General features: G+C 41.5%; 2 long non-coding RNA genes across 2 annotated transcripts; both read right to left on the bottom strand.

The window, feature by feature from the left end:
• Positions 1–9,114: 9,114 nt before the first annotated feature.
• Positions 9,115–17,229, bottom strand: LOC142070796 (uncharacterized). The gene is made up of 3 exons (XR_012666727.1): positions 17,121–17,229; positions 15,513–15,618; positions 9,115–9,539 (listed from the first exon to the last, which is right to left on the bottom strand). It is a non-coding gene; the product is annotated as an uncharacterized LOC142070796 (long non-coding RNA).
• A 9,191-nt stretch (positions 17,230–26,420) lies between these two features.
• On the bottom strand, positions 26,421–49,105 carry LOC142070797 (uncharacterized). The gene is made up of 3 exons (XR_012666728.1): positions 48,584–49,105; positions 44,002–44,081; positions 26,421–26,544 (listed from the first exon to the last, which is right to left on the bottom strand). It is a non-coding gene; the product is annotated as an uncharacterized LOC142070797 (long non-coding RNA).
• Between the last annotated feature and the right edge of the window lie 22,984 nt (positions 49,106–72,089).

A 72,089-nucleotide genomic window follows, 5' to 3' on the forward strand; every position in this document is an offset into this window, starting at 1 on the left:
TTCTGAGGACCCTGACCCATGGCAGGAACTGGAATCCAAGGCTGGTAAGTTACAACACACCCCCACAGACCTCAGAAATGTCCCCTCTTGCTCTGATAGTACTGCCTGAAGTTGGTCCCTCACCACACCCCACCCATGCTCCGTCTTGACATAGTCCGTAAGCAAGACATGGCTGGAAATCAATGCTTTTACTGAAATCCCAGGAGCCACTGTAGGAGTAAACCATACAGCAGAAGCTTTAACAGAGTATTAATGAGTAGATCCTGTATCTGTGTGTGTGTGCATGTATTGGCCAGCAATAGTCCTTGGACCATGCCGACTACGGTGGAAATGATTGGCGGGAGAGGAGGAGTGAAGGTTCTGAAAGGAACCAGGTGGGAGAACAACAATTTTATGACATGTATGCTTGCTCAAAGACCCAAAGCCACCCTTCTCCCACACAAGCGTTTCCTCCCCCTTGTGAATGGGAGCCAAGTGGAAGCAGGGAGTGTTTTTGGCTTGGGTGGATGTCTGGGAAGGAAAAGGGAATCATTTGGTTCTCAGAGGAAATTCAGACTAACCCATTCTCCCTGTGACCATTTCATACATTTTGTAGAGTTCTCAGTCCCTGGTGTCTGGCCTCTCCATGCACCAAGCAATTCTACAGAAGCTGAGAGAAGCGGTGATAGGTGAAGCATGCACTTCATCTGTAGCAGAAACACAATGTCATGTCCCTTATCAGTAGAGAGGCGACTGGCTTGTGGTATTAATCCAAAAGTTCAGGGAAGAAAATACCCTTGGGATGCTGCTGTGTTTCCCTGGACACATGGGTCAGACTTTCTGGCAATACAGGGATGATAAGAGGGTGGGCGGGCATTCTTTATAGTTCTCTAGTCCTCTTCCATGGGTACTCCATCTGCTATCTTAGAATAAAGTCAATTTCCTCTTGAATTGGCACCCAATCCTCTAAGCATAATTCAGCAAATGTTTGATGTAGCAGAAATTCAAGCTGGTTCTTCAGATTTAAAACAGGGCAAATGTGCTTGGTCCAACCTTCTTAGCTCACCAAACCCTTCCACTCAGCAATATGTAGGTGAGTCACCGTTATCAGAAACCTCTTTCTGGCATAAGTGGGCAGGTGTCCTCCCATGACTGGAAAGCCACTTTTCTTTTCCACTCCAGTACCTTCAGAACTTCTATGTTCTCCAAGTGATGACCAGCCATTAAAGAACACAAAGGTGACCTGGTAACATTACCCTTGAAGAACTGAATCTCACACCAAGTAGTCCATCTATGCATTGTAAACATCACATTTTGATATACTCAATGCCATTTTTAACCATTACCATTTTTAACCTCAGCTCCTTCCTTGTACTCTGCAGAAGTAGTATGAAGGAAAGAGGCTGTAACAGCTGTGTTCCTTGGATTCTAAAAAGTCTCCATATTGTGGCCTTTGGCAGCACTCTTCCATTACATAGAGGAATTTACCTTCCAAGGAAAAATGAACTATAATACTACCCTTGTTTTTGACTTGGCAGGACATTTCAATGCCAACAGGGAAAGCATTCCGGTGGAAAGGCAGGAGTGGAACCACAGAGAAGGAAGAGACCAAAGGACTCTGGAGTACCTGCTTGTTGGTGTAGACAGAAGGAGTAAGAAGCAGTTGGACTTACTTAGGGGAATGAAAGATCTGGGTCTTAGGCAGGATGAGGTATTCCTGCAAATGGAGAGACAGCACAGGAAATGAGAGTGCCCACAAAGGAACGGGATCATACATTCTTGTAGTCTTTAGTCCAACTTGTGGCAGAACACTTCTCCTCAATGAGACCAGGCACCACCACCTCCTCCTCCAGCAGCTGCCCAGGCTGCTGTTGCAGTTGTGAATCCCAGCTCCACATGCTGGATGCCCAGCACCACTTCCTCTTCAGTCATCTGCAACCCCTCTCAGGGGAACCCGCCCCCCTCCCGGAGCATTCAGAGGTGGGAACTGTGAGCGGGATCCAGTCCCTGTAATCCAGCCTGTGTTTGGCCCCCAAACCTCATGCAGGACATGTCCATGTTTATCCTGACAATAGTCAGTGGCCGTTCCCCCTTGTCAGAGTGAGGGGAGTGGAAGGGCAAGGTGCCACTATAGAGAATAATGTTTTGCCCATTTCTGAGGGAACTTTGCTTTTTGTTGGTCTTGTTCATTTGTTTCTGTTACATACATCAAACATAAAGCTAGAAAAATTTGTATGTAAATAAAAGTTACTGTTCACTTCACTTGTGTGTATACCCTGTTTTTGGAGTATGATCAACACAATACTTCCCAGAGGCTTGGATGGGGTAGCAGGATTCACAGTACATGACTGGTGTGATTTCTGTAGAAGTCTGGTGCCATAGAAATTATGACAAGTCCATCCCTCCCACAACCCCTAGCCCCACCCCCAGCCATGAATTCGTTATTTAAAACAAAACAAACAAACAAACAAAGCTTCCTGGGTTCATGGCAGTGAAGTATGCTGTGCAATAACTGTTGCTGTCCAAAGCACCACAATGAAAAAACAGAGGAGAACTTTACTGAAAAGTGTTTATCTCTTTTTTAATAATTAAGTGAGGATACAGACAAAAGAAACTTAACTAAACATCTGACACTGAGTGGTACTTTAAAGACTCCCCCCACCTCCACTTAACAGTTACCACTGACAACCATGAGGGTACTCACGCTATTGGAGCAACTGTGTACAACATCTGATAACAACTGTGAGCTATGGGGTCAGAAAATAGTGTGAGGAAGGAATGTGTTAAGTGCCTCCTAAAACCTTAGGGAACAATTTTTTAATTACTTTAACAATGCTTAAGTGATCCCCATAAACCAATGTGAAACAGAGCAGTTAATATGCAACAACATTGCTCAAGGATGGCATTAAAACGTGTTAACAGTCTCCACAGCACAAAACCATGGCCAGAGATGTTAACCTTGAGGGTACTCCCCCAGGTTGTCTGCTTTCCATTAGTACATTAACTGCAGGGGGGATCAAAACCCACCAAGGTGTTTCTCAATACTACTGTGTGGCAATGCTTAATTGAGCTTTTCCACAGTATCGCATCCCTCAGCACAGTCCCAAGTAGGGTGACCAGATAGCAAGTGTGAAAAATCAGAAGAGAGGGTGCAAGTAATAGGCGCCTATATAAGAAAAAGGCCTGAATATCAGAACTGTCCCTAAAAAATCAGGACATCTGGTCATCCTAGTCCCAAGTCACCTTCTGGCTCCCTGCCATTCCATGATGTATAAGTACACAGTATAACAAATTTCCCTGGTGAACCAGGAGCTGTGGGCGCATGGGAGGGATCTGGCTCCTGTATAAGCTTGGAAAAACAGATCTTTTCCTACTCACTATGGAAGAAATTCTCCATTAGTCTCACATACATTACGCAAAGCACAGCACACCACAGTAATCCAAACTGTATTGGTCACATTGACATCCACGTTGGTCCGGAGGCATCACCAATGAGCTTTCTGACACCCAAAGGTGCACTCCACCAGCATTCTGTAGCTACTCAATCTGTAGTTTAATTCCCTCTTTCTTGAGGCAGTGATGTTGAAGTAAGGTTTCATGACCCACAGTATGCAGGGTCCCCCAAAATAAATGTCAGCATAGAAACACAACAGATAGCCATGTTGTTTTGGGGAAATGAAGTCCCTTCTTCCCCCTGTGGTACAATTCAGCTTCCTAAGGATCATGAACCTTTCCCACATGTCCAGTATTTGTGCTCATGTGGTCCACTAAGCCTTGCAGAATCAGTGAATAGTAACCTTTGTGGTTCACATATTCAGTGAACCCTTTTGGCAGGCAACATATAAGATGTGTGTTCCATCAATGGTCCACACACAGTTCTGAAATCCAGTATAATTTCAGGGACTTCAGTTATGGCAACCACCTGTGGGTAGATGACAGTATTGATAGTCTTGCAAACCTGCACAACTACTGCCACAACTGTTGATTTCCCAACCCCTGATTGGTTGGCAACTGACCAGTAGCTGTCAGGTGTTACCAGCTTCCAAAGCACAATAGCCACCTGCTTCTGCACAAGGATGGGTTTCCAAAATCAAGTGGTTTGGTGCTATAGTTGGTGCAAGCTGCTCACACAACTCCTCGAAGGTGCACTTTCTCATTCTGATGTTCTGTAGCTACTGGTTGTTATCCCAGGTTCAAATGTCCTTTCACTCTCAACCTCAATCCCCCACAACACACACCTTCTCCACACACATTAAAGTGCACTGTCTGATTCATCTCTCCTGCCCCTTCATGTCTATCATCCCCCCAAGACTATTCTTGTCCAGCACGAGACTAGAAAAGCAAGGGCTTACAGGAAAGTGTTACATGAGCCTCCAAGAGCATCCTGGGCAGTGATTGATCACATTGTGTTTATCCTATACCCAGCCAACACCTAAATCTCCCAGAGTAATGTGGTTGGTTTCTTCTCTCTCCAGGTATAAGGGTTAGAAGAGACATTCTTGCTAATGCATGTTCTGATTATCTCATGGGCCTGGTTGCCTCAGCGTGTGGCCTATGAAATACATTGCCCCCTGCCATTTGTGGTCTCTTTTTTTGAAGTCACACCCTTCCATATTGCATATTATGGATGTCGCCAATCAGACACATTACCCACAGTTCAGTGTGTGTTACCTTTCCCCTTAGTGCCTAGTCCACAGAGGTTTCAAAAAGGTTATAATTCACAACTACAGTACTTAGTCCTTATTCAGCAAATTGCCTTGCAATGCAAGAGTCCTGTATAGATAAAAATAATAAAATAGGTTTCAGAGTAGCAGCCGTGTTAGTCTGTATTCGCAAAAAGAAAAGGAATACTAGTGGCACCTTAGAGACTAACCAATTTATTTGAGCATAAGCTTTCGTGAGCTACAGCTCACTTCATCGGATACATAAAAGTCATCCGATGCATCTGATGAAGTGAGCTGTAGCTCACGAAAGCTTATGCTCAAATAAATTGGTTAGTCTCTAAGGTGCCACAACTACTTCTTTTCTTTTTAATAATAAAGTAATAATTAAAACCATGCAAGACTACTGCCATGATGTGAGCTGGGACAATAAGTTAGTAATGTATCTAATATATGAAGAGAAAAAAACTCTTGAATGCATTCTGTACAAAAACAAGAGCTTTGGGGATTTTGATGTGGAATGCAGAAATCCACTTGTTTATAAGAGACCAGGGTGAACTCTATCATACAGGCTGTTCCTAAAGCAGCAAAACATGAAACTTGATCTGTTTCCCCCTTTGTCTCCCTAGAATCTTCCCCTCTAGCCCTGAAGACCTCATCTGTATGTCTGCTTCTCAAACACAACATAAAACAGAGGATGTTATATTTTCTTGAGACAAAATATACTTACACACAGCTTAACATTAGAGTGAGTGCTCACCCAGAAGATTTAGAGTTTAGGTTACAAAACTAAGCAAATAGCATGTCAGCATTCTGTGGAAATTCACTTTGAAGCAAAAGGCATGTTCATGAATTTTAGCTGTGGTACATTACTAGGATGTGACATCCCTGAAATAATACGCATCTCAGGGCAGCCGCAGAGATGACCCTTGCACTGGAAGTTCATGGGAAAATTGTATAATTTTTGGATTTGGAAACATCTTTGCGAATCTCTCTCAATGCTGTGCAATTGTCTTAATTAGTTCAAAGATTTGGGTTAAAATTTTAAAGTCACTAAATTATTTCAGAGCTTAAGTCCCATTTTCAAAGTGACTAAGGAACCTAAGAGCTTCTCTACACTTAGGGTATATCTACACTACGAAATTAGATTGAATTTATAGAAGTCGGTTTTGTAGAAAGCGTTTTTATACAGTCGATTGTGTGTGTCCCCACACAAATGCTCTAAGTGCATGTAGTCAGTGGAGTGTGTCCACAGCACCTAGGCAACCGTCGACTTCCGGAGCATTGCACTGTGGGTAGCTATCTCACTGTTCCTGCAGTCTCCGCCGCCCATTTCAATTCTGGGTAGAAATCCCAGTGCCTGATGGGGCTAAAACATTGTCGCGGGTGGTTCTGGGTACATATTGTCAGGCCCCCCTTCCCTCCCTCCTTCTGTGAAAGCAAGGGCAGACAATCATTTTGTGCCTTTTTTCTTGAGTTACCTGTGCAGACGCCACACCATGGCAAGCATGGAGCCCGTTCTGGTAACCGTCACCGTATGTCTCCTGGGTGCTGGCAGACGTGGTACTGCATTGCTACACAGCAACAGTTTATTGCCTTTTGGCAGCAGACAGCGCAGTATGACTGGTAGCCGTCGTCAATGTAGTCCAGGGTGCTCTTTTAACCGATCTCGATGAGGTCAGGGGCGCCTGGGCAAACATGGGAGTGACTCAGCCAGGTCATTTCCCTTTTAAGTTTCGTCTCATGGCGATTCAGTCCTACAGGCAGTGCACTGTCTTTCAATCAGCAGCCAGCAGAAGACGATGGCCAGCAGTCACACTGCACCATCTTCTGCCGAGCACCCAGGAGATGACGATGGCTAGCGGTTGTACTGCACAGTCTGCTGCCAGCAAGATGTATAAAGATAGATGAAGTGGATCAAAACAAGAAATAGACCAGATTTGTTTTGTATTCATTTTCTCCTCCCTCCCTCCATGAAATCAACAGCCTGCTAAACCCAGTTTTGAGTTTTATCCTTGAGATTTTGAGTTCTATCCTTGAGGGGGCCATTCTGTTTCTCACAAAGCCATCCCCTTTGTTGATTTTAATTCCCTGTAAGCCAACCATGTAAGCCATGTCATCAGTCACCCCTCCCTCCGTCAGGGTGACTAAAAGCACTTCTCTCAAAGCACTGGCCCTGGCAATGTGGGCATCATGGTGCTAATGGGGCAGGTTCATGTGGTGGAATGCCGATTCTGGGCTCAGGAAACAAGCACAGAGTGGTGGGACCGCACAGTGTTGCAGGTCTGGGACGATTCCCAGTGGCTGCGAAACTTTCGCATGCATAAGGGCACTTTCATGGAACTTTTTGACTTGCTTTCCCCTGCCCTGAGGCGCAAGAATACCAAGATGAGAGCAGCCCTCACAGTTGAGAAGCGAGTGGCAATAGCCCTATGGAAGCTTGCAATGCCAGACAGCTACCGGTCAGTCAGGAATCAATTTGGAGTGGGCAAATCTACTGTGGGGGCTGCTGTGATGCAAGTAGCCAACGCAATCACTGAGCTGCTGCTATCAAGGGTAGTGACCCTGGGAAATGTGCAGGTCATAGTGTATGGCTTTGCTGCAATGGGATTCCCTAACTGTGGTGGGGCCATAGACGGAATCCATATCCCCATCTTGGCACTGGAGCATCAAGCCAGCAAGTACATAAACCACAAGGGGTACTTTTCAATAGTGCTGCAAGCTCTGGTGGATCACAAGGGACGTTTCACCGACATCAACGTGGGATGGCCGCGAAAGGTACATGACGCTTGCATCTTCAGGAACTCTGGTCTGTTTCAAGAGCTGCAGGAAGGGACTTTATTCCCAGACCAGAAAATAACCATTGGGGATGTTGAAATGCCTATAGTTATCCTTGGGGACCCAGCCTACCCCTTAATGCCATGGCTCATGAAGCCATACACAGGCAGCCTGGACAGTAGTCAGGAGCTGTTCAACTACAGACTGAGCAAGTGCAGAATGGTGGTAGAATGTGCATTTGGATGTTGAAAAGCACGCTGGTGCAGTTTACTGACTCGGTTAGACCTCAGCGAAACCAATATTCCCACTGTTATTATAACATCAGCCACACTATCAGAGGCTCGTTCACCTGCACATCCACCAATGTGATATATGCCATCATGTGCCAGCAATGCCCCTCTGCCATGTACATTGGTCAAACTGGACAGTCTCTACATAAAAGAATAAATGGACACAAATCAGATGTCAAGAATTCTAACATTGATAAACCAGTCGGAGAACACTTCAATCTCTCTGGTCACGCAATCACAGACATGAAGGTCGCTATCTTAAAACAAAAAAACTTCAAATCCAGACTCCAGCGAGAAACTGCTGAATTGGAATTCATTTGCAAATTGGATACTATTAATTTAGGCTTAAATAGAGACTGGGAGTGGCTAAGTCATTATGCAAGGTAGCCTGTTTCCTCTTGTTTTTTCCTACCCCCCCCCCCCCAGATGTTCTGGTTTAACTTGGATTTAAACTTGGAGAGTGGTCAGTTTAGATGAGCTATTACCAGCAGGAGAGTGAGTTTGTGTGTGTGGGGGGGGGGGATGTGAGAAAAACTGGATCTATGCAGGAAATAGCCCGACTTGATTATGTAAAGAGTTGTCACTTTGGATGGGCTAGCACCAGCAGGAGAGTGAATTTGTGTGGGGGGGTGGAGGGTGAGAAAACCTGGATTTGTGCTGGAAATGGCCCACCTGTTGATCACTTTAGATAAGCTATTACCAGCAGGACAGTGGGGTGGGAGGAGGTATTGTTTCATATTCTCTGTGTGTATATAAAGTCTGCTGCAGTTTCCACGGTAAACATCTGATGAAGTGAGCTGTAGCTCACGAAAGCTCATGCTCAAATAAATTGGTTAGTCTCTAAGGTGCCACAAGTACTCCTTTTCTTTTTGCGAATACAGACTAACACGGCTGTTCCTCTGAAACCTGTGCGCTCCACAGTATCTGTGAGAGTAAGAGGGAGACATTTATGCAGGGTGAGAGGTTGAGGCTAATTGCCTAGCTGCTGGTTACGCACAGCCAGACACCAGGGCGGTTAGAAGAGCGCAGGAGGATGCGGTGTGCATCAGAGAAGCTTTGAAAACCAGATTCATGACTGGCCAGGCTACGGTGTAAAAGTTCTGTTTGTTTCTTCTTGATGAATCCCCACACCCCTTGGTTCACTCTACTTCCCTGTAAGCTAACCACCGTCCCCTCCTCCCTTCGATCACCACTTGGAGAGGCAATAAAGTCATTGTTGCTTCACATTCATGCAGTCTTTATTAATTCATCACACAAAGAGGGGGATAACTACCAAGGTAGCCCAGGAGGGGTGGTGGAGGAGGGAAGGACAAGGCCACACAGCACTTTAAAACTTTAAAACTTATTGAAGGCCAGCCTTCTGTTTCTTGGGCAATCCTCTGGGGTGGAGTGGCTGGGTGGCCGGAGGCCCCCCCACTGCATTCTTGGGCATCTGGGTGAGGAGGCTATGGAACTTGGGGAGGAGGGCGGTTGGTTATAGAGGGGCTGCAGTGGCAGTCTGTGCTCCTGCTGCCATTCCTGCAGCTCAACCATACGCTGGAGCATATTAGTTTGATCCTCCAGCAGCCTGAGCATTGAATCCTGCCTCCTCTCATCACGCTGCTGCCACCTTTCAGCTTCAGCCCTCTCTTCAGCCCGCCACTTACTCTCTTCAGCCCACCATCTCTCCTTCCGGTCATTTTGTGCTTTCCTGCACTCTGACATTGTCTGCCTCCATGCATTCGTCTGTGCTCTGTCAGTGTGAGAGGACAGCTTGAGCATTTTTTTCACCTTCTAATCTTCTCTAGCCTCTGGGAAGGAGAAGATCCTGTGATCCTTGAAACACATGCAGCTGGTGGAGAAAAAAAAAGGAACAGTGGTATTTAAAAAGACACACTTTATAGAACACTGGGTACACTCTTTCACGGGAAACCTTGCTGTTAACATTACGTACATAGCACATGTGCTTTCATTCCAAGGTCCCATTTTGCCTCCCCGCAGCACCTCTGAATGTCCCCTTAAGAAAAGCACCCTATTTCAACCAGGTGACCATGAATGATATCACTCTCCTGAGGATAACACAGAGAGATAAAGAACAGATGTTGTTTGAACGCCAGCAAGCATACACTGCAATGCTTTGTTCTACAATGATTCCCGAGTACGTGCTACTGGCCTGGTGTGGTAAAGTGTCCTACCATGGTGGACGGAATAAGGCTGCCCTCCCCAGAAACCTTTTGCAAAGGCTTTGGGAGTACATCCAGGAGAGCCGCAAATGTCAGGGCAAATTAATCATTAAACATGCTTGCTTTTAAACCATGTATAGTATTTTAAAAGGTACACTCGCCAGAGGTCCCTTCTCCGCCTGGCAGGTCCGGGAGGCAGCCTTGGGTGGGTTCGGGAGGTACTGGCTCCAGGTCCAGGGTGAGAAACAGTTCCTGGCTGTCGGGAAAACCGGTTTCTCCACTTGCTTGCTGTGAGCTATCTACAACCTCATCATCTTCCTCGTCCCCAAAACCTGCTTCCGTATTGCCTCCATCTCCATTGAAGGAGTCAGACAACACGGCTGGGGTAGTGGTGGCTGAACCCCCTAAAATGCCATGCAGCTCATCATAGAAGCGGCATGTTTTGGGCTCTGACCCGGAGCGGCCGTTCGCCTCTCTGGTTTTCCGGTAGGCTTGCCTCAGCTCCTTAAGTTTCACACGGCACTGCTTCAGGTCCCTGTTATGGCCTCTGTCCTTCATGCCCTGGGAGATTTTCAGAAAGGTTTTGGCATTTCGAAACTGGAATGTAGTTCTGATAGCACAGATTCCTCTCCCCATACAGCGATCAGATCCCATACCTCCCGTTCAGTCCATTCTGGAGCTCTTTTGCAATTCTGGGACTCCATCATGGTCACCTCTGCTGATGAGCTCTGCATGGTCACCTGCAGCTTGCCATGCTGGCCAAACAGGAAATTGAAATTAAAAAGTTCGCGGGCCTTTTCCTGTCTACCTGGCCAGTGCATCTGAGTTGCGAGTGCTGTCCAGAACGGTCACAATGGAGCACTCTGGGATAGCTCCCGGAGGCCAATACCATCAAATTGTGTCCACAGTACCCCAAATTCGACCCAGCAAGGCTGATTTAAGCGCTAATCCCCTTGTCGGGGGTGGAGTAAGGAAATCGATTTTAAGAGCCCTTTAAGTCGAAAAAAAGGGCTTTGTCATGTGGACGGGTGCAGGGTTAAACCGATTTAATGCTGCTAAATTCAACCTCAACTCCTAGTGTAGACAAAGGCTTAGAAGTTTTGCTGCTTTAACTGTGCTGGCATAGCAAAAGCAGCAAAAGCTCCCTTGTGTAGATCCAGTTTTACCAGTATAAACATGCATCCTAAGTCACTCAGGCACTTTAAAAATTGTTACCCATTGATATTGGTTGAATTATTTCTATTACAACATTCAAAAATACGTAAACTACTAATGCATTTGAATTTTAGGCATTGCATACAGGATGCAATCTATTTTGAAAAAAGGATATTAACATTTCTGTATATACTTCTGAGCAGAGTCCAAGATATTCCCATGTTGTATAAAATCAGCTCCCCTTACTCCCTCCTCTTAAAACAAGACCCCAACAGTTTTATGTAGGGGGTCTTCTCCTCCCTTGCTGTACTTGTGTATTACTTGGTTGCAATAAGATGACAATTCTGCAAAGAAAATAGATTGTATTGCATGTGTTAGGAAAATCCAACATTTTCTTTAAATGGGGCGAGGGCTGAATCATTCTGTGTGTCCTATATAAAAAATGGAAATGAAAAAAAGCCATTTTAATTTTTTATTGAATTTATTTATCTAACTCAAACTATAAACCAAAAAAGGACTAGGTAAAATTCAGAATAAGAAATTTCTTTCTTTCACAAGTCCATTCAACAGTGAGTACACTATATACAAAGATAAAAATAATCTGGCAAATCCTAAACTTGCCAACTTTAAAATGAAACCATATATGTTCTTTTTCAATTTTTTTTTAAAAAGCATATTTCTCAGGGCCAAAATAATGAAAAAGTAAATCAGCCTGAGAGGGTAAGTTACTTAGTGACTCCTTTTGGAGTGAGCATTGGGATACTGAAAGGTGACTTCTTCCATTAAAAGCTATTGATAGCCTCAAAATGTAAGAAATAGTTCTTTCCCCTCTCCCCGTTACCTTTCTTATGCCCTGAATTAATTAATACAGGAATAATTACTAATAATTTAATGAAAGAGACAGTATTCCACTACCTTATTTAGCCTGTTTTGATATGCTGGAAATTTCTTCAGATTAGTTTGGTAAATGTAATCGAATCAGTAGTGATAAAAAGTAAGAGAATGTAAAGTCCACGTCAAAATGTGAACTCCGGTGTAAGGACAGTGAAGATGGAATTAGTGAAGGGAATGTGGATTGGCTGTGGGAAGCCTAGATTAATTTGCTGATTAGGCATTGCTGTTAATGTAACACTCAGAAGAATCATAGAATATCAGGGTTGGAAGGGACCTCAGGAGGTCATCTAGTCCAACCCCCAGCTCAAAGCAGGACCCAAGACCCAATTTTTGCCCCAGATCCCTAAATGGCCCCCTCAAGGATGGAACTCACAACCCTGTGTTTAGCAAGCCAATGCTCAAACCACTGAGCTATCCCTCCCCCCGAAGCTAGTATTTTGCTGAAATAAGATATTACTTAATAACTCAGGGCTACTTCCTGCCCTCTGATGCACAGTGTGCAGGCAGATTCTTACCCCAGGCAGCAGGGTAGTATCCCTCCTGGTCTCAAGAACACATTAGGAAATATGTTTAATAATATACTTCCCCAAACACCAAGGCCCTCCAAGGTCTAAGTGAAAGGGCGTGCCCAGCTCTCTATCTTGAGAAAATATATATATATGTATAACAAGAATAATACTCACAGATCTTATAAGCTATGTATATGGCAAGTAAGTAGGTTAGTGTTAGTTTAAGTTGATGTTTATGAAGTGCTACATAATGCTAAAAATTCACCAGAATGCACACCAAACCCTCTAGTAGCAGGGGGCCTCGCAATCCACAGATCTCCATTTTAGCTACAAAATTGGGCCTTCCAGTACTTGCATAGAGACCCCAGTATAAGTAGCTGGGATCTACTTTGCAAGAGTGGAAGATGGAAGGTCATAACCTAGAGATCTCACACATACACACTTTATACGTCAAATAAATCAGTTAAGTCTGTCCCTCCCACTCCAAAAAATGTCACTAACTCTCTTCAGAAACACCAGGCTGGCTTTGTGTATAGTGATGCACAATCACAGTGAATGGTAGACAGTTGTACCAGATCTGTGTTTGTGTGGAGGGACATGAAAATCTGTTTTGCTGGCCCATTCAAGAATGCTAGGATAGGCTCTGACCTAGTACACCTATGCAAGATAGGATTGTGTATGCACATCGTGTTCTTCAGCACTCCAGTTCCCATACTTGTGCTGATGCTCCAGTGTCCCATGGGGTCATAATTAGTTGGCTTGGTGGTATTATCAGGACCTAACCTCCCTATGCATGTCAGGGTTGGCAGGAGGTGCTGGGGTAGTGGGGGCCACTCTAGTCAACCAATACCATTCTGCTCTCCCCCACCCCCAACCTTATCATCACTGAGCTGAGTTTTCCCCTTGCTTTGTATAAAACAACATACGGGAAACATGTAATGATACATTTTTTTGTCCTGCTCCTTGTTGGGCTCACAGACATGGGAGCTATGAAATGGGGAGATGGAACCCAGTTAGCCCTGTATATTTAACTTGAATATTTAAATAGCAAATCTTTATTTAATCGTTAAAAAAATCCCATATCTATAGTGCTGAATCTCTCTCTCTCTCTCTCTCTCTCTTTTATCTTAAGTTTTTTGAGAATGTTTTGGATCAAATAAAAAACATACAAAAACAAACAGACTTGATATGCCAACAACAGGTCAAAGGAACAATACAAATTTCCTGAATGGAGAGGTAGCAAAACATAGCCACCTGGTGTCACAGAGTTCATCCTGGAATCTAATCAAAGGAAGACAAAGTGCCACAAGAACAGTCTATCTGAAACCAAGGGGTATTCTGAAATCTCATGAGATTTCCAGTGTGATACCACACCAACAGAGCATGTGAATTTTGTTGCCTAGCAGATGTCCACCTCTGAATCTGTTGCAGCTTGTTCATAATTTTTCAGTGTTCAGCTAGTTGAACACTGTCAATATTGTTTTTAAAATGATAGCAAACCTTGGCACCCAATGGGTTGAGCCAAACACAGAAAAAGAGTTTCTGGACACTGCAAAATAAACACAGACAATTCAGTAATTCTACTGGCTAGAGATGGACCTGACCCAAAACTAGAAATTCCCATGGATCTATGGAGTGCAGAGAACCTGAAGCTGGATCTGGATCCAAACTGTATTACTTTTGAATATATATTATAATAGGATGTACCTCCTGAGTTTTAACTCCCCTGACCTGTATAGAAAAGGAAGCTGAAATCTTGCTCAGATCTGAATATTGCAGCTGTTTCCTATCTCTTTGAAACCTGTTGCATTCTCTCTGATGATGCAACTCGTTGATGTTAAGCAAGATGTATAACAGGATGCAGACCAATAGGGAAACAAACAGTTCATTATAGTGCTTCTGCATTTTTCCTTTTGTTATCCAGTCTTGCTGTATGACCAAAGATATGCTAAATATATGAGAAATCCCTCTCTTCCACAAGGGATTCCATCAGTGTAAAAAAATCAATAATAGAAGAATAAGGGATAGTGGATGCCTGTTATTGTGTGGATTACTTTAACATGTGTTTTAACTTCTCCATTTCTCCAAATTCAGAATTCATTATTAGATCTATTGCCCCTTTTTCTTAGACCCATGCTGATACCAATGTTGTTCCTTTTCCCAGCAGTAGCAGATGTCCTGAGCCTTGCAAACTGAAGTATCTTTGGAGGGGGAAAAAAAAATCAGTGACACAGAATCTGGGTATATTCTAAGTGTAACTTGTTTTACTTGTATATACACATCCATCCTGGAACAGAGGTAGCCAAGCAGCATGCAGGCAACCTCTTCTTTCAGGAATCTCTGCCCAACACCAATATACAATTCTCAGGGAGCAACTCTACCTTAAGAATTGATTCTAACTAGAGACAAAGGCAGAGAGCCAACTCTTTCCTACCACTCACACAGCTCCTTCTCCACGGACCCCTGTCTCTATGTACAACCTTGCAAAAACTAACAAAGCATGCCTCTCCAAGACAGAACACTTGCTCCCATACTGAGAAAGAAAAAATTGGAAGACCAGTGCCAGCTGCTGCCTGCCTGTCACAACAGTACAATGGCAAAGTTATCAAGTGATTCAAAAAGCTTTCTGTATCCCTCTGTCAGGGTAACTGACACTAAGAGGAAATATCAAATATTTAAAAATTGTGCAATGCAAGCTGACCTCTGCATCTGTGTGAAGCCCTACAGAAGCCAACTTGAACGATCAGGGCCCTAGATCCTTTATATTGAAAGATTACAAAATCCTAATTTACTGTAGATCACTTTTACTTTTGCATTTTGCTCACCTACCATGATGTTGCAAGGTTTGAGTTTCCAACACTGCAGGGAAAATTTGAAATTTAAAAATCTGTTTAATTTTTTTAAAATGTATTGAAAATGTTTCCTTTTCTTAGATTTTGTAAATGGATCAGGCCCTAAACCATCTGAATGTTTCAAAGATATGCACCAAAGGTGAAATTTTGTCCCCCACCGAAATTGATGACAAAATTCCAGTTGGTTCCAATGAGCAGAGGATTTCACCAAAAGTTACTATGGGTTACTTACCATGGTAGTGTCCATTGCCTCCTATGAATTAGATGTTTCCAGAACTCTAAGCAGATTCAGACTAAGTGCTGTGCCTTCTCCCATCCCACTTGTCTCTTGAGTAGATCTTGTCAAAGGGAAAAAAGAAAGATAGAAAGAAATGAAATGATTTTTTTTCAGTTGGAAGAAGGGACAATTTTTGAAACAAACTGTCCCTCTTTTAGCCAGCTTTATTCTTGAGTGTTCCCTATAGGTTACAATGTGGGGCTCAAACTAGAGCCCATTATAGTCAATAAGAGTCCTTTCAGCAATTTCATTGAGCTTTGGATCAAAACCATCTAAGGTTCTCTTTGCAACAATACCAGTCATTATCACCTGTTTCTATGATATATTATATTAAAGTGCTACATTTATAGATCTGTAAATCAAAGAAGGCAGAATTAACTGCTAGACTCACGTCTAACTACGATTACCTTCCTGAGAGGTAATCCAAATAACTTTGGTTTATTTACAGGAAGTCAGGGACATTTTCTTTCTTTTCAAATCTCCTTTTGTTTTTGTTTCGTTTTGTTTTAATCAAAAGTGCATAATTAAAGCATATTTGAAAAAACGTGGGCTTTTATTCAATATTGCACTTTCAATTGGCTGGGTTGCAAAAGCACACTGATTTCACCATATGTTGTTGATTCTGTCTAGTCTCTCAGCAACAGACACCAGCAATTGCACTAGCTGCTGACTGCACAAGTAATAACCACCTTGACAGCAGCTGAACCTCTGTCAGAGTGGTGTAGTAAAGAGAATTAGCAATTCCTTTACATAACTTCAGTAGAAATCTCCTCTCTGGAGAATCTCACATCTGTGCCACGGTATATTTGGACAGAAAAATAAACATCCAGTAAGAACAGATCTTTTCAATAATGTATTGGCAAACAGGCCTAAAAGAATGGTCTTTGTAGCAAATGGAACTGAATTAAATTAATGCCACAGTGGTATTAAATATCTATCAACTCATTTATAGATAGGAAAAAAATAAATCGCAGGGTTCCAAACAAAGCTGTTAGATCTTTGCCACACAAATAAGCAGTTGCCTGAAAGTTGTAAGTCTGTCTTCATCCTCTTTAAAACTTCTCTAACTCCAATCCAGTTCACTTCATTCAGTTTGGCTGCCACCTGTTAAGCAAAATAACAAAAGACCCAGTTTCTGATTCAGCCTTGCCCTCTGCTTCTGGTTCCTGACCCTGGATGAACAAATGGCTCTGATTCCTGACTCCCGTCTCAGGCTCTAGCCATTAGGCCAGCCACCCATGCCCCAGATAGTGAAGCCATGGTGGGGTGGTGGAACCACAGCAATCTCCGTGCCATGGTGTGCCTCGCTCCCTGGATTTCCTTAATGCAGCCACAACTATGGCCCCTTTTTATAACTTCATAAATGTTTTTATTAAACATTCTATAGGTTAAAAAGAAGGCCACCTCCAAAATCTTTTACTGGACAAAAAGTACTTAAAATCATGCTTCAGATGCTGGTTTTAAACACATGGGTCTCTGCAAGTGAACATGGGACAAAAGCATCACAGGAAATAGAGAAGACAATGTATCAGTTAAAAATAAGCTATCCATCTACCATCTTACCATTTTTTCTGGGATGAGGACAGCTTAGCGCCATCACCATTTCACTGTATAGCTCAGGCCTTTGATAACTTTTGCTCTGACATTATGTTTTAAAATGTGAATGCTCATCTGCTCCACCACCTGAAGATAACAAAGATGAAAAGTGAGTACTGGAATTTACAAGGGATAAAAAAGCCATCATCACACCTCTTAAAAATTATATTTTCACCTGTTCGTCTAGTCTTAGCTCTAGTCTCAACCTTCCAGGCCTAAATATATGAAAAAAAACAAGAATAAGAAGTGCACCAAAACAGCAGAAGATGAAACTTGAAAGGGATTTGGAATTAATTGTGATAAAGTACCATATCCTATTTTACAGGATTTATCCTTCATGAAGTCAATAGCACAATACGAAACAGTGAGATAAGGGGTTTTAATGGAATGGATATAAATTTAGGTTTAAATGAGTGACATTCCTAGTTAGGTATAGTTGAGAGGTATACAGGGCCTAATCCTGGATCAATGAAGACAACAAGAGCAGGATCCAGCCTGTAGTACAGACTTACAGGCAGCTAGCAGTGAACCTTCAACTAAGTACGTGTGTGTGTCATTCGAAGAGATTCACTATTAGTATCTTTCTCTTTTCTGGCTGTTTTTTAAGCACAAACTCCTCCCTCCTCTTCTGATATACTCAGCACCTAAGCATCAAAAAAACGTACTTTGGCATGCAATGCATCACATATGTACTTTGTAGATAGGTTAGCTCCTGGAAGAGATATTTTTCACTCTGTTCATGAATGCAGTTCATTCTGCATCAAATTCCCACACAAAAGTTAACTTTATTAAACTGGGGTCAAAGTTGGTGCCATACAACCGGGCCTTCTGCTCAACATTCCCTTCAAACTCCCAAAATTAAAAACCAAAACAAAACAAGACCAGAAATGTTCAGTTAAGATCCCAGCATATCTTTCAACAGAACGTCATCACTACACCCCAAAACAAGCCAGAAACTTGAGAAACCAGGAAATACAGTCAAGATAATGGGATAATAAAGAAGAAGAGATTATGAGGGAACCACTGAATTGTACAAATTGGAGTCCTGTTATATTGGACATAGATACAATGGTAATAGTTGTATGGATAGATAATGTACTTTGATATTCTACATTCATTGTGGCATCCTTAAAGATGGAGAGCTAATGTTGCCTGGATTCAAAAGCAGAGCTGGGCAAATAACTGATTTTTTAGTTCACTTATAGTTTGGGGGAAGGATTTTGTTCAGGTCAATCAATCAAAAAATTACAAAAAATTCAGGAAATTTAAAAAAGACTATTTTGGATTGAATAAAAGGCCATTTTTTCAAGCCCAAACGGATTTCTCCACATGGTGGCTGAAGTGTGGGAGAGCTGGGTTCAATTTCCCCTTCTGCCTTATGAGCAGCAGGAATTTGAACTTGGTCCCCCCACACTGCAGGAGAGTGGCCTAACCACTGGGCTATGCGACATTCTGGGGCAGGTCTCAGTCTCTCCTGTAGATGCTGTTCCACTTTATATAAATAATTAAATAGTTCTTGGAGCAGGGACTTAAACTTGGCTTTCTTGCTTCTGAGGGGACTGCTCTAACTACCAGGCCAGAGAGAGAGTCTCAGGGCTTGTCTATCCGTAAAATGCTGTAGCAGAGCAGCTGTACCAATGCATCTGCACCACTGTAGTGCTTCAGGTGCTACCCATGCCAACAGTAGGGCTTCTCCCATTGGCATAGGTACCCCACCTCCCCGAGTGGTGGTAGCTATGTCAACAGACGCCCTCTGATGAATATTGTGCTGTCTATGCTGGGAGTTAGGTCAGTATAACTGTGTCCTCACAGATATAAGTTGCTAGTGTAGACCAGCCTAATTCTCTTTCCCTGGCCCAATCATTCATTGTGGCAATTCAGTCATTCACACCATACTTTTTTATTGCTTCTCTTATTGTATAGAGCAGGGGTGGGCAAACTACGGCCCGCGGGCCACAGCCGGCCCATCAGACCGTTTAATCTGGCCCTCAACTCCCACCAGAGAACGAGGTTCAGGGTTTGCCCTGCTCCATGCGGCTCCCAGGAAAGAGCCGACATGACCGCCCGCCAGCTTCTATATAGTATGCGGAGGTGGCTCCAGGTGGCTCTGCATGCTGCCCCTTCCGCAGGTGCCACCCCTGAAGCTCCCATTGGCCGTGGTTCCCGGCCAATGGGAGCTGCAGGGGTGGTGCCTGCAGATGGGGTGGCGCGCAGAGCCGCCTGGTCATGTCTCGGAGCCAGAGGCGGGACATGCTTCTGGAAGCTGCTTGTGGTAAGTGCCACCCAGAGCCTGCACCCCTGAGTCCTCTCCCCTCTCCCCCTGCGCCCCAATCCTCTGCCCCATCCCTGATCCCCCTACCACCCTCCAAACCCCTCAGTCCCAGCACAGAGCACCTTCCTACACAGCAAACCCCTCAGCCCCAGCCCAGAACACTCATCCCCCCTGCACTGCAACCCAGAGCCCCATCCCACACCCTGAACTCCTCATTTCTGGCCCCAATTGGAGCCCTCACCCCCTCCCACACCTCTACCCCCAATTTCGTGAGCATTCATGGCCTGCCATACAATTTCCATACCCTGATGTGGCCCTCAGGCCAAAAAGTTTGCCCACTCTGGTATAGGGTATGTACTAAAGTTTAAAGATAATCTCTACATAATTAGAACCAATATCTACAAAATGATACATAATGGCATTAGCAACTCTTGATTATAGCAAAGTATGTGCAAGTGTGAAAGATCTTTTGCTTCCTTTTCTTTTTTATGTTGCATGCTTTATAAATTTGTATGCTTTTCCAGCTAAATATTCAAGGCTTTACATTTTGTGCTAATGTATGTATGCATATTAATTCCACTGCAATAAGCACTAGTCACTACAAAATGCCACATAAATCTGAATTCTTAATATATTTCTATAGTAGGTTAGCGCATTCCATAATTTGATATATTTTTCTTTAATGCCTATTTTCATATTCATAGTCTTGAACTAAAACACATGCATATAGATTGCATAATTTCCACATCCTAAGCAATTAATCTTTATTGAAAATAATTATTTTAGGTGTCAATTCATCATTTATAACTGAATATATTGAATCTTCTCCTTGCATTAACAGTGCATGTACAGTAAATTTATTAAGATGGAATCTGCTTCTCTCTCTCTAGCCAACTAGTAAAAAAAAGTTAAGTGGAAATCTATGTTACTCTTCTCTCTTTCTTTGAAGTCTTTCTGAATGAAGGCCCCAAGCATAAAATTTTCAAAAGTGGCTAAGTGACTTCAGAGCCTAAGTTCCATTTTTAAATGAGATTTGGGCACTTAACTACCTAAATCTCATTGAAAGTCATTGGTATTTAGGCTCTTATGGGCCAGATTTGCAAAGGTATTTAGTAGACTAGAGAAAGGTAATTCTGCTTTACACTGGATTTTGATTTTTCGAAATTTGGTTTCATTCCAATTAGGAATGAAAACTAAAAATTTAGGAATTCTCAACAAAAGGGAATGGAGTCCTGGTTCTTGGGAAGGACACATGGCTGTCTGCATCATAGCCATGGAAGTTCCATGTTCCCTGGCTGCGTGGCACTTGACACTTCTGGTTGCTCCAAAGCCACAGACCCTGGAAGTCCATCAGAATGTTGGACTGGCTCCATGAAACTTTTCAATTTTGCTGAGTTGGCAAATTCTGACCAAATAATGTTTCTCTCATATTTAGCTGCCTAGCTCCCATTTATTTCCCAGGAGTTAGGCATCTATCCTGTTTAGACACTTCTGAAAATCCCACCTGGCACCTGTCTGCATCTTTAGGTTCCTAAATACCTTTGGAAATCTGGCCCTAAGAGCTTTAAGTCTCTTTCAAAAATGGGACTTGGGTGCTTTTGAAAGTTCTAGCCCAAATGCATAAATTGGCATTTACCCAGAATACAAATGTTTCTTTTAAAAATAAATAGGTAAGATGAAAGTTATGCAAGCTAATACCTGTTTTTCTTGTATTTAACTGTAAAAACATTAATGATGTTCACTGTTAATTTATTTCCTAAGCACCCACCCCCACACATATCAATCAGTATACACTTAAATTAAGTGTACATTGATTGATCTGAGTGGGTATGTGTTTAGGAAACAAATCTTTTTATATATGCAAAATAATACCAATATCCATATAAAGGACACTACCTCATCTGCATACTGAAATATGTCTGTCACTGGAGATATTTCAGCAGGAGTACCAATTGTTCTAGTTTCCTCGATGTTTATTTATCATACATTCATTTAATGAAAGACAAATTGGTGCTGGAGATAGTACTCTGAGGCCTCAATACTGCAATCAGATCTACATACATATGCCCTTACCCCAGCATGAAACACCACTGACTTCAGGAGGAAATTTTTGTCTGTGCAGCCTTCTAACTTGTGTCGAACAGCTGCTCTTGTTATGTGAAGATGTGCAATGTGGCTAGAAAAAACAAAGATCAAAGTCCATCTTGAACTGTAAAGCTCAGGACTGCTGAAGCCTACATCAGGCTCAATATTAGAGTTATGTAAATATTACATTGTTTAATCGCTTTAATTGTTTAGTTACAGAGTTTAATCACTAAATGCAAGCGCTCCATGCATTACTGAAAAGTACAACATGCCACTGAACTCAGTCTGCACAAGCTCAAAGGTCCGCCTGGGCCACAAGCAAGAGTAAAAGTGTGTCCTACACCAGACAGGCTGATTCTAGTGCAGTTATAGGGGAAATTCTTGTCATAGAGGTGTCATACTCTGGATGAAAAGTTAAAACAGAAACTGTCTCTGTCTATTTCTGACCATACAGCTCTAGCAATGTGGACTGGGTCTTCTCCACAATATCAGCAGAGAGAACAATTTGCCAGGTTTTGACAAATGCTCCCACCCCCATGATGGAATGCCTGGTAATTCACTGAGCATGCTCACTAAACTCTCACCATCCATCCTTATGAGCTTTGTTGCCATGAAGCAATTGAGTTGCGTATTTGATTATTTCTCTGGAAAAAATGATAGGTTAGGAAAGCCCCATTTATGTCTTGGGGGTTGGGGGAGGGCATATTTTTGCATCTCACTTATAGTGGTGTAAATCTGATGTAATTTCACTGACATTAGTAATTTAGCTCCAGCTTCACACTAGTGGCACACAGTCAGTAACTGGCAAAGCCAACTGTAGAATTGGGTTTTCCTGAATCCTAGTCCTCCTACAAAACTCTTATTAGTCAACAGCCACCAAAGTATTTTTGAACTGACATGTTTCCTAAATCCACTCTTGTCTTAGTTTGGAAGCAAATAAGTTTTTGTTGTCACTGCCCCATTGTTCATCAAGCAATTCAGTTTAATTAAAAGGCAAAATTTAAGTATTTCCAAACACATTAAGCATTTTAAATTAATCCTAGTTATTTTTACAACCTAAACCCGTCTGACTCCATGAGTCACTATTTTCTCTTCTGAGAGTTCATCCTATTGTGAGTCACATATTATGAATGTAATCACCATGGTAACCATGAGAAGTGGGCTGAGAATATGATTTGGGAAGTGAAGGCTACACCAACGTTTCTGTATCATGGTGACATTTTGTGAAGGGATCCAGCCCCATTGGTATGAAGATATTTTTAGGACATTATTCACACTCTGGAAAAATGCAGTCTAGATCAGTGATATGAACTTTTATTTTTGAATTTGTCAAGCAAACAATCATTTGCTTTCACGCATATTAACTGAAAAAGTCTCCATTTCCAGCACATGCAACTACAAAATACAAACACGTACTGTGAATGATATTTATAAGAATTCTTAAGTCATGCCACAAAAAAATCATTTTAAAACCACGTGATCACAAACCAGGAAATCTAAAATTCTGCTTCCAGCTCTGCAGCCCACAGTCCATTAGTCTTGGACAGATCAGTTAACCTTCTTGTGCCTGAGGTTCCCTATATGCTACATGGGGATAATACTGAGCCTTGGTCTATATAAAAAATCACCCCCTCCCCGCAGCTGACAAAGCTATGGTGGCAAAACCCCCTGTGTAGATGCAAGTATGCCAACAGACAAGTGTTTTTGTCAGCATAGCTAATGTTGTCCAGGGAGGTGGCATAGCTCCTTTTGCCAACATATGCTCTAACTAGCTCTAAGAGGCTGGGAGATTTCATTCATTCATGCTTGGGAAAAACAGATATCCTTGGATGGAGGGTACTGTGGAAATACAAAGTATTTATATCTACATTCCATAATACTAATACAGAATGAAGATTAGATGTTATGGACAAACCTCAAATGTACTCAGACTGTAACCTAGTAATTATCCAAACCTATGGAAGCTACAAAATTGAACTGGAAATCTCCAAAAATAGAATTTCCCCCTTGATTTATGATATGATCTTTTTTGTTCTCATTTGGGCTATAAAACTTGCAAATACAGCTTCTCCCTTCATTTTAATTCCCAATTCCAGTTGGAATCAGGAAGTACCGATGTAAAGGAACATTAGAAAAAAATAAGTTCTCCAAAAAAAATTTACTGTCAAACAAGGTTTGGCTTATGTTCAATTTTTGGGAAGGATTCAGGACTGTGGCTGGTTTTGTTTTATCTGAAATAGTTTACCCATTCCTAGCGTGGCCAGAAACATTTTCTTTCTTTGGAATGTAATACTTATCTATACCTCAACTGCTGTCCTCTCTACCTCTCCACCACCAGCTCCTTCACCATCATTAATATTAATTTCTGGAATTGCATGTGAAGGAGCTCAGCAGGTATCCTCAATGGAGGCAATATGGATAGAAATGATGGTCCAAACCCTAGAAAAAGAGAAGTATCCCTGCATAGATGCAAACCATGTTATCAGAAATCCTCTATTTTTGCTGTGTTTGTAGCAGGCTAGTGTGTCTGGCTCAAACCAGGCAGGGTACTGAAGTCCCAAGCTGCCAGGGAAAATGGGCTCGGAGGTAGTCCCGGCACATCAGGTGGCAGTCCCAAAGGGGGTTTCTGTGATCCAACCTGTCACACTAGTAATTTTTGTTGCCCTTTTTTGAACCTTTTCCAATTCCAATATATATATACATACATATATTGGATGGAGCAACTACATCTGCACGCAGTATTCAAGATGTGTGTGCACCATGGATTTATATAGAGGCAATATGATCTTTTCTGTCTTATTATCTATCCCTTTCTTAATGATTCCCAACATTCTGTTCGCTTTTTTGACTGCCACTGCATATTGATCTTTGGTTGCATTTCTCGTTTTATTCACAATACCATCTATAACCTGTATAGTTCTCTCTTGTCCACAGCAATTCACATTCAGGGATCATAAATAACATGCAGGCTCATTTGAATAAACATGCAGATAGAATGTAAGGTCAACAACCAAAGCTCAGGTGGCTTAGCAGTGATGTTAGAGCACAGCAATAATCACATTGCTCATTTGTTATTGACTATCATTTCAGCAGTTCTCTTTTGTTAGCCATTTTCCAAAGGAGTCATTTTCCTTCACACAGGCCTGAGTATTTAACTTTTGCTTGCTTCATCATATGCATGCAGGTTCTTCAGTACGTTAAGTGTAGAGTGACCAGATGTCCCGATTTTATAGGGACAGTCCCAATTTTTGGGTCTTTTTCTTATATACGCTCCTATTACCCCCCAAACCCTGACTTGATTTTTCACACTTACTGCCTGGTCACCCTAGTTAAGTGCCATCACCTGTCATCATCAGTAATTTCCAATAATTCCTCTATGAAAGCTACAGTTTTATTTATTATGTAAAGGCTCTGAATTTATGAGCTTGGCATAAATGTCACTAAGAAAGAATGTGTTTCTAAATAACAGAGGTAAAAGAAATTTAATTGTAAGGAATACAGATTAGCTATCACTCACCCTATGTGATAAAATACATTGGGATTTCAAGATTGGAATAAAATTGGTTTTACAATTTATCCATGATACTCAAAAGTGAGTTGTGGGATTTCTTTCCATAGATACGGACTTTCCTACTTTATATATTCTATGCGTGCACACTCAAATAATAATGTATATATTTGTGTACATACACACATGGGAATTAACCAACAAGCACATATTCTGGAATATTTCCCCCCCATTATCCTATTTTCTAATTTCATTCCCCAATTTCCTGCCACAGTTTCATGTTCTTTATCATCCATAAACACACTCACTGTTGACTGTATAGCTCCCAAATCTAGAACTATTTTACAATTGACAGAAGTGCCATATTGCATCAATTCTACCTTTTGCACATTGGGTTGACTGTGTGAACAGTGGGCCAAATCAGGATGGTTGGAAGGATTTCAACAGATGGACTTCAATGGACTGTCAAACAACAAAAATTTCACATGATTTCCATGTCACAAAAAAAGTAGCAGAAGCCATTTTTGTGGGTGAAAGTAGATGTATGTTTGTTAAATCTTACCATTAAAAGTTCTAGTAATTGTTGTTATTATTATAACAACAACAACATTTACCACTTTACTCCTGGGGGAGTTCTGCTCCACTGCACACATGCATAATTTATTTCCCCTGCAGATTTCTTTGCTTTCCTGCAGAAAAATGACTTTCTGACAGGAAAGCAAAGGGAAGCCACGAGAGTGGTCACATGACCCTCCCCAGCAGTATGTTTTGAGGGCCCAGGGCAGCCGGAAGAGAAGTAAATCACTGTGGGGAAGGGGGAGGGACTGGGGAAGACTTGGCTGGTGGCTTCTACCCTGCGCCAGGCTCAGCTGCTAGTCCCGGGTGGGCTGGGGAGGACCGGACTTCCTCTTCCCTTGCACAGGATCCGGAGCCAGGTGAGACCCATCCCCAGATTTCAACCCCAGCTGAAGGAAGCTCTGAAAATTCCCCCCACCCCCGCTTCCTGCACCCATCACTCCTCAGCTGCAGGCGGAGGGATCTCTTTACAGATAGCTGCTCCCCCATCCACCCAATCTCCATGCACCAAGACCCCCTCATACCCAGATCCTCCTGCAGAACCTCACCCCTCGCCCCCCGCTGAGTCCCAACCACCTTGACCTGGATCCCCTGCAGAGTCCCATTACTGTTGAACCCAGAACCATCCAACAAGCCCCTGTGCATCCAGATCCCCACACACACCCAGATCGTCCACTGAGCTGCCCTCACCCAGATTGCCCCACACAGAACCCTCTCCACATTTGGATCCTACCTTGTTGAGCCTGCCTGCCAATACCTTGTATATCTGGCACAGAGGGGCAAGGGCCCTGGGGTGTTTCTGAGGCAGGCCCGGTCCTTGCGGTATGTCAGGGTTGGGTGCAGCCTCACTGCTGAATCTGTGTCCTGTGGGGAGCTGCACAGTGATCTCTCACCTCTGTGCAGCATGTGGCTTGTACTCCCCAATGCCATTCTAGAGTCTCCACATTTATCTGACAAATAAAATTTGCAGAATTTTACAATATTGTGTGCAGAATTTTTATTTTTTGGCACAGAATTTTTAATTTTTTGGCGCAGAATGCCGTCAAGAGTATCGCTTGTATAGTGTTTGTCATCTATAGATATAAAAATGTTTTATAAAAGCGGAAAAGCATCATTCCCAGTTTACTGCAACTTTTGTCTAAAGCAATAAAACTGGCTTTCATTTTGGACACCAGGTACATCAGTTGGTTTATTTCTAGCCTTGTTAGATTTCTCAGTGGTCAGTTACCAGGAGACTTGCTGAGTTTGGATTGTCACTAGTTATATAATGAGGATTGCTGTCACTCCCCATATATTTTTAATTTGAGCTGTACACAGAAGTATTCAAGATCTAGATTTAGTTCTTTCACCCCCTTTGGTGCAGGGAAATTGTTTTCAAAAACACTACAATGATTCTGGACCTAGCCCAATTTTCAAAAGTCACTTGAGCTCTTAGAAACTTAAGTCCCATTGATTCAAGCAGTTTTGAACATTGTACCCATAGTCTATTGGAAACATTTTAGAGTTTAAAATAATCTCAGTACAAAGGAGTGGATTTTCCAAGTTAAAAAGTTATTTTACTCAGCAAAATCCTCCAGTAGAGTGGTCAGATGTTAGGCAGAGACTACGATTTGTACTATAGGAGCAGAAATAAAAGATCAGAACAATATTTTCCATACTGTCTGCCCCAGACCTCTGAAAGCAAACCTTACACCTGCGGCCAACTACATACTATAACACCACTCATAGACCCTCACACCATTCCCCTACTTGTGGGTCTCCAGTCAAGTGTTTTCATATTTATCATGTGCTTCTTGCTAATGGTCCAATCAATTTCTTGATTATTATGGTACTGTAGCTGTAATTAATATGTCAGGAATGAAGCCCATTTGAAATTCCATAGTCCAGAGAGTTCATTCTATGTGTATACTTAGATATCATGGTAACAAACACTACAGAAAACCCTGAAATCAATACTTTATGACCAAAATTCAACACATGCACTTGTTTACCCTAACTCTTATTGACATCATCAATTTTCATCCATGTGTACTTATCAATAGCATTCTGAAACCTATAATAAAAAGGAGGATATTTTAAATCTATGATTAATACAGTAATTTGCATCATATTATTCTGGAATTAAACTGAGAACTTTAAAATAGAAAATATTTGCAGTTGAAATAACTAGATATTTAGAACAGAATAAGCCATTCACTGATACATAGACTTGAAAGTCCTTTGTGTGTGACAAATCAATGTGCTTTCCTTGAGAAACAGTTTTGTGTTTCAATCTCTGATTTAGCTGAAAGATTTGTAAAACATTGTTTAGCTACACAGCTCTCAATTGTCTTCATACCTGGTATGTAAGGGACAGAATTTCAAAATTCTCAGCATGCACCAGCTCCCATGGGAATTCTGACCTTCTGGTTATTTCTTTGAGATGCCTAAAAAGGAGCTTAGCTCCTTTGAAATCTGTCCACATTAAAGTCAATAACATTTTATGTATAATACATTGGTTCTTAGATGTGCCCATTTTGGACAGTAACATAGGAAGAACATGTTTTTGTTTGTTTTGAGAGGAGAGTAGTAGTTACAATAGAGTGGACAGTGAGTCCAAATCCCTAGGTTCACAGTTCACAGCCCTGACGCTGATCCATTGTGTGACTTTGGACAAATCACTCAATCCAATATTCTGTAATTGACTATCTCTATAAACAAAATATAGGTTTGCTACCATCTCAGTGGGTTTTTGTGAAGTATAGTTAGTTAACATTTGCAAAAATTTGTTTAGATCCTTGGAAGCAAGGCACTAAATAAAAGGATTATTAGTAAATCCACCTAGGTGTTCAGTGGTACTCGGACTCCTAAGGGGATACACCCTGGAAGTGGTCAAACGATAATAATATTCATTACCAATTTAGCCTCTCTTTTTGGTTAGCAAATCATTTGTAAACAATCCTGAGTTTCTTTCCAACACAGAGAAAGAGACTAGGTTCTTTTATTTGGGAGAATGTTTGGTTTTTAAAGCATTAAGCAAGCTGAAATATACACAATACCCTACTCCCAAAGATGGAGATTGCCCACTGGTGGTCAGCAAGGAGGCAACAGCCTGGGATGATGATTTTCTTTGTTAAATTTAAACCCAACATCTGTTAGCTTCCTCTTGGCTTCACAGTCTCTGGGACCATGTGACCCCGCTGATGAGAATTCCCACTAAAATTAGTGTCAATTCTTGAGGTAAATTCTGTGATGCAGTGATATTCCATACCCCAGTATATGCCCCCTCATGACGGAGGGGAATATTTTAATGACCAGAGAGGAAGATCGTAATGTCAAGTAGATGCATTTCTAATGTAATGAACAATGGAAATCAAGAGACTAATCATGACTATTGCTACATATTATTCTAAAAATTGTGCAGGCAGCTTCTTTTTGCCCAAACCACCTATTAGTGTTAACCATCCTCTGTCCGATACTCAATATTGCCAATATTGCCACAAGTCAACCCACGCTCCTCCCACACACACACACACAAAATCTGAGATTTTTTTTTAAATAGGGGTTTATTTGCCTTCTAGATTTTGTGCATTCAAAGTGCACTTGCCTCACATTTTCAGGCTTCTCTATGCAACAACGAGGGCTTTCATCTTTGTTTGTTTTTTAAGATTAAAGCTGCGAATCTCATGAAATTACTTGCCTCCAGAAGCTGGGGCTTTAATAAAAATACCAAATATCATAAGACTAATGATAAAAATCAGAAGAGTTGACAACGTGGAAAATGTGGATTTCTTAATAAGTTGTAGGCACAACTGCCACTGTGTGCTAACCTTTATAAAAGAAGAGAAAATGTCTATATAGTGAAGGATTGGTTACCTGATTGGTACGTAAGGGTGCAGAAGATAGGTTTAGAGGTGTAGAAATGTCACAAAACTTCAGGCGCATGACTAGAGGACTTGTGGAGGATGCAGGAAATCTACTCTCTGAAACTTCACAGCTGCAAGAGCAGGTGGGTCTGCTTGCTGCCCAACCAAACGCACCCCTCACTTCTTTCCCTAAGATCATGAGCCCTCTCCACCCCAAAGAAGTATGAAGAGAGAGGGACTTTTTGGTCTCAGAGACCAGCTTTCCAAATCCAGAGTAATAGGCCAGGGACAGGAATGGGGAAGACTGGCCTGTAGATGCTTCAGCAGGGAGGGACAGCACAGGCAGAAGTGGAGTGTGGCCAGAAAGCTTTGAAACTTGGAAATTCAAAATTTGTTCCAAGTGGATTTTCACTTGGGCATATTCAAAACCTGGCAGTTGGTCTCAGTTGGATACCAGAGGAGGAAGGCGAACCAGATGCTCAGCAGGGAAGAGAATGACTACTGGCCACCTTGGGCTGTAGGCAGCGCTCTCCCCCCACCACCCCCAGCCCTCATTAAGGTGAAGAACCTGAATGTTATACTGGCAACAGAAGGAGAGGAGCAGACCCCAAAGGCTGAGGAGGAAGTATCACCTGCTCCCAATGCTGGAAGACTCATGGCCATGAAATCCAAGAGGCAGAGATGAAGGGTTGTGATCATGACTGAGGGCACCCTTCTGAGGAGGACAAAGGCATCTTTCTGGTAATGTCTTGGTAGTGGTTCTACTATAGACCACCAAATCAGGAGGAGGAGGCGGATGAGGCATTTTTAGAACAAATAACTGAACTATCCAAAACACAAGAGCTCGTAGTAAGGGGGACTTCACCCAGACATCTGCTGGAAAAGGAAAAACAGCCAAACACAAAATATCCAAATAATTCTTGGCAAGTAATGGGTAAAATTATTGTTTTAAAAGGTGGAGAAAGTAACCATGGGGGCAGCCATTTTAGATTTGATACTGACTAACAGGAATTGGTTGTGAATCTGGAGGTTGAAAGTAATCTAGGTGAGAGTTAATTAGATTCCATGATTCTAAAGAAAGGAAGGAGTGAGCACAGCAGAATAAGGACAATAGCTTTTAGAAAAGCAGACGTTAGCAAACTCAGAGAACTGGTAGTAAGGTCTCATGGGAAGAAAATCTAAGGGAAAAGGAATTCAGAAGACCTAACGTTTTTTTCAAAGAGACAAAATTAAAGGCACAACAGAAACCAATCCTGATACAAAAGAAAGACAGGCAGAATAATAAGAAGCCAGTATGACTCCACCGGTAGCTATTTTATGACCTTAAAATAAAAAATGAATCCTACAAAAAGTGAAAACATGGACAAATTGCTAATTATGAGTACAAAAGAATAGCGTAAGCATGTAGAGACAAAATAAAAAAGGCTAAGGCATAAAATGAGATACATTTAGCGAGGGATATAAAAGGTAATGAGAAGAGGTTCTATAAGTGCATTAGGACCAAGAGAAAGATGAAGAAAAGCATTGGTCCTCCATTTAGCTGGGAAGGATGACATCAAAAAGAGGTGTTCAATCCCTATTTTGCTTCAGTCTTCACTTAAAAGGTGAATAGCAACCAGATACTTAACACAATTAATATTAACAAGGGGGAAGAAAAACAGGGAAAGAAGAGATTAAAGAATATAAGTTAGATGTATTCAAGTCAGCAAGGCCTGATGGAATTGATCCTCGGATTGCAATCACAGAACTACTAGCAATTGTCTTTGAGAACTCATGGAGGACAGATGAGGTTCCTGAGAACTAGAGAAGGGCAAATATAGCGCCTATCTTTAATAAAGGGGAAACAAAAAGGACCTGAGGAACCATAGAGCATTCAGCCTAACTTAGACACTTAGAAAGATTCTGGAACAAATTATTAAGTAAACAATTTGTAAGCACCTAGAGGACAATAGGGGTACACGGAACAGACTACTTGGATTTGTCAAGAACAAATCATGCCAAACCAACCTAATTTCCTTCTTTGACAGAGTTGCTCATATAGTGCATGGGGGGGGAAGCTGTAGACATGTTATATCTTGATTTTAATAAGGGTTTTGATGCAGTCCCACATGACATTCTCATTTCAAACTAGGGAAATGTGGTCTAGATGAAATTACTGTAAGGTGGGTGGGTGCACAACTGATTGAAAGACCATACTCAAAGAGTAGCTATCAATGGTTTGCGGTCAAGCTGGGAGGGCATATCTACTGGGGTTCAATACTGTTGAAATTTTCATGAATGACTTGGATAATGCAGTAAAGGGTGTGCTTAAAACATTTGTGGATGACACGAAGCTGGGAGGAGGCGCGAGCACTTCGGAGGACATGATTAGAATTCAAAACAAATTAGAGAATTTATCCAACATCAACAAGATTAAATGAATAAGGACAAGTGTAAAGTATTACACTTAGGAAGGAAAAACCAAATGTACAAATACAAAATGGGGAATAATGGTTATGCAGTGGTACTGCTGACAAGGATCAGGGGGTTATAGTGAATCACAAATTGAATATGCATCAACAACATGATGCAGTTGCAAAAAAGGCTAATATCACTGTATGTAAAACTGTATGTGCTGTATGTAAAACTTGAGAAGTAATTATCCTACTGTACTCACCACAGTTGAGGCCTCAGATGGAGTACTGTCTAGTTCTGGGTGTCACACTTTCAGAAACATGTGGACAAATTAGAGAAAGTCCAGAGGAAAGCAACAAAATTGAGAAAAGGTTTAGAAAACCTGACCTATGGGCATGTTTAGTTTTGAGGAAAAAGATGGGGTGGGAGGCGGAGGTAACACCCTTCAAATATGGTAGGGGCTGTTTTAAAGAGGACTGTGATCAATTGTTCTTTATAGCAACTGGAGGCAGAACAAGAAGTAACGGGCTTAATCTGCAGCAAAGGAAATTTAGGTTACATAGATTTAGGGTTTTTTTAGGAAAAAAAGTTTCTAACTAAAAGGGTAGTTAAGCTCTGGAATAGTCTTCCAAGAGAGATTGTGGAATCCCCATCACTGGAGGTTTTTAAGAACAGATTAGACAAACACCTGTCAGACATGGTCTAGTTTTATTTAGTCCTGTCTCAATGCAGGGGGCTAAACTAGCTGACTTCTCCAAGTCCCTTCCAGCCTTCCATTTCTATGATTCTACATGAAACACCCCAAATGTTCAGCTTGTGAAGGTGCAGGATGCCACCACCCATCTCCAAACAAACCCCCAATGCAATGGCTGACCAGAAGATGGGTTTACTTCAGTCAGTGGAGAATTTTTTTTGTTTTTAGTATAACAATGCCCCTTCTGTACCACTATACCTTGTCCTGGTGGATTTTTAACATTGAATAAATGTGGTTAAAATAAGGATTTGAATGTTGGGAGTGTGGCCAGGAAATATGGTGAGTTCTAGGCCTGTCGGGTGGCAGAGAAGAAGAAATGAAGATATACCTTTTGGAAAGATGATGATAAATATAAATAGAGAAGAGCCTGTAAACCTGTAAGTTTATTGATTATTCTCAATTTCAGAGATTGCTGGTGTGTATCTGCAGGTGAAATCAGGACCTTTAGGTTTTCAAAGAATTAAATATTTAAGCAAAAGTTAAATGTCTGCCCTTCACTAGGTTTCATACCAGTTTGATTAAGTCACATTATTGCATCAAAAACAGTTTTACCATGCTGCTCTTGGTTGGTATAAAAAAAATTGCACACATTCAAAATCGGGCCAAGAAATGATTCAGCACATTTGTTGCCAGCTTTTTAAATGGTTTTACACAATGTAATGAAATTTAAATGCACTAGAAGGGTAAAGCTTTTTTGCTCAAATGCCTGTTTCAATTTTTCCTATTTTATTAAAAATATTTTTTAAAAGCACGCCTTGCTTAGTTTTATCCTAATCAGACAAATGGACACCTTGAAATGTGTTTACTTTGTTTATACTAAAAAATGTTCTCAAGAAGGCTTGATTTAGTATTTTCTTAACATAAATAATGAAATTTGAGTGGGAGGGAATCTGATGCCGAAATAATTTACTAAGAATTACAATAATTTAGATATGTATCTCTATCGCCTCTCACGACCCCACTCATCTTTACTTCTGCATATTTTAATGATTCAAGTAAATTCATCTCTCCCATCAAATTGTGCCAGATCAATTCTGTCCTTTGAAAAGTGGTGTTTGTATAAGCTCATGTATGTTCATGAGCTCTACTCCCACTCAGCAGCTCTCCAACTCCATTCTGTGGCACCTTTTTAAAAGGGAAATCCCATCACTGTTAAGCAAACCCTGAGAAGGTAAGTATTTTTGATGTATAATTTAAATCCCAAAGGAGCAAATAATTTGAGGCACACTGTTCCAGTTTCAATTTCAATATTTCTATAGCAGTCAATAACTCTGACTTTACTCCCATTTTGGCAGGAGAACCAAATGTTCTCTGCAGTCCAGTGAGTTGAAAAGGTATTGAAGTATGTTTTTTGTAAGTGTTTAATATAAGTGTAATCCTTCTGCCTGTCAGAGTTGGCAGCAACAAGGGCCGGGTTCAATATCTAGGGGTTCCATTCCAGTAACACAATGCAAAACCAGCTCGAGCCCCCACCCAGTGACCCTGGGACAAATATATACCACCCCCGCTGGGCACCTCCAAGAGGCAATACTTCCCCTCTTTCAAGCACATAGTCTGAGTGTAGCAAAAAGCCTTTTAATAACAGAGAGAAATAATGTGACGTTATGTTGGGGAAACACCACCAACAGGATTCATAACACAACCCATAAGCAAAATAAACCCACCCCAAGCAAATTGGGGCATGTCCTTTCCCTTTGATTCTTGAGTCCAGCAACCCAAAATCACCCAAAGTCCCAAAAGTCCAACGACCCAAAAGTCTCTGTCCCTGGTCAGGGCAGCCCCAGAGTTCGAAAGTTTATCTGCAGAGTTTTACTTCCCAACCTGGGTGGAGATGGGGGGGGGTGTTAAGGGGCACCTTACATGGTCCAAAGCTGATGGCCCCACCTCCCCATGGGGCTCCACTCTGCCAGCCACCCCATCCGACAAACTGCTCTGCTCCACAAGCCGCTCTGCTTGCCATCCCGCAAACTGCTCCACCATATATCTTCAGGCTCCCCCACTACTTAACACAACACTCAGTGATTTCAGCTCTTAGTAAGTTTAGCTCTTTTGTGATTTCAGCTTGTAGTAGGGGAGCCTCAGTGCTGGTGCACCATTAGCTCAAAGTGAATTCAGCTCAACAGCCTGTAACTAGACTCCTAATGGAATAAAAATTAGCTCTGATATTCCACAGTGGAGAGAGGAGGAACTGGCCCATATCACCAAGTATTAATACCTGTCCCCAGCATCTCTCAATTCACAGAGTTTTGGAACCCATGTCCCTTGCCTTGCGAGTGCTACTTAGTTGATGGCGAGTCCCTCCATCATAACAAAAGGCCAAGTGCAGTTCCACTGTCCTTGATTCCCATAATCAGGGTAATAACAATTTATTCTTCCTGCCCCAATAACAGAGACACTGGGGATCCCACAGCAGCCAAAGTGACCATTTGGGCAGCTATGGCCTCATTCTAGGCGGGGTGGGTGTGCCTATGCAAATGAGATCGGCCCCTGAAGTTCTTTTCCACAACTTGCCACACCTCACCACCAGATGTCAGGGTGGAGCTCATCCTGACTCTGCTTACATAAGTGGTCCTTAGATTTATAAAGGAAGATAGCCAGTGCACTCCTACTCAAGAGAATGTGTACTGGAATATATTTCCACTACACATTCCCTATTCACGTGAACCAACATCTCATTTAGCCCACTCACCTGCAGTGACTTTAACCTCAGGAAATGGAACTTAAACTATTAACCCTCTCTAATACAACCCTAGCTCTATAGTTGGCAAATGGGTGGATGGGCACCCAAAACCAGAAAGCACAAGCTAGTTGGGTTTAGAGTGGAGTGTAAAGCAGTGTAAATAATTCAGTCTTAGTTTAATTGTGAGTTTAACTGTGAATCATTAATTTAATGACTGGATTAGATGACCTCTCGAGGTCCATTCCAGTTGTATGATTCTAGAACTTTAGCAAAAAAAAAATCCTAGCAATTCTCTCATCTGGGATTTTCAGTGTGTCCTGTCTACTGTGTCTGCCTTGCATTTAAGTTCTTCAGGGCATGGACTGTCTGTACTGAGCGTCTTGCCCAATGTTTTGTACAGCGTCAGGACAAATAATAATCCCAGGTTTAAAATATAGGCCCTGATCCAGCACAGCACTGAAGCACATGCATAGCTTTAAAATTGTGAGTAGTCCCATTCAAGTCAAAGGAAGTAGGCACGTGCTTGAAGTTAATCATATGTAAAAATGCTTTGCTGGATTGAGGCCAAAGTGCTTTACACTTCACAAGGTAGAATCCATTATCAGGGTTAAACTGGTCACTAAATTTGGGGTTAAAAAGGGATTTTTCCCCAAGCCTCATGGGGTTAATTTCCCATACATTCCAGGGATTAGGAATCTCTCTATGATTTTGGCAAACTGTTACACCCACTTGCTATGTGTTGTCTTAATGAGAATGTAAGATCTTCAAGGAAGGTATATTCTCTTGTTACAGGTACACTGAGAAAAATCAAGCACTAAATTCCTTGCGGGAGGGTCTTTGTAATGTTTACTTTTTATTTAGGGGTGGGACCTCTACACACCCACATCAGGTTGGCATCCTTTCTCATCCTAAACCCACTTCCATAGGCTTGGCAAGACTCATGATTTCAGAGGTGATTTTGTTCCATCTCTAATTATGTTAAAAAAAATCAGATTTGCTCAGAGATGTAGACTCCAAACATACTACCAGTTTTTTATCGCATCAGATAATTTATCAGGGAGAGATTTACTTCCTGAAATGGATGAAGAAATTTACGTTATTTTGAGACTTATCCAAAAGAAGTACCTAAATAAACACAAAGCTAGAATTTCTACAATAAAAAATCTTTTTTAGGCAGTTACTTTACAAGCTTTTTAATGATTAAACTGTGTTTTTTGTTTCTTCTTAGATTCATTTAGCATTCTTCCTGTGAAAAAGCTATTCACACAGTGTGTATTTATGCATGTGACATTATGTAAACTGCCAACTAATTGTTTTCAGTAGGGAAGATTAGAACTTCATAAAAAACTTATTTATAAATGCCAGCGATAAGACAGACATATTGTCTAGGCTGCCTGCAAACAAAATAAAATTCAATACTACAATGGAGGGTGGAACACAGGAAAATACAGTGACAATTGACTAAAAACAATACTTTCTCATTCAATACCTGGCTGTCTCTCCAATTGTGATGGGCACCAGATTTTCAGATCATTAAACAGATGATTAGTTACCAGTTTGGTGGCTCTGGTATCCACAGATAAATAGGCAATTTTGGCATATCTGCAAACAGCTTGACACATCTGTAAAAACTGTCAACCCTGCTTCTCAGATTCTGCAAGGGAGCCTCATGTCAAAACTTCCTGGTTAATAAAGACAGGCATTTTTTTAAAAAAAGAACTTCAGAAAAATTAAAAGAGATAAGTTGGACAACATAAGCTCTCCAGGGCAGGGGCTGTCTCTGATACGTCTGTACAGTGCCTAACACAAAGAAGCCCTGGCCTCCAGGTGCAACTTTAATACAGTAATAATAACAACTGCTAGTAGAAGCTTCACTGCATTGCTCCATCAGTGTGCTACAAGCCTACCCTAGAAGAGGCCTCATCTCAGAATGAAAAGGTAGTTCAGGTCTCTGCACTCATTCCATCTTTGGCCACTGGTACTGAGATCATTATTAAAGGTTTGGGTACCAGTTCACTCACTATATGACTGAGATCATCATGTAATTCCACATAGATCACTGCCAACAAATCTGAGTCATATTCAGACCAATGACTTGAAAGAAAATGGCTCTGTTTCCCTTTGCCTATCCCATTAAGGGACTGTTCCCAGGTAAGACATTGGGCTAGACTCTGCATCACATTCTGGCCCCCTTGCACCCATTCAGACAGTGCCAAGGGGTCAGATTCTGACCAGACTTCAGCAGTGGAAAATTCCTTTGAAGAAGGGGAACTCATAGCTGGCATAAAGCAGGAAGAACAACCCCCATTATTAACTGTCTCCACACACCCCAGCGTTGAAGGAATACTTGGGGAGACGAGGGTCCAGGCATGGCAGATCTCCACTCAGCTATGTTGATTCTCCAATGGCATAAAGGACCATATACCAGTAGCTTAAGTTACAGCAACCTCTAGTTTGCTGTAGCTCTGATCAGAGCTGGGTCAGCACAGGGAACAGTAAGCAGATTCCCAGTGGTCCCCATGCCCTTGCATTAAGAGGTGCTTGGACACTTTGGGGGGGGGGGATTGTTGAGGGAGAAAAATCAAAACCACCAGCAAAACTCCCCATTACTTCAGTGCAAACAAAACTGAGCACCTACTTTCTGATATCTTTCAGTGCTGTCCTATGATTTATCTACTTTCCATCTTTTCCTAAATAATTCTAACTTCATTTTTTCCACAGCCAATACACATGCAAAGAAATTACAAAGAATCCGTTTTGGTTTGGTTTTTCATTTGAAAAGAAAAAATATCTTAAAAGCTGTATGAATGAGATTTACAGGGATAAATGTTTGCAAGGAGAGAAAAAAAACCATGAAAAGAGAAATGTGGAAAATTGTGTACAAAATCAAAAGTAAAAATAGAATGCACCCAGCTATGTACTTTTAAGTCATTGTGCTTTAAAAGTGTCAGTCTATTTACCTTTTTTATGGGAATCGTGCTGGTACTAGCTAGAAAAAGCACGGTTATCTAGCAATCAGCCACAGAGGAGAAAAACAAATTGCAAAGATTATCAAGCTTCTGCAGTTAACAGTGATTGAGACTAAGTTAGAAGAATCATCGGCAACTTTTGGTTACCCAACAGCTCCCTGCTAGAAATAAAAATAGGGGCAGAAACTATGCACAATACAAAATAACACAATACAAAACTAAACAAGATGTAAGAGAGTTTGATTCACGATGCTTAATATTATGGAAGATGTAAATGTTCAATAGTATTTCACAGCAGAATATTTTCATTTGATCTTTACACATTATACTGGGCATCCAAGTAAGAACAGACTCCATATAATGCAATGGTTCACACAACATCCTAAAAAACTAGATGCAATGATTTTGTATCCTGTTTTTCTAATATGAGGCAATGGTCCACAGTTTCTAAAATTATTTTTAAATAATTTTGCTTCGAGAAAGCAAGTAAAAATACAGAGGGGAAAAAACCAGGAATTTACTATAGTGGTAAGGTGGCATGATGCTAACAATTTTCCACATACAGAGATTAAAAACGTATAGTTAGGCCATTACACAGAAAGCATTTGAACAGGCAAGCAACTTTAAACATGCAAATAGTTTCATTGGCTTTGAGTTAAAAGATGCCTACCTGTTAGGACTATTCAAGTGTCTAAGTGCTTTGCTGGAATGGGGGTTTCATCAGCAAGTTAAAGGTCTTGTAATTGGCTTGCAGAGGTGAATGAGGTATGGCATGCCTAACTCAGGAAACCTGCTCTTTTAGCAGATCGGCACAACTCCCAGTTTTGTACCATGACATCCAGTCAAGTTGATTTTCTCCATTTGTTAATTCTGCTAACTGCTCAGAATAAACCTGATCTGTGACCAGGCACCGTTTTCCCAGCCACTTTACCAACATAGTGATGTTAGACACTCAAAAGAGATTCAACAATTCTTTGTGAAATTTGCTCTTATTTGGATTTCATCCAAACTATCTGCACAGCTCCATTAAAGTACAGCAAACCAGGCTAAGGATTAATGTGCCCGTAAAGAATGCTGTATGCTGTCCATATGGATGAGGTTCAGGTTGACTCCATTCCAAAATGAGGCTTTTAAAAAATTATTTAATAAAAAAGACATTATGGATGGCAAACAAAGTAGTTAAAACATCTCCCAAGAATCTAATGAGTTGAAAAAGCTTGTGTTGAAATATTAAAAATGTTGGGTTGTTGATTTCATCTATAGTCACTTCTCCTTTCATTTTGCAACATCTACACTCTATGACTTTCAACCAAGAAAGGTCGTAGTTAATTGTAACTTCAGGGAGCATTGTTCCTTAATTATATTACTCAACATTTAATTGCCAGCATATTGGTATGCAGTTAGAAGGAGTACAGGACCAGGTAAAAAAATAAAAATAAAAGCAGTTTGAGTGTATAAGTTGTGACTGCTATTCAACAAAAATGTTAAGAAATTAGGTCCAAATATACACTTAAAAGTCTGAACATTTATCCAAACTAAATTTGAATCTGTTGGTTCAAATTCATACCTAGTGTAAGTAGGAGCAACTTTCACTTACGTCAACACAATTGGACTCTGAAGCTGTCTGAATCTGACCCTTTGATTCTGCAAAACAGGGCTGGAGATCTCACAAGAAAAGGTTCTCATATGAAATTACGTCCTGAAGGAAGACAGCCAGGAAATATCACAGGAACCACAACAAGCGATCAAAAGTAATACTGACATTTTATGGCATTATATGAATTGTTGGAAGGCCTTCATTTAGAGTAATGTATTTGGTTCTGGTTCCTTATCTCAAAAGAGATATAATAGAATGAAGAGGGTCCAGAGACTGGCAAGTTTCATTTGTTCAGAGGTGCCCAAATATTTGTAATAGCACCCATGACATTTCCACTGCACTTGCTTACTCAGTGACAGCAATGTCCTATTCCTTAAGATCACCTTTCTCTGTAAGCTAATACCTTGCTTTTTGATCCAGATTTACATAAATCAATATTGAAAGACTCAATGAACAACAGCCAAATGAGAGGCTGTGGCACATTCTTCCTACCACAGAAACCCAAATAAATTATCTGGCCTAGAACCCCCACTGCTGAAGGCCCAAATCCTGCTATTTTTCTTGCTTCTGATATAGAGGAACTAGCTGCCTCTGCTTCAGCCCCCATATCTAACAGATAACTGCTTTGATTATACATGTCCCTCAGTGACATCAATTCCCTTTGTTGTGCGTGTAAGTAGGAATTCCATAAGACATGTAAAATATGTATGATAAGTCTCCAACTCATCCTAGACAAAAGCTGTCAAAGCATAATCTTACACCCGTGCACCCATATGTGCATTTTTATGTTTCTGTGTCTCTGTGTGTTGGTCATCTCTCCCCCCCACCCTTTTACTCTATTTTCCCTCACTGTGCATGATTGAACACAGTTTCTTCCAAAAGGCCCCTCACAGGTAGTTTCCAGATGTGAGTCAAATAACTCATATTTCAAAGTCAAATAACTTTGAGCCCTCTGAATTATTCTGATAGATCTCTATTTGCCACTTTGATCAAGCTGTTGTTCACACGTGCATCTATTACAGCTCTGTTAATTATCAATTTACTATCAAACTTCTTCAAATTTACTATCAAGCTCTCTTTTCTTTGACATTTGTGAAAACAATGACTAGATACAGTATGTACTATGACAGGTTTCAGAATAACAGCCGTGTTACTCTGTATTCGCAAAAAGAAAAGGAGTACTTGTGGCACCTTAGAGACTAACCAATTTATTTGAGCATAAGCTTTCGTGAGCTACAGCTCACTTCATCGGATGCATACTGTGGAAAATACAGAAGATGTTTTTATACACACAAACCATGAAAAAATGGGTGTTTATGTACTATGTGTGACATGGTCAGGCCGATGGCTACAAGAGCGTGGATGAAGGTAGATACATTAGTTCCAGGTTAAGCAGGTCCCTTTCCCCTGGGTAAGATAACAGGGACTATTCCAGAACACTCAGGAACTTTCTAAAACTAATTAAGGCAGGCATGCTAATTAGGATACCTGTAGCCAATTGGGAAGCTGCTAGGATTAATTAAGGCTAATCAGGACACCTGGTTTAAAAAGGCTGTCACTCCAGTTAGTGAGGTGCAGGTGTAAGGAGCTGGGAGTGAGAGGACTTGCTGCTGGAGGACTGAGGAGTACAAGCATTAACAGATACCAAAAGGAAGGTCCTGTGGTGAGGACAAAGAAGGTGTTGGCAGGAGGCCATGGGGAAGTAGCCCAGGGAGTTATAGCTGTTGCACAGCTGTTCCAGGAGGCACTCTAGACAGCTGCAGTCCACAGGGCCCTGGGCTGGAACCTGGGGTAGAGGGCGGGCCCGGGTTCCCCCCAAACCTCCCAACTCTGGACCCAACACAGGAGGTTCCACCAGAGGGGAAGGTCTCTGAGCTGTTCCCAGACCCACATGGTGGATCAGCAGAAACTGTGGGGATTGTTCTTACTCTTTTTTTCCCATGCTGGCCAGTGATGAGGTTATCTGAGTGAAAGGCAGATTTGAGCCACGAAAGTGGCCAAACTGAAGGCTACTGTGAATCTCGGAGGTGAGCAAAATCCACCAATAAGTGCAGGACCCACCAAGGTAGAAGAGGAACTTTATCACATATGTTACATAAATGGGCCACTACTCCTATTCCTCCCATGCAATCTACATGCATAATTATTGGATATAACTATTGAGAGATCAAACACATAACTAGAGGCATGTTTCTCAGTTTGGTTATGAAGAATTAATTCTATCTATAGAACATTATTCAATAAGAGACTTTCAACCAACCAGCACAGAAAAGTCAAATGCTGTTCTCTTGCAATACCCAAAATCTTGCATTATGCCATGCCATTCACATCATTCTAGTTTCACACCAAGTAGTTTCCAAATAGTTGTTTACTTTTTTGGTCTTGTTCTCTACTCATTTTTCACCCAAGCATGCTTCTGAAATGGACACCAATGGAGAATATGGTGAAACAGCACAAATTTTAAACCCCCGCAGAGAAATAAGTACTTACATATTTCATTAAAGATAGTACTTGGTTGAACATTTAGACTTATTCCTGTTTTAGAGTAACTTTCATAGTGGAATATAAGAGGTAACAAATGGCTCCTATGCTCAAATGGCTTCTACAGTCAAACTTTCAATTCATTTTAGTATTTAATCACCTAAAAGTAATTTAGTCTTGTGTACTTCTTACCACAATCATTAGATATACCTTAAATATACCTTCTTCCTGCTGCATCTGCAAATTCTCTTGAAGCCGAATTGACAGAAGATTTTTAAAAAAAACATCCGATGAAGTGAGCTGTAGCTAACGAAAGCTTACGCTCAAATAAATTGGTTAGTCGCTAAGGTGCCACAAGTACTCCTTTTCTTATTGTTATGAATATTTTCTTTGACTGGACTCTGAATTGCACAGAAGAATGATGCACTGGAGTCCGATCCTGGGATTCAGAATAGCTAGAAGAGGTTTTCCTTTTGTTTTTGGGGGCGGTTGAGAGATTTTTTTACATCACCAACAATAAAGGTAACCTCCTAGTAAAATCATCAAAAAGATATTTTTTTTGCTTTGCTTATTATAGTGTTAAACTTTTAGTATACTATCAGAGTTTCATACACATAACAATCAAACCCTGAACTCAACAGAACCACTGCCCTTTGTCTGAGTGTAAAGCAACAGTAGTGTGTTTGTCACCAACTCATAGCAGGCTCAAGAAAAACGGTTATCAGTCTGCTACTGCATTCTAGCTCAAGTGGTAGGGGCTCGCACCTTTAGATAACAGAGGTCCAGTTCATTCCTCACAATCAACTCCTAAGTATCTTACATAAACCAATCACTGTCAGGGGCTAAAAGCATTCTCCCACGTGTTAGGTCTTCTAATCCACAATGATGAACAGATCTGCCATGCCTGGACCCTCGTCTCCCCAAGTATTCCTTCAACGCTGGGGTGTGTGGAGACAGTTAACAATGGGGGTTGTTCTTCCTGCTTTATGCCAGCTAGGAGTTCCCCTTCTTCAAAGGAATTTTCCACTGCTGAGGTCTGGTCAGAATCTGACCCCTTGGCACTGTCTGAATGGGTGCAAAGGGGCCAGAATGTGATGCAGACTCTAGCCCAATGTCTTACCTGGGAACAGTCCCTTAATGGGATAGGCAAAGAGAAACAGAGCCATTTTCTTTCAAGTCATTGGTCTGAATATGACTCAAATTTGTTGGCAGTGACCTATGTGGAATTACATGATGATCTCAGTCATATAGTGAGTGAACTGGTGCCTAAACCTTTAATAATGATCTCAGTACCAGTGGCCAAAGATGGAATGAGTGCAGAGACCTGAACTACCTTTTCATTCTGAGATGGGGCCTCTTCTAGGGTAGGCTTGTAGCACACTGATGGAGCAATGCAGTGAAGCTTCTACTAGCAGTTGTTATTATTACTGTATTAAAGTTGCACCTGGAGGCCAGGGCTTCTTTGTGTTAGGCACTGTACAGACGTATCAGAGACAGCCCTTGCCCTGGAGAGCTTATATTGTCCAACTTATCTCTTTTAATTTTTCTGTAGTTCTTTTTTTAAAAAATGCCTGTCTTTATTAACCAGGAAGGAACTTCAGCCCCTCCCCCCTTCCAGCTCCACCCCCTACAGCTCCCTTGATACACTGTAAACATTATACTTTAAAAAAAACTACTTTTCTCTTACCATTGCCTCTGCTCCTTCCTCAGGGGCTGCAAAACTTGTTTGAGCAGCCAGGATTGCATAACAGTCACATGCCTGAAATGCTAAAAAAAAAAAAAAAATTTAAATCAATATTGTGGCCTTCTGCAGCAAAATTATGCTATGTGGTGGTAGGTTTCTTAGCTTCTTTCAAAGGAAGAAAAAATAAATGCTACTCTCGTCTTTGAATTGGTCGAACCTTTGGCTGCCGAGAGGTTCTGCCAGGAGGACCTCTAAGACAACAGAGGCAGATGGAGGAGGACCCTGGAGGACCTGCTTGTTGGCATGCACAAGCGGAACCTGTTCCTCAGGGTATAGGAGGATCAGGATCTTCAGTAGCTGGAGGCAGCAATGAACTGGCTCCTGAAGCAGAATACATGCCACTGGGAACTCATATACCAGGACTCATATAACTTGTGGCCCACCCACTATTAGACAATACTTTCTCAATTGACAACTATACAGCCGAAGTATTTCACTGTCTAGTAATTTACTGTAAAATATCTTTCCTTCCCGCTCTGTTCACCATGTCATGCCTACTTTTGGTTCTAAACTGCCAGGAATTCATTTCAAGAAATAGTACTAGAATAAAGTTTTGATTCAATGTTTGCAATATATGTATATACACACACAGAGAGATAGAGAGAGAGCGCACACTACACTTTCACATAATATTAAAGTGCATGCAGTATACACAGTAAAATACAATAAATATTGCTAAGAAGTACTGACTGAATCTTAGAACCTTAAAATGAAAAGAGATTTAATGCAGTGTTATTCTACTGGAAGGAAATTATATAAGGGTATAAACAACAGCAGTCCTTAAGAATATTTTTAGCTTATTGTTTTACATTGTGTGTTCAGCCCTGCCAACTTCCCCATATAGCCTATAGATTTTCTAAGTCCCCTATTGGTCTTTGGGGTAAACCCCTAGTCTGTGGGAAATTTTGTTCCAATTGGCTGCCTTTTCCTATTCCCCTACCTGATGGCTAAAGGCAGCCACTCAAAACTGAAGGACAGCCTGGCCCCTCAACACTTCCCAGTTGTTTAAGCACTCAAACCTTTGATTTCAAAGCCAGCTGAGGAGAAGCTGCTCACTGTTGGCGCTACAGCAACCCACCTCTCTCTGCCTATTCTTCAGCACCCTTTCCCTATTAGGCCATGAGGGATGAAGATGTTGCATTTCCTACTGTTCCCTCTCCACTGGAGATCTCAGGGTTGGCCAGAGAGACCCAGATAGGGAGTAGTGAAGTAGTATTCCCGATCACCCTGAGACATCCTCTGCCCCCCACTCTCTTGTGTGCTCACAGAGACATAGAAACATAAAAATGTGCATATGGGTGCACGGGTGTAAGATTAAGCTAGACAGCTCTTGTCTAGGAAGAGTTGGAGGCTTATCATACATATCCCCCATATGTGCCCCATCCTGATGTGCTGCCCCGTTTCCTTCTTTGCCCCCATCACACTTGATATGCTGTGCCCTGCACCATTCCTCCCACCTAACCTGAAGTCCCAGCTCCCTCAAAAGCTCTGAGTCTCTTCTAGGAAGCAGGGAGCAATGGACTACTCTCACTCTTCCTACTTCCTATCTTCAATATTCAGGGCACTGCCAAGAGGAGCCACTGCTCCCCAACCTGAAGAGAACACAGATCTTCATTATGAGAGATGGTCAAAAAGTGAAAAATCAAAGTTTGAAATGGTGAAGATCTTTCCATTTCACGGGGTTTGAAAAAGAGACATTTTTCATTTTGTTTTGAAATGTTTTCTGTTACCAATAGAAATAAAAACATTCAAAAACTAAGTTCTCAGTTTCTCACAAAAAATTACACTAGAAAAGAGGCCATTTTTGTATAAAATAAAACCCTTTTTGGTCTATACTATTTTGATAATCTCTAATATTCACTGACTACACAGGAAAGGAATCTACAACCCCCTTTACTTTGGAGGATGAAAGATGGGGGCCTGCCAGGTGTACCTCATCACTACTAATCACAGGTACAAAACTGGTCAGTAGTTACCCACTGAACCCCCAGCAAGAATGAGTAGAAGAACACATAAAACCCAACTGGAAATTGTCACAGGAGGGGTCTGTTGGCTTTGTTTTTGGGATAGTAACAGCTGATGGGAGGAAAATTGGTGGCCAGGCAGTGGTCTTTTGGGTTTTTTTGCGGGGGGCAGGGGAGGTAAAGAGGTAGGGATATTCCAGTAGTGTTCCCAAATCCCCCCCACCCCCATGCTAATTTCATCTCCCTCATTCACAAGATAAATTGAGCCTGAGTGAGTGAGTGAGTGAGTACAGGGTTCAATCTGATTGAGATCAAAGTTCAACAGGAATATTTTCCCCAGCTCTAGTAATACTGTAAGACTTGGAAGGCTTTGTGAGTTCCTATGAACACTTGTCAAGACTTTTTTCCCCTTCTGCTTCATTTTAGATTGAAAGGATGCTGTCTGTAATAAAACCATGCCAAAAAGCAGAGTACCCACTTTCTTGTAGTTACATACAGAAATATGAGACTTACTAAATGTCAACAAAAGCATATGTTGTTCATAATTATGTACCCGAAGTGAGAGATGGATTTGCGTAATTGAATGTCTTTAGACAGGCTTATAATGAACAACATGCGAAACACAGTTTTTGGAGGTTTGATTGAAGAACCACATCCATCAGCTTTTCTGCATTGATACAGCACTTTTCACCCTGAAAGATGCCAGTTACTTACTACCTTCAGCTGATTTGAGATTTTAGAGCAACATCACTTCATCCACCACTGTAACAACTCTCTCCGGGGTAAAACAAACAGTGCAACATTCCACAGAAGCTTCAAGCACAAAAGCAAGAGTTTCTTGCCAGGTTTGCAATGGGCTCTTTAATAACCATGAGTGTTAAGCGCTTCATGGAAAGTAAAACAAAGCACTCCTCTGAGCTTCTGAATATCTATTTCTTTAAGCCTAAATATAGAAGCCAACATTTTCAGACCCGAGTGCCCAACGTGAGTGTCCTTATGTAGAACTGAGAGATTCAAACTGACCAAATCACATTGAAATGTAATTGAAAACTGAAATTAGGACATTAGAAGTCTGAAAGTCAGGCTGTTTATATGTAGGGCCTTAAAATGAGATTCAAGGCAATTTTGGTACCTAATCCCCTTAGGCTGGGATTTTTAAAGACGCCTAAGGGTATGTGTACATTATGGGCACTATACTGGTATAACTATGTCAGCATAGCTATAGGCCTGTAGCATAGACACAGACTACCTGTTTTATGCAGGTGTAGGAATACCCCTTCTCCAAACAAAGTTAACTATGTCCATGGAAGTCCCCTTCTATTGGCATATCTCTGTCTACACGTGGGGTTTTGTTAGCATAGCAACGCTGGTCAGGGTCAATGGTGCTGGAACAATTTTTATCGTGGAGGTGCTGAAGGTGAAAACCATGCATCTGGATTACTACTACTTCAAGCCAGGGGGTGCAGCAGCCCACGCACCACCCCTAGTTTCAGTACCAATTGTCAGGGTATAGATTTTTCACAACCCTGACCGACGTAGGTAGTTATGCTAATATAACTTTTCAGTGTAGACCAGCCTAAGAAAGGTATACTCATATATCCCTTTGAATCTTAGGCCATGTCTACACTATAAAGTTATGGCGATTGAAGTGACATTGGCATACAGCTACCGCAGTTAGTACATCACTTATGTGCATGTGTACTTGGCTCCCTGTGTCACCGGTAAGCATACTCGTCAGGAGTGCCTGTATTGATGCAGAGTGAGCCAAAGTAGTATGGTGGTGTTGTAGTGTGCTCTACCTGGCCTTGCTCTTTTGTGGCCTGGTAGATTGCTGTACATGTAGGTACAAAGCATTGTCAATGCACCTATTCATTTTGTTTGTGAATGATCCTATGAGTTGTGTGGCGCTGTGCAGTAACAGGTAATTAGTTGCTTTCAGAACTGCTGAGCATTCAGCAGCATGTGTTGTTAACTAATAAAGGTGAATTATTAGGGCAACAAAAATGATTAGGGGTCTGGAACACATGAGTTATGAGGAGAGGCTGATGGAGCTGGGATTGTTTAGCCTGCAGAAGAGAAGAATGAGGGGGGATTTGATAGCTGCTTTCAACTACCTGAAAGGGGGTTCCAAAGAGGATGGCTCTAGACTGTTCTCAATGGTAGCAGATGACAGAACGAGGAGTAATGGTCTCAAGCTGCAGTGGGGGAGATTTAGGTTGGATATTAGGAAAAACTTTTTCACTAAGAGGGTGGTGAAACACTGGAATGCGTTACCTAGGGAGGTGGTAGAATCTCCTTCCTTAGAGGTTTTTAAGGTCAGGCTTGACAAAGCCCTGGCTGGGATGATTTAACTGGGAATTGGTCCTGCTTCGAGCAGGGGGTTGGACTAGATGATCTTCTGGGGTCCCTTCCAACCCTGATATTCTATGATTCTATGATTCTAATTATGTTCCAAATAATAGAGTTTTATTCTGAAACAAAATCAGTGCAAAATTTTAAAAAATTTGCTATTTTAAAACAAATACATTAAAAACGTAATACATTCAGAGAACAGAACTTACGAAAGGGAAAAAGCATTCATGTCCATTTCTCCTACACATGAAACAACTGTGGCTTTCACAGGTCAGTGTACTTGAAGCTGTGATTGTCTTTATGTCCCCTGGGGTGGAGTGGTAGGGATAGTGCATTGACTCCCTGATGCCATGTGGAGTGCCGAGGGGAAGGGCATATGGAGGGCATACAGAGGTCCCTGAGTTTAATAGACTACAGAGGGAGATGAGCTCAGTACTGTTGAACCCGGAGGTCCATCAGAGTCCGCAGCATCTGCTTTTGTTGCTTGAGAAGCCCCATTATGTCCTGGTACCTCTTCCTCTACTTTTCCTGCTGGGCCTCTCTCCTCTCCACTTTTTCCTTCTCCGGGTTGTCCACAATGTTCATCCTCCCGGTCCTGTGCTCACGGTCCACTGCAGCACTGGCTTGTAGGACCTCATTGAATATGTCATGCCATGTCCTCTTATTTCTCCTCCTTATCTGACTCAAGCATTCTGTCGGAGTGGTGGCGGAGACTCTGAAGGCCTCAATGGCGGCAGCTGAAGGTAAAACACACAGATGTATCATTGTCAGCTACAGAAAGCGACACTTAAGATGCTGAACTCACATCCCTTACTCCCTTAAAGTTTTCCCTTCTCGCTATTGCTTGTGTCTGCACCAGGCACAATACCAGCAACAGTGAGTATGGCCTTCTGCGGTTGGGGAAATGAGGAGGGAATTGCTCAGCTGCATGATGCTAATACATTAGGGAAGTGGCACTGCATACTGGCATTATTTCCCACAGGCAGTGCTGATTTTAGCTGATGTCTCTCACTCCGGAGGGTAACAGAGAGAGCACAGAGAGCACAGCTGCTGTTGGCACCCCAAAGCCACCCAGGTCCATATAATGCTAGCCTGTGTACTGCAATGGTGCCTAATGGAGTTATCATTGTGTGGCATGGGAAGAAATACAACCGAGGAAGAACTAAGGCAGCCTTCCCTAGAAACCTTCAGCAGGGGATTGCAGAGTATCTCCACGAAAGTTTAACCGAGATCTGTCAGAAGGATTCAAGGGTCGTGCCACTGCAAATAAGCAAACTGCTCCTCATAGGATGCCCTGCCTAATTCTAGAGGGGAATGGAAAGCAGACAGCAACTCTATCTCTCTTGGTTGTACTACTACCTCTTCTAGCTCGAGTGCATTAATGAAAAGTCAAAAGATATGTCCTGCTACTTTGGAGGCGCCATCCCTACAACGGAAAATTATCTACACACTTACCCAAGGTTTCTTCCCCTGCATCGGGCTCACCTGGGCTTGACTAGTGGGACTGGGTGGACAGCAGTGGAGTCAAAAACAGTTCCTGGCTCACCATGCAGCTAGATCCCCTGGTCACCTGTCCTCCATATTCCTCCTCACTGTTCATAGCCAGGGCCTGTGACTTGGAGGTATCCACGGTGCAGTGGGGGGGTCTCTGCCAAGTATGGTGTGCAGCTCTTTGGCTCAGCACCAGACTGACTGTGGCCTCCCCGGCCTTTTCATACGCCTGCCACAGCTCCTTGACTTTCATGCAGCACTGCTGTTGATTCCTGCAGTACCCCTTTTCCTGCACCGCCTCAACAATCTGCTCATAGATGTTGACATTTCTATGGCTGGCTCGGTGCTGAGCCTCCGCAGCCTCCTCGCCCCACAAGCTCAGGAGATTCAATATCCCCTGTCTACTCCAGGAGGGAGTGCGTAGCCTGTGTGGTCAGCTGGGCAGTGGCACTGAATGATGGAGAGCTGCTAGGTGTGCTCACCATACCAGGCAATGGTCAGCGTGTGGCATTGTGGGACAGCTAGGGTTGATATACGTAACACAGTAACTACACTTGCACTGCATTAATCTAAGTACATCAGCTGTGGCTCTGTGCTACTCAGGAAGGTGGTGTTACTATGTCGATGTAATGGGGCACTTACATCAGTGGAAGGCAAATTTAAATGCAGACACATGCACAACTAGGTTGATGCAAGCTTCCTTATGTCAACCTAACTTTGTAGTGGAGACCAGCCCAATGCAACAAACAGTTGTAGAATGCAATGGGAGGAAGGGGAAGACAAGCTTACAGTATTATGGACAAAGTTGCATACATTGGTAGAATTTTGTAAGATTCATAGTCTGGTATATTTTTTAAAAATAAGGGAAGAGAAAGAGATATTAATGAATCACTAACAGGCCCCATTTTTGCTGAAAATAAACAACAGCTTTGGTTTTAGAAGTTACTGTAAAAACCTTCTATTTTCATCTTTAGCTACCCAGTGTTGTGTAAGTAAGGGGTTCTCAAACTGGAGGTTGAGACCAGGTGCCAGGGGTGGTAATCAGTCTGCCTTTCCCATTTTTTTTTATATGTGATGGGGGTCCTAGTTAGATAGGAGGGGATTTCAGTATGGAAAAGATAAAATCCAACCAGAAGCCTGACAAAACTGGCCCTGCTGCAGTGAAAGAGAGAGATTTACCACAGACTTCAGTGGGGTCAGGATTGCACCCTTGGTTCAAACAGAACTTTTTTATGAATTTAAGGAAATCTGTATCACTGTTTCAGTTTTACTGCAGACCCAACAGTCAAATGAAAATATCACTGCATTGAACTAAAACCAGTTACACTAGCTCAGCCACATGCACATGCATCCAGCTTGACATCTCCCCACTGGAAATATGTCAGAAACTGATAGGGCTGAGATTGTCATTAAACAGTCAGTTAGCTGGAATGATTTTAACATGTTCCATTTGGTAGATGCTGCAGGAGAACTATCTCAGCCAAGTCAAGTGCAAAGAGACAATTAGGTATGTCCTCCACTGCTCCGCATACCAATTGTTTCAATTTGAAGGTGCAACTGAGTAACTACTTGGCTCCGTATCATTTTATTAATGCTGTTGACAAGAAAAAATTATTCATAGTTATGCAACTTGAGAGGCAATTTTCTGAACTTTAATTTTAGTAATGGCTTATGATTTTGGCCAATTCTGAAGACAGAAAAGGAGTACTTGTGGCACCTTAGAGACTAACAAATTTATTTGAGCATAAGCTTTCGTGAGCTACAGCTCACTTCATCGGATGCATGCATGTGGCATGCAGGGGCGGTCGCATCTTTTTGCAGGACATCAAGAAACCAGATTGTGATAATTGGGAGAATGGGTTGACAGCAATCGAGTGTGCCTTGCACCTGGAAAAGAATGTGAACCAGTCACTCCTTGATCTGCACAAGCTAGCAACTGACAAGAATGACCCTCATTTGTGTGACTTCATTGAAACTCCCATTGAAAGATGAAACTCCCATTGAAAGATCATTGAAAGATGCGACCGCCCCTGCATGCCCATGCATGTGGCACCTTAGAGACTAACAAATTTATTTGAGCATAAGCTTTTGTGAGCTACAGCTCACTTCATCGGATGCATGCAAGGTCCCCACATCTGTACCCTAGAGTTCAGAGTGGGGAAGGAACCTTGACAGACCCCAGTTAGTATCTCCTTCTCTCTGTAAAAAGCAGCCTTATTCCAGTATCCAGTAATGATTATATGCCAGACCCTGCAGACAGAGTATTGACATTGATAAGCTAGAACCAGGGATGTAGAAGACATAAATCAAAAAGGTAAGGCTGTGATTATGAAGCTGTTTATGAGGTCAATATTCTGTTTATATTACTGTTTGGATCAGGACTCCATCTACAAAAGGCAGAGCAAGTTGTCAGTCTGCATTTGGAAGTGTCTGGCCTCTCCCATAAACGTAAAAGTGTAAAAGTCTGGCCTCTCCCATGCATGCATCCGATGAAGTGAGCTGTAGCTCACGAAAGCTTATGCTCAAATAAATTTGTTAGTCTCTAAGGTGCCACAAGTCCTCCTTTTCTTTTTGCGAATACAAACTAGCATGGCTGCTACTCTGAAATCTGAAGACAGAGTTTATGGGAGAGGCCAGACACTTCCCAATGCAGACTGACAACTTGCTCTGCCTTTTGTAGATGGAGTCCTGATCCAAACAGTAATATAAACAGAATATTGACCTCATAAACAGCTTCATAATCACAGCCTTACCTTTTTGATTTATGTCTTCTACCTCCCTGGTTCTAGCTTATCAATGTCAATACTCTGTCTGAAGGGTCTGGCATATAATCATTACTGGATGCTGGAATAAGGCTGCTTTTTACAGAGAGGAGGAGATACTAACTGGGGTCTATCAAGGTTCCTTCCCCACTCTGAACTCTAGGGTACAGATGCGGGGACCTGCATGAAAACCTCCTAAGCTTACTTTTACCAGCTTAGGTTAAAACTTCCCCAAGGTACAAACTATTTTACCTTTTGCCCTTGGACTTTTGCTGCCAACACCAAACGTCTAACCGGTATTATTATTAGGAAAGAGTCTGTTTGGAAACGTCTTTCCCCCCGAAAAATTCTCCCAAACGTTACCCCCCCCTTTCTGGGGACGGTTTGATAAAAATCCTCACCAATTTGCATAGGTGACCACAGACCCAAACCCTTGGATCTTAAGAACAATGAAAAAACATTCAGTTTCTTAAAAGAAGAATTTTAATAGAAGAAAAAGTAAAAAGAATCACCTCTGTAAAATCAGGATGGTAAATACCTTACAGGGTAATTAGATTCAAAACATAGAGAATCCCTCTAGACAAAACCTTAAGTTACAAAAAGACACAAAAACAGGAATATCCATTCCATTCAGCACAGCTTATTTTTCTCAGCCATTTAAAGAAATCAGAATCTAACGCATATCTAGCTAGATTACTTACTAAGTTCTAAGACTCCATTCCTGTTCTGTCCCCGGCAAAAGCATCACAGAGAGAGAGAGAGAGAGAGAGGCTTTGTTTCTCCCTCCCCCCAGCTTGTGAAAGTATCTTGTCTCCTCACTGGTCATTTTGATCAGGTTCCAACGAGGTTATCCTAGCTTCTTAACCCTTTACAGGTGAAACGGTTTTTCCTCTGGCCAGGAGGGATTTTAAAGGTGTTTACCCTTCCCTTTATATTTATGACAGGGCCCATGACAGGCTAGTACCTAATAAGGATAGAATTAGGGACCCAGCTTCACACAAATTGAACTCTGCACTAGGCCAACTGTGCTTTTAAAATAACAATGTAGGCCCCAGTTAGGTGAAGAGGTTTGTCTGCTCAGAACAACTTGCAGGATCGGGGGCTACGTTTTTATCAGTGAACAAAGCAGAATGTGTACCTGCTACAACCAAGCCAGTAGCTTCCAAAAAGCACAGTATATATGCAGCAACTCACCTGTAACTAAAAGTGCCCAAGGAAGTCAGTCACTGAAAGGGTCAAACTAGAAGGGATTTTTGTTGCTCTCAAATCCCCTGATTCGAGGCAAGTCTAATGTGGAAAGAGAACCAAGGGAAAGATGGGAGGAAAGAAACCTCTTCCATCACCTGTGCTCTACAAGATGATGATAGAAGTCCTGATGCCATATCTGTCAAATTGAAATTCCCACTGAGTTCAATGATGCCAGGATTTCACCCCAGGTTTTGGGCCTAAAATTCAGGATTAGGGGACATTTCTCAGAACTGCCAGCAAAGTTTCAAATCTTCTGCCATGCCTGTGGTGCCATAGATGCAAACGCCACAACCAAGGAAGTGACATTTAATAGAACAGAAGTGAACAAGGAATCTACCTAGATCCCCATGTTATTGTAACTCACCTAAAGTAGAGCAATGTTATTTTTCTGATTTAAAAAAAAACAATTTAAATATATTTGATGTCATTTTTCAGGTCAGCTGAGAGGGAACTCTCAAGCTTTTCAGTTTCCCATTGTAGATATTCTCAGTACTTTCTTACCATAGACATGTGTGCCCTAAAGACAGAATCATCATCACTTTTCTGAATCTCATCAGGATAGGAGAAACCAGCAATGCCTACATAATAATACCATTTTGAATCAAGTGATCAGGTCTGGAGGTTAAGCTAATTTATAGCCCCACATGGCACCCAATGATGGCTCAAATGCAGCATTGCAGTCTCTATGGAGATGAATAGAAAACTGCAGATTCTACCATCTTATATTTCCATGTTTCTTCCCTCCTTCCACCCCCATTTTCTTCATGTTGTTTGTCATTCCTCCACTTCCTCGGGGCCAGAGGATGCTAAAGGGGAGACCAGACTAATGGTTTTCAAAAATAAAAGTGTAACAAAGCAAACCACCACATGGAAACGTGGAGAAGTCTGACTGACTGACACCAAACAATGCATATCAGGGATCCTATGAAAAAACTGGGTCCTTGTTAGTAGTTATATGTCTGACATTACTGTAACATCTGACCATCTCAATCATGACTGTATTTATTCTCAAAAGATCCTTAAGATGCAGGGCATCACTATTATCCCCTTTCTTCACAGGGGGAACTGAACACAGTGACTCGCCAAAGTTCACAAAAGGGCAAGCAAAGAACTGAACTCTACTCTCTCAAACCACTGACTGGTTCTGGACCATTCTCCCTCTGTGTTAATACATATTTATTATTATTTCTTTTGATTTGTACAAAAAGAAGCATAAGAGCTGTACCCATCTCAGGTCTGAGTTGCCCCTCACATGAGCTTAAAAACGCAGTTATTACGAATTACACATCCTAACTTCAATGGTCAAAAGTAACAACACAGAAAAAACAACCACCACAAATCACCCACCACTCTGTAAACTAGCCTCACAATTATGCTTTCCCAAAACCCTCTTGATGGACTTTTCTACAGGCGAGGCCTATTTTGGAGCAGAATTGAGGCACCCTTTCAGGCAACATTGTTCTATTAGTACACTCACTGAAGAGCCATAGGAGCTCCACCTTGAATGTCTCTCCTGATCACAGCTAGAGCTGGATCTGGATTCTCACAAGAAGAGAGAAAGTTTCTCATGTAGATGGTTGCTAAGACGTTTAGGGCTCTAGAGATCAAAGCCAACCCCTCAGGCTCCGCTTGGAAACCAATAAGCAACCAGTGCAGATAGTTAAGCACCAGCATGAGGTGCTCCTGGCAAGATACATCATTTAACAAGTGGTCCAATAAATCTGTATCTGCTTCTGTTTCTTGATTGATTTAAGGGGTAGCCTCATCTAGAGCCCAGAGAATTAGTCTAATTTTAAAATGACAAAGGTTTGGATAACAGTAGTGACCTCTCACATCCACAATAAATTGTTGTAATCCCTGGTCAGACTCAGATGGTAGAAAGTCATTGCTGCTATTTGATCTTCTAACAGCAGCGGGGAATCAGACCCCTGGATGTCAAACTCAAGTAACAAATGAAAAGAATGATGGTCAAGGCATTTGCTTCAGACTTACGAAATCTAGGTTCAATTCCTTGTCCTGTCATAAGCTTTCTGTGTGACCATGAGCAAGTCATCTAGGACGAGATCTTCAAAGGTATGTAGGTACTTACATATTTTAAGTGTCTGGGCCTTAGTCTCTCTGTGCCTCAGTTCCCCATCTGTAAAATGGGGACAATAGCACTTCCATTCAGATAGGTTTGAATTATTTCATATTCAGAACTGCCCAAACTAAGCACTGTACTTCTGCTCCAAAGCTATCTTTAGTCTAATTATTCCTGACATTTCTCTCCTGGTATCATAAATACAGCATTTCAAGTTTTTAACAGTAAGGAACAAGATGGGGGGGGGGGGGATCCTGAAATAAACAAAATAAAAAACAAAGAGGATTTTTTCAAAAACCTGCAATAGAAACCATGACTCGTGATCAGGCCCAGATGTTAGTTAGCTGCTGAGAACGAACCTGAAGAATCAAAACATAACAAGAAGATGCAAGGATAGACTTTTCCCCAAAGACCATATTGGCTTTTATAGATTTTAAGGTCAGAAGGGACCATTATGATCGTCTAGTCTGACCTCCTGCACAACGCAGGCCACAGAATCTCACCCACCAACTCCTGTAACAAACCCCTAACTTATGTCTGAGCTATTGAACTCCTCAAATCGTGGTTTAAAGACTTCAAGGTGCAGAGAATCCTCTAGCAAGTGACCCTTCCCCACACTGCAGAGGAAGGCGAAAAACCTCCAGGGCCTCTTCCAATCTGCCTTGGAGGAAAATTCCTTCCCGACCCCAAATATGGCGATCAGCTAACCCCTGAGCATGTGAGCAAGACTCACCAGCCAGACACCCAGGAAAGAATTCTCTGTAGTAACTCAGATCCCACCCCACCTAACAACCCATCACAGGCCACTGGGCATATCTACCACTAATAGTCAAAGATCAATTCATTGCCAAAATTAGGCTATCCCATCATATCATCTCCTCCATAAACTTATCAAGCTTAATCTTGAAGCCAGATATGTCTTTTGCCCCCACTGCTTCCCTTGGAAGGCTGTTCCAGAACTTCACTCCTCTGATGGTTAGAAACCTTCATCTAATTTCAAGTCTAAACTTCCTGATGGACAGTTTATATCCATTTGTCCTTGTGTCCACATTGGTACTGAGCTTAAATAATTCTTCTCCCTCTGTGGTATTTATCCCTCTGATATATTTATAGATAGCAATCATATTTCCGCTCAGCCTTCTTTTGGTTAGGCTAAACAAGCCAAGCTCTTCGAGTCTCCTTTCATAAGACAGGTTTTCCATTCCTCGGATCATCCTAGTAGCCCTTCTCTGTATCTGTTCCAGTTTGAATTCATCCTTCTTAAACATAGGAGATCAGAACTGCACACAATATTCCAGATGAGGTCTCACCAGTGCCTTATATAACAGTAATAACATCTCCTTATCTCTACTGGAAATACCTAGCCTGATGCATCCCAAAACCGTATTACCTTTTTTCACGGCCATATCACATTGGTGGCTCATAGTCATCCTGTGATCAACCAATACTCCAAGGTCCTTCTCCTCATCTGTTACTTCCAAATAATGCGTTCCCAGTTTATAACAGAAATTCTTGTTTTTAATCCCTAAATGATTGACCTTGCACTTTTCACTATTGAATTTCATCCTATTGCTATTACTCCAGTTTACAAGGTCATCCAGATCTTCCAGTATGATATCCCGGTCCTTCTCTGTATTGGCAATACTTCCCAGCTTTTTGTCATCCGCAAACTTTATTAGCACATTCCCACTTTTTGTGACAAGGTCAGTAATAAAAAGATTAAATAAGATTGGTCCCAAAACCGATCCTTGAGGAACCTCCTTCCAGCCTGACAGTTCACCTTTCAGTGTGACCCGCTGTAGTCTCCCCTTTAACTAGTTCCTTATCCACCTTTCAATTTTCATACTGATTCCTATCTTTTCCAATTTAGCTAATAATTCTCCATGTGGAACCGTATCAAATGCCTTACTGAAATCAAGGTAAATTAGATCCACTGCGTTCCCTTTGTCTAAAAAAATGTTACCTTCTCAAAGAAGGAAATCAGCTTGGTTTGACACGATCTACCTTTTGTAAAGCCACGTTGTATTTTGTCCCAATTACCATTGACCACAATGTCCTTAACTATTTTCTCCTTCAAATTTTTTTCCAAGACCTTGCATACTACAGATGTCAAACTAAAAGACTTGTAGTTATCCGGGTCGCTTTTTATACCTTTCTTAAAATAGGAACTATGTTAGCAATTCTCCAGTCATACGGTACAACCACTGAGTTTACAGATTGATTAAAAATTCTTGCTAATGGGCTTGCAATTTCATGTGCCAGTTCCTTTAATATTCTTGGATGAAGATTATCTGGGCCCCCCAAGTTAGTCCTATTAAGCTGTTTAAGGTTTGGCTTCTACCTCGGATGTGGTAATATCTACCTCCATATCCTCATTCCCATTTGTCGTCCTACCATTATCCCTAAGCTCCTCATTAGCCTCATTAAAAACCGAGGCAAAGTATTTGTTTAGATATTGGGCCATGCTTTGTCAATCTGTTGTATAGAAATGTAAAATCCAAGTATCTTTAATGAGAAATACTGCACACTGGTGGAACATTTAGCAACAGGATGATGGGTACCAGCAAATAAATGATATTACACCACTTAGTCACTACAGTAAAAAAAAAAAAAAGTTTAAAACTCTGTAATCAAGTATACTCATATAAACTCATACAAGACCCAACCCATTCTTCACCTTCCTCCTCCCCCACGGCTTAACCTTTCTGAAAACACCAGAGGCAGCTGCATATTAGTGGTGCTGTCTATATGTATCATTTGTGAGGTGCTTTGGGGTGAAAAGTCAAAAACGTCTGTGTCCACTCCCACTTGGGAATAGCCTTCTAGCAAGCTCTCAGAAGACATGTAAAAACTGTTCTACTTCAAGACTCCCTGTTCTCATTCTATACTAATGCATAATTGCGATGAATGTTAATGCTCACACTCCATGCACTGATCTGAAAATTGTTTCCCTATATAAATGTTATCAGCTAATCAAATATCTTCCATTCCTTGCAACTGTTTTACTACATTTTACCAGTTGCATTAGATGTGCTTCTGGCACAGCAGCCATTCAGCCGATGATGTTTTTTAATTTTTGAATGTAGCTGTTTCATGGGGTGCCTTTTAATCTTTTTTCGTTTTATGGCTGAACAGTCACTGTTCATTATGGTCTCAAGCTTGTTATTCACCCATGATTAGAATGGCACAAACTCTCCACAAGTAAAATGGAGTTGGTTGAAAATTAGATTACCCTTCAGTGGCAGATTCAGTAATTCTAAGAAACTGCAGAGAATCCAAACAATCTAGGCCTGATCACTGAGGGTCATTCAGTAAAAGCTAAAAAATACTGCACTTTTCAGCTCTGGCCGCTGTATTTTTCTTTGTTATAGCTTCCACCAGAATTTCTCTTTCTTCATGTGGAAAATAAGTTCTGACCTCTTCCATCAATGTTGTTTTTTTTTTTTTTTTTAATGTTTATTCCATTAAAACATTGGATTAGGCTACAGGCCACTGCTTGTAAAGGTTTGCTAGTGTTTCCTGCACATCACCTAAATAGCTAGAACTCGATTTTAAGTTATCATATTATCCAATCTTGCTATTAGATTCTTTATGGAAATTCTTAAAGGGACAGATTCTGATCTCACTTACAACAATATTAAAATACTGTAACACCATTGACTCCAAGTGAGAACAGAATCAGGACTTAAATCTCTCTCCCTTGCTGTTGATGTTTGCATATTATAGGAGGGGCTGGTATTGGTAGCATCGCCTATTATTAAGGTTGCCGAACACTTTCCATTATAAGATTCTGTTTTCTGTTGCTTTTTGTGAAACTATTTGGGCTGAAAATTTCCATTCTGGATGTCTTGTCATGCTGAATTGTTTTGGAAAATTTCACACAAAAATGTTCTTTTAACAATATTACATTTGCAAAGACAAGCACTCAATAGTTAAGGAATGCTAGAATTAATGACGTGTGCGCAAACTTAACTCACCCCTCCTTGCGTATATGCATTATGATCCAAATTTTAATTATAAAAGCACATACTGTATTTTCCACAGGACTCCTCCCTCATGCAGTACATAGAATGCACCGTGCTCTGGGGATAAATCAGGCTTCTGTAGAAAGGAATGTTATTGTCCATAGGACCCCTGTCTCCTTCGTTGCATAAGCTGGAAGGCGTGTAGTGAATGAGACAAGAGATTTCAGGAAAAGAAGGGATGCTCTCATGGTTGAGGGAGTCAAATGCTGCTTTGGAGAACTAGATTTTATCCCTACCTCTGCCACAGAGTTCCCATGTGATGCTAAGCAACTCACCTAAACCTAAGCACGCACAGCTGCAACTGAAGTCACTTTGGACTGTACTTTGAACATAAGTAGTGCCACATAATGCTAGTACTCTTAAAAAAAAATCAGATCCCAGGCATCTTAAATTGGGCACCCAAAATTAGTGGATATTTTTACCTTAATTTCTCTGTGCCTCAGTTCCACATCTGTAAAATGAGGATAATATCACCCTCTCCTCTAACAGAGGCACTCGACACTATAGTAATGAGCACCACAGAAAAACCCATGAGGACATTAATAATTCTGTCTTCAGGGCAGGGACTGAACAGTGTGCTGTCATTACAGCATCAGGCCGCAAACTGAACAATGAGGCTAAAACACATATTTAAAAGATGCTTGTTAAGAGGGCACTATCAACTATGTGCACTGAATGAGTCAGGGGTCCGGTAGGAAAAATAGCCTGTGATCACGTAATTGAAGACTGTAGCATAATTCACAGACAACCTTAATACTGGCATATCCTAATTTTGAGTGCTTAGTTTTGCAACCGTAAAGAATGTTCTTTTGACATAAAAAAATCCCTCTGTATAGGCGGGCTTTGAGCCTCATTATCCCACCTGGGTAAGAGCGGTTGTGCTCACAGTCCTCACATTCAACTGAACACAAGGAGCAAAATCCTGTCTCCACTGAGATCCGTGGGACCAGGATTCCACCCAAGAACTGTGCAAGGCTAGCATTGCCACCCAATGCAACAGGAGTTGCAGGAAATGAGGTGATGACAGCTTCACTTCCTCTCTACCTCAGCTAGCAGAGATGAATGCATTTGAGGAGGCAAGCACACCTGCTGCATCCTATTAGGGGTGCAGCAATGGCCTCATACCACTTCAGAATGAGAGGTGCCTTAAAGATCAGCACAGGCCAGTGTTCTAAAAGACAGTCGTAAATGAAAACATTCACTCTGCCCCAGTTCCAAGGGGGTGGATTTCACAGTGAGGCAAGTGTACACTAACCAATCAGGAAAGCCAGAAAGAGCATTCCCCTAACTTGATAAGAATGCTCCAAAGTAAGAAGTGAAATGAAAGGGATTTGGGGGTACAGGACTTGATCCAGAGCTTGCTGAAGTCAATGGAAACACTCGCACAGATGTGGGCTTTACATCGTCCCAAAAACAGAGAACAGTAATATCCCTATTTTTGTGGCAGCAGCTGTCACAGAATCAGTCTCCAAACACAGTATACTTCTCCAAACTCAAAATAAGCTTGTGATGTGTCCTTCCACTTACTCAAAACTTAACATAGCTAACAACATAATGAACCCCATTTCAATATTGCCACATGGTCAGGCTGCCAAAAATCATGAGAATGGATTAAAACTCATGAGCATTTTTATTTCTTTTTTTTAAAGAATAAGTTGGAGGGTTATTTGCTTTCTTTGTTTTAAGGGTTTACATTTTCAAGCTTTCTTCTGCAACCAAGAGGGCTAGAAACTTACTTTAAAAAAAATGAGAACTGAGATCCTAGTGTATTCATATGTCTCCAGAACTTTAAGAAAAAGACCCAAAACTACAAGACTCATGATAAAATCATCAGAGTGGACAACACTACAATCCTACCACCCTTTCTCAAGATGGCAACTGCCTCACTGTACCAGAGTCCCATTTAAATCAGCACTGGGATCAATGATGGATTTAAAAAAAAACAGTAGCAGACAAGACGAAATATTTTTTTATTTACAGAGAAGAGCAGTCATTTGGAAATGTTATGCAGCATTGATGGCAGTAATTATTAACATGTCACAACAAGGTCAATATGTTACTAGTTTTAGAACACTACTTTAGGTAATGGATGAGACATGTTGAAGCAGCTTTTGGTTCATTTGGTATTATCCTCATTATGGCTCTAAGCTGGCACTGGGGATCAATGCTTCCAGACATTACCACTACTCCTGAACAGGCAGGAGCACATATTGTTTATTTGGCTGCTATTGTTTTTCTCACTTAGGAGCCATCAATTGTATTATGTTGTAAAGACCAGGGCCAAAGAAAGGACTCCTGGCAACACACAGCAGTGAACTATTCAGAATTGGTTGTTCAAGAAAAAAAAAAAACACATATGCAATTTCACTTCCTGTCTTGTCTGAAGCTGTCTGCTATCAGAATCCCTGCTTTTTTAACCTTGCTGTCTGCTTGCCATAATCTTTAAATATCCTTTTTATGAGGTGTCGAGGGATTCCCTAGAATCAAATCTACTTGATTTCAGTTATCTGGGTTTAAAGCCTTTGGCAAAAACTACACATTAGCAAATACAGCCGCTATGCTAAGAATGGCATTACAATACTTTCCCATAGTTCTGAACTTGCCCAGTGTGTCCATTATTGTCCAGACACTTTTATAAGCATCATTACCCTAGACCATTTTAAAACTGTGGGTAACGCAAGGTTAAAGCTAGTGTCTCAATTGCATTAAATCTCATTTTAAACACCCTTATTGCTATTATGCATACTTCACTATTATAGTTGATCATTTGTGCAACCATAATTAAGGGCGAGTTACAGGTTCCATTATAAATTCTATTGTAAGTTTATAACTGCTGCAGAAATTTGTTCTTAGTCAAAATTGACTCTCCAGTTCAGATGAAATTATTTTTCAAAATTATTTTAAACAAAAAAACTCCCTAAGATTGGAAACTCTTTAAATGACTAGAATACAGACCCCTAAACTGTTTGTAGGTGCCCAAAGCACTTTTATGCTCATATAACACCAATGTAGCTTTGATCTGAAGATGAAATTTGACAGTTATTAGTACGTAGCATCTAAGCTTTTTTGCTGTTGTTAAAATAACTGCAGTATTAAACCTTCAAGCATTGTCACTGTGCGCTGATAGTCAAATCTATTACAATAACTGCAATATTAAACCTTCAAGCATTGACACTGTGTGCTGATAGTCAAATCTATTAAAATAACTGCAATATTAAACCTTCAAGCATTGACACTGATAGAACACCAAGTTCTGTGGCAGAAAGATTTCCAGACCATATGTTCTCCCTCCTGCTAAGAGTGATCACTAAAAAATGCCACACACAGTCTAATCTATCTACTGCTATTGCACAAGATTGCAACCTGCTCTTAAAAAAACCAAAGAGGGAGCAAAGAGGCACTGGGCACCTTGTAGGTTTACCTGCATCACAGGACAGTAGCATGGGAGAAGTGTTTCCAAAGGCTGCTCTGACTCTCCATCCTACACAGGTATGTCAAGAGCGGGCAGTTGGGAACAGGTAGAACCTTCACCGGGCAGCAAAGGAGGGGAAAATATTTGCTACTTACTGCCTTAAACCAGGGTGGGAGACAAACTGCAACTCAGTCATCTCTTGGAGTGGTCCAACTATGTGTTGCCCCTGATTCCAGGCAGTTTGTTGTTAGAATCTAGCGTTTTGTAGACTATGATAATCCCTAAAACAACCAGATGGGAAAAGGCCCCACATGAATATAAAGCACCAATAGATGAAGTGAAAAGTGCTGTGTTTGGAAAATGAAATCAACATCACCCACAAAGGTGAGGCTTCAGAGTAACAGCCGTGTTAGTCTGTATTCTCAAAAAGAAAAGGAGTACTTGTGGCACCTTAGAGACTAACCAATTTATTTGAGCATAAGCTTTCGTGAGCTACAGCTCACTTCATGACACTGGTGAGAGAAGCAGTAAAGTAGTAGTTTCCTATGGTCACATACAAACTGAAGGAATTTTAAGAAAAAGAGAAGGTAAATACTGTGAGTGGGAGGAAAACCTTGATGGTGAAAGGCACTTTCTTTTCTACTGCTACAGTAGAAACAAATAGCTGTACAGAACAGGACAAATTGGGAGAAGAGGAGTTAGATGAATTACTTTGTTTTGGTGGATCACTATGGCTACCTTGACCTGAGTGACACAATGAGTGAATAGAATAAATGAATAAAAGGATTTCATGTGCTACATAATTGGACTTTCAGGTGTGTGTTAAGTAACCCACATGGGTCAAGATAAAAGGAAGTAATATATATATACATTGTCACTTGCTTCAAAATGAAATAGAGTCTAGCACTTTTAGTGTTCGGTAAAAAGCCTCCTTATTTAAAACCACCTAAGGTTTGGCTTAATAAATGTATTTCTAGTTCAAATGTGAAAGCTTTGAAGACACTCACTGTTTCTTTTACATGGAAAACAAAAACGTGCACAGGTCTTGAGTGCAATGTACTCATGGGTCATTTGCAAAGCATTTCGGATTTTTCCTTCTACCTTCCGGGATGTTTCCTAGTTATCTGTTTTGTCATTATCTGCTTTATTTCTCACAATCCTCTAGTTTATATTTATTCATAGGCTTGTCAGTGGTGCTTCTCACTGAGCATCTCTCACAATTACTGGAGTTGCCCTCACACCACCTTTTTGAGGTAGAGTATTATTACCTCCATTTTACAGATGAACTGAGAATCAGACACATTGAGTAACCAATCCAAGGTCACATAGGAAGTCTGGCTGAGCACCAGGAATTGAACTCAAGCATTCTGATTGCCACACTAATTGTCTGTAGCCCCAAGACCATCCTCCTCCTCCTCCTGTTTTCACTGTATATCACCTACAGACCTATCTTGGCCTTTCCTCAGTCACAGAATGGAAAACCCCCAGGTGGAGGCTAAGGTAGGAAGTTTTTGTGGAGTTCCTCCCCACTTTCTTCCACACAAATTGTTCTCCCTTAGGGGAGACAGTTTACTCCTCACATGTAACAGGCTTTAGGTCCAGCTCCAAACCCCTTTGAACCTGTGGGATCCATAGGAGGCCAGCGACTCCAGGGTACCACACCAGGTTTGTCCCCCTGGTGCTTCTGGGCAGTTCATTTCTTCTGGATTTGTACTTTCAGGGCTTCCTTAGCTAGAGGCAGCCCTTGAGACTCCCCCTTTAATGCACATGGTCCCATCACAGGGGAGAGAAGGTACATTCTGCCTGTGATTGCATTTACTTGTCTGCTAGAAACTAGGCATAGCCATATCCCTGCCAGCCACACCCCACTTATATGGTGGCCCAGATCAGTGGAAATGGATTAGGAGAATATTTCCACAGTGGTGTCTGACCCCACTTTTTGTGTGGCTCACAGGAGCACAGTCAGTCCCTGTGCTTTTTCCCATCAACACAAAGTTTTTACAAAGTGTTTAAAATACAAGCTTATTTACCAGTATTTAGCATAATAAACAAATTTGATGTGACATGAACTGGAGTCAAACTACTATTCACCAAGTACAAAAATCAGAGTTTTAAAGTAGATTCAGATATGAATGCAATAAGTAATCAAACATCTTTAATGCACACAGGTACTTATGTTGCAGAAGTGCTAGTATCCCTTGCAAAATATATGCTGGGAGTCAGCTGTCACCAGTTACAGTGCTAATTGCATCTCATCCTTCTCTGTGGTATCTCAGTGCATTCCTGCAGATCTCAGGCCTCATGCATGTATCTGTCCTGCAGTGGAATCGCATGATTCTCCCACTCTTAGACCAGGCTACAGGCTCTTAGACAGGGCTACAGTCCTCTGTGTATCAACTGCTTACCCAGGAGGTCCAACTGGTTCAGCATCTGCAGTTCTTCCTTTTGGGAGTCTGTGACCAGTGGTGAATAGAGTGACCAGACAGCCTTTTTAAAACCAAATTATTGTTTAATCTTAACAGTAGGAACAAAAGCATAATATAAGAGAAACCTGGTTTTAAAACAATGAACATGACGTATGTATATCTGCACAAAGGGTCTTTTTAACTGTTTATAGTCCTTCTGGACTGTCAGTTCCCACCATTGGCAAAACAAACTGTGACCTGGGTGAAGCCTGGAAGGTAGGATTTTCAGTTAATATTTCAGGTGTCATCTCTTAACCACTCTGAAGTGTCGACTGGGATGTGTGTCTTATCTCAAGTCATTGTTTTGCATTCCTGTTTGTTTCCCAGCAGCCCTGTTGATTAATCCAGTGTAATCATACAGTAAACATCCAACATTAAACCCCATACAGTCACACAGTACCTACCACAACAAACAGATCACACAGAGCATAAACAAATTATTACAGAGCAGCCCACTTTTGACACTCCCAGCATCTAGAAATTGCAACAGAAAAGTTCTGGAAACCTCTTACAAAAGAAGATCAATTTGTAGATACTCTTTTATATGGCTCAAATGTTACAATCTTTCCCATGTGTTCTGTGCCACCTGTTGCACACACAGAGCTGGCTTTCTCATTAAAGGTGCACAGCCAGTTCAAGGTATTGTCATTGTCAGAAAGAGAAAATTACAAAATGAGTTGTCTATTACTTCTATTGCTGAATTTTCTATACTGTATATTTTTTTTACATAGCAAAAGGATGCAAAAGGCAATGGCTTCATATTTTTAAGCATTAACTCCTGCCTCTCACCAGCTTGATCCTCTGCAAAAATATTATTGTCATTTCTACCATCATTCAAGTTTAGAAGCGAGATAAAGTTAGTCTACAATGGGTCTTCCACCCTATGGTCTGATAGAGCTTTCTAGGCTCTTCTTGTTTTTCACTGGAGGTTCCTAAGGTCCCCCCAAGCCCCTCACAAAAAAAACCCACACAATTTTTTTTTCACTCAGGGGAATGGTTTAGTTCCATATCAAGTACATTATTGCCTGTGGCAGTGGCTATTATGTGGAGAGAAACCAGCCTACTCAGCCTTGCAATATTGTCATGAAGATTTACCAAGTAGTCAAACTCTGTTCACCTATTCTTTGCTAAGATTATTTCTAAAAATAATTATATTTTACTTGCCCATCAAAAAAAATGGTTCAGAGTTTGCAAGGCTAGGCCTGTTTGTGTTTTCTCTTCTGCTACTGCAAATCACAGGTAACTCCAGTGGTGTCACACTGGTGTAAAATCACTGCCAGTGACACAAGAAGCCACCATGGTAGGATGATGTGGATGACAACCTCCAGAAGGCTTTTCAGATTCCTACTGCTCTTATTTTCTGCTTCATTACTGCCCTCACTACAATATAGACAGTTATTCCTTTAGGAAGTGATCCAAAGTCTGTTAACGTCAATGGAATGACTCCCATTGAATTCAGTGGGTCTGTCCATCACACGGTAATGTGGTCTTGAATAAAGCACTGCATTAATATAAATCAGATGTGGTATGGTTACCTGAATAAGTTCATTCTGGATAGATTTTGTTCTATCAACAAATGGTACTGAAGGTAGTGTTATTCTAATATGACTAGACCACATGAACTTTCATGGGTACATGTCAACATTAAATCTGCTTTTAGTCTTTAAGAACACACATGTATAAAAAGATGTTTAAATAAGTCAGTCAACATGCCCTTTCCCCACCTTCCTTTGTCTCCCAAAACACACACTTTATGAGACAGTTCTTAGAAAAGGAAGCATATGTTCCATGTATGGATATTCTAGCAAACTATGGTATAGAGACTTCATAATAGTCCAAAAGCCTCTTTTGGAGTTGGGGATCTTTGGAGAGCACTATAGGTGGGAGCCTAAACGCTGCATGCAACACATGACAATCAAAGTTTCAGTTTAATCAGCTTAGACAGTCAAACTAAACTAGGACACCTCGTCACCCAGCACTTACATGATTCATTAATCAGGCAATTGCAAAAAGCAGTTTCCCTCCATTAGCTTTTCTGTATCAGCCTAGTGGTCCTTTGCACAGCCTATTAAGGACATAGGACTGAAAATGAGAGTCTAAATGCTAATGACAAAGAAGCATAATAAAAAGCAAGCCTTGTATATGTTCACAGCATACACACAGCAAAATTAGATATAAACATAAAATACTCTTGTTGGAAGGTTGTAACGTAATGCTGTTACTTAGCATTCAGAATGATGATACACAAGAATCCAAAAAAATAGAGAAAATAAATAGGCTGCTCCCTAGAGGTAGCGAGGCACAACTCATCCCACTTTGTTTTAAGCTGGCTCTTTTCAGAATTGCTCTGATTACACAGTTTCCCAGAGCCCCCTAGCCTACAAGCAGGACCAACCCCCACCCTCACCCCCAAACACATACATACAGAGTGATAGCTTGCAATTCCAACACAGTCCTCAATACATCTCAGTCCTCCCCTGTAAATTCTTTAAATTAATAAACAATAATAAAAAATAAATTCACAAGTTTAACCTTATGGAAGGTCTACAATATCAGTGCCACTGATGTCACCTGCTCCATATTGATACTGGTTTGATCAGCACCAGCAGGAGCACTCTCCCTCTCAGCCTCTCACTCTCCCTCTCAGCCACCATGTTCTGGCACCACCTTCTCATGCTCCTCAGGTCAACAAAACTTACACCCATCTTTATTAATTTCAGGGGCCGCATCTTGTAACTATAATGAGCTTTTATCTGGTATCTGTTGATCAGTGTGCCTCTTCATAATCTCCCCTTTTACCTCTACCAGATATGCCACTGGTCAAATAACTACTTTAATACACCATTCCCCGCCTCCCACAAACACACTTCATCCATCCCCTGTAATTTCAAACCCTCTCTGTCTGCTTGAGGCAGAAAAGCTGGGGCAGGGGGTGTTTGCTGTCCATCAGGTATTCTTGGTAAATCTGGTCAAAGTCAATCAAATCTAGTACACAACTGATGTCTTAAACACAATTCCACTGGAGTCTTCTGAGTGGTGAAGTATGGAGTAAACCTAGCTTTGTATTTTTCTTTCAATTCCCCCACTCTCTGCCATGTGGTGTACCACACTCCAATTTTATTTAAGCTTGGAAAGCCAGTTTCTGCCCATTAGAGAGGGGCCATTTCCTTCACTTACAATTAATTCTAATGGTGAACAGATACCTATATAAATTACATTGACAGAGAGAGATTGCCTAACACTCCTATCTGCCCTTTATTATAATTCTGTAAAAGCACATTAGTTTCTCTTAATCTTAGCCGAGGAAGTATTTTTTTAAACCCCCTGGGAAATCATGCACATTGTCACTCCTGTATCTATTTTCATTTTCAATATTATATCATTTACCTTTACATGTACATAATAAGGGAAATAATGTGTCTTTTCATTTTCCACTACAAACAGTTCTGTGGAATGGCACCTTTCATGTATTGTTTCATCCAGGGGACAACCTGCTTCCAACCTAGACTCCTCCACAGTCACATAACCTGTTTGGAGACTCCTACTTGAAGGCACCGATGGCTTCCTCTTGGCATATCCTTCCATCTCCTGTGAAGCACTGGGTGAAGCTGAGGTAGTGTGTCCCTCTCTCCATACTTCTTGTACTGCAGCTTATTAAAGAAACACTGTTCCTGCCAGTCTGATGTCCCTGAACAGCAGAAACGTGGATTCTTCCATTTTCTTTCAGTTCTCTGTGAAGTGCCGGCCTGGGTCCTCTTCACCCCTTGCTGAGGCCCTTCTTTCCCAGTTTGGCATGATAAAGCCAGTTTATTTTCAAATTTGGCATATTTTTCTTTGTGGAATCAAAGAGATCAGTCTCCACAACTCCTTGTAATGGCTGTTCCTTGTTATACACAACATTTAACAGCCCCTCCCTCTCCCTTAGTTCAGGGTATTTTCCTCCAAAAACAAATTGGTCTCTTAGAGACTCGTTCAGAAAATTACTAAAAACAACAAGTAGGAGACACCATTTTCAGACTTATCTCTGTATTTTGACACTTCTCCTTCTATGTGGTTTCTTAGATGAAACTTATATCATTGTGTTAAAAAATGTGGTAGGCACCTACTAGTTTTTTTAGAATCTCTATTACGTCCTTATATTCCAATTTGCTAGGTTCTTGTGGGAAAACATAAGTTTTTAAGCACTGTAAAAGTTCTTTTTCCACCAATGTTAGAAAAACAGACCTTTGTTTATCGGTTTTTTCTATAGCATTTGCATGAAAATAGTGCCCAAGTCCTGAATATATGTTGCAAATTCTTCCTCTTTTTCATTAAATTGGAAATTGGCCATATGCAGGCATTTTATCTCTACTTTCTCTCTTTTTTCTATTACCCATCCTCATCACCACTTTTCTCTGTTATGTTCAAGGTATACACACAGAGAAATTATAAAAACATGAAAGACTCTTGCTAGAAGCTTGCAGTGTAATGCTACTTTATTTCTTAGAACCCAAAATCCCAACACAAAAGAACCACTTCCCTACAAAACCCCCTAGCCTGTAAACAGAAACAGGACACCCACACCTCCACAGAGTAAAAGTTATGGCTTGCAATTCCAACACAGTCTTCAATACACCACACTCAGGACACTCAAGTGAATAATTTGAATGGATTGAGAGCAGCAGGCTGCAACTTTATTATTGTTACCTTGGGTAGAGGCAGTATATGCCCACCCATCTCACATACCAGGAATTTAACTAGGTACAGTGCCAGGTTATGTGGCTCCCACCATATAATTAATAACTCAGGATAGACTCCTCAGGCTAGGCCCTGGAGACAGCTAATTTCGGAGTCCTCCAACCTCCTCCCTTTAGAGTGGTGATGGTGATAGAGTACACCAAGGGGAACCTCGATCTGTGAAGACGTCAGGCCTCTACTTATAGACACAAAGTCCACCAGCTAAAATCCCAGGTGTCATTTATCTCTGGAAGTCAGCCCTTTTAGCCTTTACCTGTACTGGACACTGCCTGCAAGTTCTGACAAACTATACATTTCTATTTTCTCTCTTCAGATTAGACTGCCAAATACTATTCTTTTTACCACAACTTGTGCCTCCACAATGCTGCAAGGAAGGCAAAAAGAACAAACAAAAAAAACCATCAGACCTCAGCCAGTTTGGCCCAATAGGAAAAGTTCCTTCCTGATCCCAAAAAACAGGTTATTGGTCAGACCCAGAGCATCTTGGAAACAGCTCACTGTCTAAAACTACAGAAAGAGAGAGAAAGTGAGGGAGAGATAGCTGAAGAGGCAAGACACTCCAGAAGCATTGGTAAGGTGACCATACGTCCTGTTTTGACCAGGACAGACTCTTTTTTTAAGCCCTATCCTGGCCATCTCAACTTTTTTTTTAAGCAAAAGTGGGCATTTGTCCCATTTGCTCTTGTCGACTTGATCACTTGGCAAGAGCAAATGGAACAAATGCACACTTTTGTCAAAATTAGAGTGGGGTACGTAGGAACATGCGGGGGGGTCGAGTGGCAATGCCAGCCCTGTGCAGATGTGGAGGCAGAGCTCAGGTAGTGGGGCAGGCAGGGCTCGGGCAAGCAGCAACGCAGATGCCAGCCTTGTGTGGTGGGGGCAGGCAGGGCTTAGGTGAGCAGAGATGCCAGCCCGACGTTGGGATGGGGGCAGGGCCAGGGTCAGTGGCTTAAGCCAGCCCCACACAGGGTCAGTGTGGGGGGTGCTAGCCCCATGCATTGTCCTGTTTTCCCTTTAGGTAATATGGTCACCCTAAGCATGGAAGAAGTTTAAATTAGTGGGAAGGGATGGGGAAGGGGGCAAATCAGCTTTCAGTTTCCCCCCTCCTGGCCAGCCAATGGGATGCAATGAACCTGAGAAAGGGGAGGGGCCCAGTTCAGACATTTCTAGGTGGGGGTCCTCTTCTTCCCCTTCCAATCTCTATTTGGTGTGACCAGAAACGTTCTCCCAACCTATTAAGATAGGATGGCACTTTTCAGACACAAGCACTCCATCCTTCATTTTTCTTCCACATTCTCCCTCTGCTGTGGCCAAAGACCCACCCCCCACCCCGCCCCCGAGAATGGGAGGGAGTATTCTTAAACTAGTTGCAGAGAAAACAGTAAAAATGTGTGGGTGGGTGCAGCAATCAAACCCATTTCATGTGCTCTCAGCAATTAATAAATATGTGGAAATTACAGGCTGTACATTCTCTCTCTCTTCAGAAATAACAGAT

The sequence above is a fragment of the Caretta caretta genome, chromosome 2, assembly GCF_965140235.1.
Source record: "Caretta caretta isolate rCarCar2 chromosome 2, rCarCar1.hap1, whole genome shotgun sequence".
In the NCBI taxonomy this organism is placed as follows: Eukaryota; Metazoa; Chordata; order Testudines; family Cheloniidae; genus Caretta; species Caretta caretta.